This window comes from Lactuca serriola, chromosome 1, assembly GCF_051521515.1.
Source record: "Lactuca serriola cultivar US96UC23 chromosome 1, Lser_US96UC23_V15, whole genome shotgun sequence".
NCBI classification, from domain to species: domain Eukaryota; kingdom Viridiplantae; phylum Streptophyta; class Magnoliopsida; order Asterales; family Asteraceae; genus Lactuca; species Lactuca serriola.
The window spans coordinates 23681971-23753461 of record NC_136408.1 but is presented as its reverse complement, the minus strand read 5'-3'; the positions used below and the strand labels follow the sequence as shown (position 1 = coordinate 23753461).

Here is a 71491-nt window from a genome sequence, read left to right as displayed (position 1 = left end):
AATATAATAATTATATTATTGTGGGTTGAAAACCCTATATGCTCACCAGGCTCCCAAGCCTGACCCACTAAGTTTTCTTTGCATTACAGGTAATGGCACAAGAGTATAAGTTACTGGACTTGACGAGAGATTTTGGATTATAAGATCAGTAGTTATACATGACTGTTGTAAGGTGTATTTTATATTGTTTATGCTTTTGGTCTGTATCGGAACATGACATCCCGAGATTTTGTTATATAATGAAAATACATTCTCTCTGAGAAACGTTTTGATAAATTCTTATCATATTTTGTTTTGGGAACAAATTCCGCAGCTTTTTTAATCAAAAGATTACTCTGATTATATAAAACAAAGCATAAACAAATCGGTCTTTTCTGGCCGTGAAATTGGGGATGTCACAATAACAACCAAGATGAAGGACGGAGAATCCGTCACGAGCCACATGCAGAAAATGCAAAGGTATGTTGATCGTTTGCTGAAGCTTAATGTGAACTTTCCCGAGGAGCTTGCGATAGATATCATTTTGCACTCTTTACCCTCGTGTTATGATCAATTCCGCATGATATACCACATGAATAAAGAAGAAGTCACACTCAGCAAACTTCAAGGACTCCTAACGACTGTAGAAACAGGTCTTAAAGGTAAGTAGGTTGTTAACACTCCTACTGTTACTCCAAACTCCGCTCCTGTCTTGGCAATCGGGAAAGGTAGAGGGAAGAAGAGGAAGAGCTCACAATTGACACCTCCCAGGACACCACAGTTGAGTGGTGTGGCTGAGAGGCGCAATCGAACCTTGTTGGATATGGTTCGTTCCATGATGAGTCGAGCTTCGCTACTAATCTCATTTTGGGGGTATGCCTTAGAGATTGTCGCCCATATCCTTAAGCTGGTCCCTACAAAGAAAGTTGCCAAAACTCCTCATGAGATGTGGACTGGTATAGTTCCCAAACTAGACCACATCAAGATTTGGGGTTGCAAGGCTTTCGTGAAGCGCGAGACTCATGATAAGCTCGAACCTCGAAGTGAGAGGTGTATTTTCATCGGCTACCCACAGAAATCCTTTGGTTACCTCTTCTACAGACCTAGTGACAATGTGGTCTTTGTAGCAAGGAGGGGTGTCTTTTGATAGAGATAGAGTTCATGAGCCAAGGAAACAGTGGGAGGAAAATTGACCTTGAAGAAATTCAAGAGTCAAGTGGTGAAGGAACTTCAAACCCTAGCACTCAACCTGAGGAGGAAACTCCTGTTGAGCCAATTGACATGTCTGTACCTCTGAGGCGTTCCACAAGGGTTAGGAATGCACCTGTGCATTATTATGGTTTCCATATTACTGCGGAAGGTGAGACACTTATCAGTGATGAGACATTGGTAAGTCTGGATGAACCTAACAGTTACGCGGAAGCCATGACAGGCCTCGAGTCTGCCAAGTGGAAATAGGCAATGGACAACGAGATAAAGTCCATGTATGACAATCAAGTTTGGAACTTAGTTGAAAATATACCAGGTCGTAAGACAGTTGGGTGCAAGTGGATCTTCAAGAAGAAGACCGACATGGATGGAAATGTACACACATATAAGGCGCGACTGGTTGCAAAGGGATTTTCTCAAACTCTGGGAGTTGATTATGACGAGACCTTTTCACCAGTTGCAAAGATTAAGTCCATTAGGGTTCTGTTAGCCATCGCTGCATTTCATGATTATGAAATGTGGCAAATGGATGTCAAAACCGCCTTCCTTAATGGAAGTTTGGCTGAAGATGTTTACATGTGTCATCCAAAGGGTTTTATCAGTACAGAATATCCTAATAGAGTGTGTAAGCTCGAGAAATCCATTTATGGATTGAAACAGGCACCTCGCAGATGGAATCTTTGCTTTGATGAGAAAGTCAAAGAATTTGGCTTTTCGAGGAGTGAAGATGAATCTTGTGTCTATGTCGAGGCTAGTGGGAGTATAGTCAGCTTTTTGGTATTATATGTGGATGACATATTACTCATAGGAAATGACATCCCAACTCTGCAGGAAGTGAAGTCTTGGCTTGGGAAGTGTTTCTCTATGAAAGACCTAGGAGAAGTTGCCTATATTCTAGGGATAAGGATTCTGAGAGACCGGAGTAAAAGACTAATTGGACTTAGTCAGAGTATCTACTTGGACAAGGTGTTGAAGAGGTTCAGCATGCAGGACTCTAAGAAAGGAGAGTTACCCATCCAGAGTAACGCCAGACTGAGTAAAACTCAGAGCCCGAGTAATGAGGTTGAGATAGCAGAAATGAGTCGAGTACCTTATGCTTCTGCAGTAGGCTTGATTATGCATGCTATGACCTATACTCGTCCTGATGTAGCCTTTTCCTTGAGCATGGTTAGCAGATATCAGGGGAACCCTGGCAAGGCTCACTGGACTGCAGTAAAAAATATCCTCAAGTACCTGCGGAGGACTAAGGACTGGGACCTTACCCTCGGTGGGAGTGATGACTTGAGACTTGTAGGGTATAGTGATGCTAGCTTTCAGACTGATAGGGATAATTTCCGCTCTCATTCAGGCTGGGTCTTTACCTTAAACGAAGGAGCAATTACTTGGAAGAGTTCCAAGCAAGAAACAATGGCTGGTTCAACTTGCGAATCAAAGTATATAGCAGCAAGCGAGGCAGCAAAGAAGGCGAAAACTTCCATCCTCCCGCTCAAGTTCAGACAGCCATAACTTCTTCGTTTCAACTTTCATTTTAGTGCTCTTTATATGCATGAAAAGGTATTGACGAACCCAACAATCATATCTATTTACCTTTGTCTTAACATATGCCGATCTAAAACCATAATCCATGCAAGAAGCCCGACGTATAAATTTCCTGTTCTACCATATGGTTCCAGCATGCGAATCAGGGGCTTAGATCTCACGACCAATATTATTATCCTTCAATAAGGTCCAAACTTTACTTTCTCAAAGCCGAAAGCCTTTACATGATCAAATTCTGATCATAACCTTGAATTAAGAAATGACCCGGAACAGGGTGTCGCACACTTCCTGATCCATAATCTCTATTGGTTCCTCAACGAAGTTTAATTTAGCATTGTCTTGAATCTCGTCGAAAGGAATGATAAGTGCATCATAAGAGAGACACTTCTTAGGATTTGACATATGGAAGACGTCATAAATGCCCGTTGAGTTCTTAGGGCAACTTGAGCTAGTAAGTTACTAGAGCAATCCTTACGAGGATCTCAAATGAACCTATGTATATTGGATTTAGCTTAACCCGTTTCCCGAACCTTATGAACTCTTTCCAAGGAGAGACCTTTGGCATAAACTTGTCTCCAACTTGAAATTCAAGGGCTTTGCATCTGATATTAGCGTAGCTCTTTTGATGACTACAAGCGCTCTTCAAATGCTCTCGTATTTGCATGATCTTCTTAGTTGTCTCATACATGATTTGTGGTTCTGTTAGCAAGGTATCTCCCACGAATTCCTTTGTTACTTGAAAATCTCCTAATTGTGCCCAACATATTGGTGATCGACACTTACGACCATATAGAGCTTCAAATGGCGCATATTTGATGGTAGTGTGATAGATATTATTATATGTGAACTCGATCAAGGGAAAATGAGTATCCCATGTATTTCTAAAATCTATCACACATGACCTAAGCATATCCTCCAACGTCTAGATTGTCCTTCCATTTTGGTCGTCGGTCTGAGGATGATAGGTTGTGCTCATACCTAGACGGGTACCAAGAGATTTATGTAGGCTTTGCCAGAATCGTGAGGTGAAATTACTATCTCTATATGAGATAATGGATAATAGAACCCCATGTAATCTGACTATCTCTTGGAGGTATGTATTTGTCAACTTCTTCATTTTATCCGTCTCTTTGATTGGTAGGAAGTGGGCGGACTTCGTCAGTCTATCGACCACTACCCATATAGTGTCAAAACCACTAGATGTTCTTGGTGGCTTTGTTATGACATCCATTACAATCTATTACCACTTCCTTATGGGATTTATGGTTTTTGTAACAACCCTGATGACTTTTGGTGCTCCGCCTTGACTTTCGAGCAAGTCAGGCACTTTCCTACATATGTAGCAATCTCTGCCTTCATTTTTGGCCACCAAGAAAGCTTTTCAAGTCTAAGTACATCTTATCTTCTCTGGGTGAATAGAATATCTCGTCTTATAAGCTTCATTCACGACTAGCTTCCTAGTATCACCAAATTTTGGAACCCAGATTCGGTTCATGAAATATCTTGCTCCATTTTCCTTGACTTCGAGTTGCTTTTCTATTCCTCACAGATCTTCTATACTTAAGTTTTCTCCCGTGAGAGCATTCATTTGAGCATACAAAATCTGTACAGTTAGATTGGACTAGATTTTCATGGTGAGTGCTCTAACTCTCCATGTTCTGACTCTCTCATTTTGGCTTAAAACGTCAGCCACTACATTGGCTTTACCCGAGCGATAACGGATTTCACATTCATAATCGTTCAGCAACTCTAACCATATTCGTTGTTTCATGTTGAGCTCCTTTTGATCGAAGATGTGCTGAAGACTCTTGTGGTTCGTGTAGATTGTGTATTTCGTTCCATAAAGATAACGACGCCATATTTTTAGGGCAAAAGCTACAACTCCGAACTCAAATCGTGGATCGTGTAGTTGTTCCCATGTACCTTTAGTTTTCGTGATGCATAAGTTGTAATTTTCTCTATTTTCATCAATATACATGCTAATCCGTAATGTAAAGTGTCGTAATACACAACAAAGTCTTCGGTGCCTTCTGGGAGGGATAGTATCGGTGCACTACACACCATTTCCTTCAGCTTTTGGAAAGCAGATTCTTGTTTGTCTCCCCAAACAAATTTTATCTCTTTCTGCATTAATGTTATGAGAGGCTTGGCTATTCAGGATAAGTTTTCTAAGAATTTCTAATAATATCCTGCGAGACCTAGGAATTGACGCATTTATTTGGTGTCTTGGGTGCTTCCCAGTTCTTCACAGCTTCAATCTTGGAAGGATCAACATGAATTTCTTTATTACTAACTATGTGCCTTAAAAAGTGTAATTCTCTAATCTAAATTTCACACTTAGAGAATTTGGCGTACAACTTTTCCTTCATACTCTAGAACTAGCAATTTGACCAAAAGTCAATCAAGTCAAAAAGTCAATGGTCCAAGTCAGCGCCAGCTGACCTCCACGTCGTGGCCACCCATTGGCCACGTCATGACAGCTTCACGACAGAGCATTCGTGACCGGACCAGCCACCACATCATGGCAACTACATAGGAACAACTTAATGGATTAATCTCTTAACTCCCAATCCCAAGAGCTCCAAAGCTAATATCCGAAACTCCTCAAGGTCTTGATGATTAAAGTTTCCAACTTTATGCATTAAGACATCCCACTAAGTCAAGATCTGTAATCCTAAGTTCTTAATGGTTGCACCAAATGCATGGACACCAAACTAAGTTATGTGAGACCACTTTCCAACCAACACCATGGTCTAGAAGCCAAGTGATGCTCTCAAATGCTCTGGAGTTCACTCAAACTCCAAGAACAAGAAGATTGGGACCAAAAAGCTCATAAAATGACCTAGAACAAGATCTAGAGAAGTAATGAGCAAGGTTGAGACTTTATACCTCCAAAAGGTTAGAAATGAGATGAAGATGGTGGATCTAAGCCGGAACCAAGCTTACACACCACAAGATGGACACATTCATTCTTCACAAAGATGGCTTCACACGCTCAAAACACGCACACATAGAGGCTAGGTTTGTGGGGATCGATTTCAGAGGATAGAGGCTGCCAAATGAGACAACCCTAGGAGATAACACCTTTAAATATGGCACAGATCCCAAAATCTAGGGTTTTGAACCCCATCGGCCACCACGTCATGGTGATTCATGGATGTGTCTTTTCTGAAGCGAATTGCCACGTCATGGTCATTCCATCACCATGTCGTAGCCAAGCCAAAATCCCAAAAGCTTAGATTTAAATTAAATAAACTCGGAAGAAGCATACATGGAACACAAATGTTACACCATTAGGCAGAACACATTATCACTCATTTTGCACTCTTTCTTCTATTGTTGGTCCTGTCCAACGTGCTTCTTCGATGATGTCCATTGTGTTTACAAACTGTCGTATATCTTCAAATATTGAATAAGGGGATTTACATATTATACAATGCTACTTTTCTATAATCTTTGGTCACAAAAGGCGATAATAGGCTTTCCAATATTACCATTCACTCTTTTACACATTGAAAATCACAAATCATTTCTAACACAGTCGTATCAACAATACCATGTTGCTCGTCCTCAAGGCGTAGCTGTTCATATTCTGTTGGCAGCGCATACTGATTACTTGACTCATTGAATGTCTGAGATTAGCATTAAAAAAATATACAAAGGTATTATAAAAGTAAATTGGTTCAAAAATATAACCATACAATCTAAAACGTATCCATAGCAAACTTTATAAAATGAAAACTAGTCTAAAATAACATGTTTTTCTAAACTTGATATGTTTTCATCTTTCAGAGTTTTATCTGCATTCAATTTAAGCTTTAACACTCTCTCTGATTTCGTTCTTAGTTTTATAAGTGTCGTTGGTGGTTTACTTGTGATTTTTTTTCCTATTTCCATATCCGACTTTTTATCTGCAAAAACAATCCAAACAAAAATCAATTTTAAAGTATAGTATCTAATATTTATAAAAAAATATTTTAACTAAACATCACTTTTATCGGGACCAATTCTGAAAGCTCTTGTAGATGGTATATAATTTCTTCGTCGGTAAAATTCACTTTTTTTAGCAACATCAATGCAAAATGATAATGAGTATCTTCAACGACATTGGTTTTGATTTCAGACTATATTTGTATGTATTGGTTTAATGCAAATCATATTACTTCTCAATTTGAGAATATCACAAAAAATGACACACATTCAAGACTTATTCTTCGTATTTCGCATATTTTAGATATGTTCTACGAATTCCACGAATTCTGAATGCATATTCCTCATTCCAGAATCATATTCACTACATAATCTACACTATAAAAATCTCTACAGAGTGCTGCTAAAAGATTTTAAGCCGCTTATTAGAACGAACAATATTACTACATGCAATACGTCATTCCGACACTTTCTACGAATTTCAGACATGTTCTATGCATTTTGGAGTACATAAAATCGAATAAAAACTTAAATGTATGTACGTAAATCAGTAGAAGTAGCATGGTTTGATTAATACATAATATCAAACGTGAACAAACTTCAATCTTTTGGATACCAAAAATTAGAAATGAGTATGATCCGAAACAATATCTCCAACATGTGAATATGTGAACACATATTTGTATAATCGCATTGGGCTTGGCCCATTTGTATCTTCTCTAGAATGAGTGAATGACTGTTCCAAAAAAAATCGTTATTCTTTTAATTTTTATTATTATTATATTATATAAAAAATCTCTTCCAATTTTAGTTAGATTACACGATTTCTCTTCTTTTACATGTAATAAATACACTCACTCATATAGAATTATTTAATTTACTCACCAATATGAAACACACGACACACACGCTCATAGGAGTTAGTCGAATTTTAATAAAAAAAACCAACCTAAATTACTTTGATATGTCGATTTTATTGAATAAATTTTAATTAATAGGCTGTACAAAAGGAACCCATTAAGCCAACACCATCTCTAAACAAAATGTCACTTGAAGAACGTTTTTGTTTTGTTCTATCATGGAAAACACAACGTAACATTGTTTAGCCACGTCGACAATGCAATTATACGTCCACGTGTCAAGATTTAAACACTTCCGCTCCCACACGCATACCATATCACAAAAAGCACATTCATCATGCATCAAAATTTCCCCGTATATTCTTCGGATTTTGACTTTTCAAAATTGTTGACCACAAAAATTCAACCCAAAAAGTGCTGAAAAAACCCACCAACCACTACCCTTTTGCCATCATTGCCATATAAAATCTTCTGTTCTTCACTCGTTGAATCAGAATCACGAACAACAATGGCGGCCACTCGATTGATACGCGCTTGGAGGCCATCGTCTGCCATTTCCGCCCCTTCATCCTCGCAAACGACGTTAACATCGGTGAAGGTGAAGTGTATGAGCAACGCGATTGGGTTTAGCTTAGAGAACAATCGATTGCCCGGAGATGGAGAGAGAAAACCAGTGGTGTTAGCTAAGGCTGCTTCCTGCTCTGAGGTGGCGGTGAATGTCGTAGTCGCTGCACCGACGCAAACAAGCCAAGGAGTAGACGTGGCTACTCTGGTGGCGATTGTGAGAACGTCGGTGTTTAGGAGGTTATATGTGGTTACGAGATCTAGGTCATGGAGATCAATTGTTCAATTGTTCATCGAAAAGGTATTAATTGACTTGAATTTTTTGTCATTATAGTTTTCAATGCTTACAGATCCATGAAAATTTCAGGCTATAATCGATTGCCGGTTTTTCACCATGTTCGCTGTAGCCGGAACCTTGCTCGGTTCAGTTTTGTGCTTTTTGGAGGTAAAATCACAAAACCCTAAGAATTTTCATTACAATCATGTTTGTTTAACGCAAAATCAAATTAAAATGGAAATTTTGATTTGAATTACAGGGAACATTTTTGGTTTTTGAGTCGTATTTCCATTATTTCCATTCTCTGTCGCACCATTCCGATCATGGCCGAATCATGCAACTACTGATCGAATCTTTAGATATGTTCTTGATTGGAACCGCGATGCTTGTATTTGGAATGGGATTGCATGTCATGTTCGTGGGATCTCAATCCCAAGGATCGCAACTTCCATCATCAAACTTTTTCGGAAATTTCCATCTCAAGGTACTTTTACTAAAAAAAATATTAGCTATCTATACATATATAGTGATATAGATATACGATATACATATTGTGTTCTTATTTAGTGTGTGTGTGTGTGTTAATTCAGGAAATTCCATCATGGGTTGGAATGAAATCAGTGACACAAGCAAAGTCCATGATCGGGTATGCTTTAATGTTGTTGCTTCAAGTGGGAGTGTTGGAGAAATTCAAGAGTGTACCATTGGTTACAGGATTGGATCTAGCTTGTTTTGCTGGAGCTGTATTTGTTTCATCTGCTGCTTTATTTATTCTTTCGAAACTCAGTCTAGATACATGAATTTAAAACATATACCAAGTATCTATAGTATATGCATAAATTAAATTTAAACCCAAACACACGATTCTTTGAACTAGTAAAAATCATTTGGTAGATAGGTTATAGTTGTTAGGTAAAAAAGTTTAAGTGTTGTAAGACTTTGCCACGAATTATTGAGAAATTTTGGTACTTTTATATATATTCGTATGTATATTGAAACGAAAGACTCAATAAATCTGTTTTGTGAAAACTTATGGTCTCGAAAATGGTTGATTGGACCAAAAACGAACACAAAAGAATAGGGAGGGGGCGTCGGTGTGTGCATGTTCGTTATCTGCAGTCAATCAACAAATAAATAAATAAATAAATAAATAAATAAATACGATTATTGGGCTGAAAATTAATTTACAAAATAATAAATTAATTAACAATTGATGTTGGTGGAGTTATTTTTCATGAAGTAGAGGAGTCGGCGGGGTTATTAAAATGTTGGAATTTTTTACTTAGGAAAAAAAAGGAAAAAAACTATGGTGAGTAATGAGTAGAGAGGCTGGAGGGCGTCAAAGAGGGAGTTTATTTGCTTTTAGTACACTTTTGTTGTTTAAAGTGGAGAATGAAGTCATTAAGTATGGTGATGCGATGTGGATTTGGGTTATTAAAGCGATTTATGGATTGGTTTCTTAATATTTATCAACTTATTTGTGTTGACATATTAAATATATATTAAATATATATCATGCGCACGCTTAAATTATAAAAATATTAAATATATATTATACAGACGCTTAAATTATAAAAACATTCTGTGTGTTAGATGGTAGTGGAGCATGTTTAATATTTGGAAGGTTGCGTCACTTGCGTGTTTGAAACCGCCTGGTAAACTTTAAGATCTAGACAAAGCTGCACGAATGGTCCTTGTGATTAGTTGAATCAGGGCCGACCTTATACTTCTATTTGTTAAGGTAGGGCTTAGGGCCCCAAATTGTAAGGGGCCCAATTTAATTCCAATCCAATAGACTCTTCTATCCATATATTCACGCCCCAAAAAAATCATGTTGCGATTCTAAAGACTACAATCACGCCAACATTAAAGACGATTAAACTTCTCGCTGCTGTCGACTGAAACACGCCAACATTCCGTTCTTTTCTCCATCCTCGGAATCGATTCAGGCCTTCTTCGAATCTTCTCCAATCGATTCTTCCACTATTCCACTGCTGTCGATTGAATCACTATTGCTCTACTTCTCACTGCGGTTCTCGCCTCTCGGTTTCTCCACAACAATCGATTCTTCATTTAATTTGAAACGGTAACGTGCTTGACTAATGACTTCTTGTATTTTCCCTTTTGAGTTTTGATTTTCCTATTGTATTATTATGTAATTGGGGTTAATAGCCGATTAGCTTAAAGCCTGAAACCAATGTTCTAAAAATCTCAATTAATATTGCTGATTAATGGAATAATGGTCGCCAAGCCAATAAGATTTGTCCCACTACTTCAAATCTTCAATTTGCTTTGTTTGGTGAATCATTCCTAAAAAAGATTGATGCTTTTTGGCTATAGGTTTGGTTGATTGGCCCCAAACTCCAAACTCCAAACTCCAATATCTGGAAAATTCTTCATTAGTACTCCAAAACAAAATTGAATTATGATGGAATGTATCCATAGTATAGAATGATAGAACAAGTTTTTTGATCAAACATGCGATATTTGATTTGAATTCTGTGGTTTGACCTCAATATTTGGTTTTGTTTTTAATGAGATTCTTGTTTGACATCTAGTTATGTAATGTCTTTTGATTAAAGCACAATGTTTCATAAAATATATTCACAAAAAACATATACATAAAAAAAAAAATTAACTCCGCCATTTGTAAACTGAAAGGGCCCTAAATTTTTGGTTCGCTTAGAGCCCCCAAACTGGTTGAGCCGGCCCTGAGTTGAATCATGCATAGGGGTTGGAAAGAACAAAGCATATATATATATATATATATATATATATATATATATATATATATATATATATATATATATATATATAGCTCCAAATCCTTGAGGTGTTGGTCACTGAAATCAATCAATGTAGCTTACAAATTATCTTCTCCATCTTTAGAGTATCAATTCAACCACTCTTTAGTTTTAAAACATAAATTTCACTTGTATAACAGTTGGTTCTAATAACAGTGTTGATGAATCGATGCATCATGCATGGAGGTGGGATTCAGAATGTGCTATGGTGACGGAGTTGTAGGTTGGAATGGTGGTAATGTCTTTAAGAATCAATGGAGAGAGAGAGAGAGAGAGAGAGAGAGAGAGAGCATATTTTATTTATTTATTTTTATTTCTTTATAAAAAATTATAAAAAGAAAATAGAAAAGGTATTTTTTTACTTTTTCTTTTAATCAGAAAAATATTTAAATAAATAAAAAAAACCAAAAAAGAAAAAAAATAATAAAGACAAAATCGTCATTATGAAAAAGTTCAAAACAAATTAGATCAAACTCATTATGGTGTTAATCCAAACCTTTTTGGACCAAAATGACAATTTTCGACATACCACAAGGACCATTCTTGCAGTTTTGTCTAAAATCTAATACTCTGGTGCTAGCATTCCATCCCATAATTGAAACTATTTTAGTTACGGAAATCTTGAAAAAAATCCTAAATTTTTGGGAAAATTAATGATTAAATCATATGCATCTCACTAGATTTTCCAACCTGACCCACTTAATTTATGTGTATCACAGGTAGCGGTGTTAAGACTGCTAAAGACGTGAGTAGGATGCTAAGTAGTGTATTGATTTATGACACGTAATAGTGTTTAGGACCATGAAGTTTTTACGCCGCTGTAACACATGTAGTGTATTGATTTATGACATCTTTAAGATTTTATTATTTGAGACAACCACTTGTACTAAAAAATATTTTTATGTATTGGGATTTTCCAAAAAATAAAGTATTATGATTTTTAAAGCGTAATTTTTTTCTGGTTCTGAAAATAGAGAATGTCACATAAAACATATTTATACACACAAAACATTTTAATGTTATTAAAAATTAGGTATAAAACATACTTATACATAAAAATGTATTATTATTAAAAAAATATGTATAAAATCATATAAATTTGTTTTTTTTATACGTATAAAGTTTTTATATGTTTTTATATGTATATTTTCATAATACGTATAAATTTTTTATATGTTTTTAAACGTATTTATATGATTTTGTATGTATTTTTTTAATAGTATTAATATATGTTTTTAAAACATATATTTATAATAATAATAATAAAAATTATAATAATTTTAATAATTTTATTATTAAAATTATAATAAAGGATTCAAGTGAACACAATAATTGAAAGTAGAGCTTAAACCATGAAAAGACTCATAGCTTGGTGGATAAGATGTTTGCTTTAACTATCGGAGATATGATATTCGAATCACTGATTTTCTTTATTTATTTATCTGTGACATAATCTTCATATATACTTATAAAGCTAGCATTTTTTCTTGAATCTCATATATTTGAAAATATGGGACGGTACCTGGTACTCTAAATACCAGGAAATTCGGGAATTGGTACCGCCGATACCGGTACTAGTACCGAAAACCAGTATCATTCCCGGTACCGGTACCGGTGATGTTAATTCGGTTCGGTATTCGAGATTGACTTTTGACCAAATTCGGTTTTTGGGAAATCGGGAACGGTACGGGTCGGTACCGATTCTGTCACACACTCATCCCTATGCTAAAATAAACTATAAAAAGAAGTAAATAAAATGAAACTATCAGTCCTGTTGACAATTCTGGTGCTGGTGACGGTTCATGCTCAGGATCTAGAGTCGGGCAACTCGATGAGCAGACTAGGGATTTCGTATTGTATGAGATTACTCGTTGCATTCTTGATCAGACTCCTGTGATCTTTGGCTCGGTCAAGGAGGGTATTCTAGAGGTTCTGGATGAGCGGTTGAGCTCGTTTCGTTCTGAGATAATGGCACTAGCAGGAGCACATTTTTTGACATTCAGGGAGTTTTGGGCATGTGGAGCTCCAGATTATCATGGGGAGAAGGACCCCATAGCGATTCAACGGTGGTTATCAGGTGTTGCTAACGCCTTTCGCACTGGTCGTTGTCCCGAGGGGGATAAGGTCAGACTAGCTTCTTGCCTTTTGAAGGACAGGGAACGAGACTGGTGGGAGGAGATAGAATGTTCAGTGGGTGACGATGTCGTTGATGTGATGTCATGGGATGATTTCTCGACCAGGTTCCGAGCTGAATTTGCACCGGTGATTGAGGTACAACAGTTGGCGCGAGAGTTTCAGGATCTCCGCCAAACTACGGAGACGATGGATGAGATCACTGCGATGTTCCGGGAGAGGGCGCTTTTGGTTCTGTAGTATGTGGCGGATGAGGAGACAAAGAAGGCTCGATATCATGAAATGTTGATGAGTGACATTTGGCAATTTGTGAGCCGATCCAGCTGCAAGACGCTGGAGGATATGATAGCTCGAGCTAGGGAGATGGAGATTGACCTGGAGATGGAGAGGAAGAGGAATTCGGATGAGGTTCAAATATCAAGGGGTTCGGGAAAGAGGCCCAAGGTATCAGATTCCAGATCGAGAGGCCATCAGGGTCGTAGTCGTTGTGGTAAGTGCGACAAGGCGCACAAGGGACCGTGCCGGATGGTGGTTCTGGCTGCTTCAAGTGCGGCCGGACAGGTCATTATAGCAGGGATTGTACTACTATCACCACCCAGGGATCTGATATGCTTTGCTTTCATTTCAATCAGAGGGGCCACAAGAAGGGTCATTGTCCGAGTTTGGATGCAGCAGGACTGGTGTCAACACCCGCTCCTGCAACTCTTTGGATTACTAACGGGCGTTGGGGCCGAGCAAACGTGTCTATGGCGAAGATCAGGGCATTCCAGTTGACGGTCGAGGAGGCGCGTGCAACTCCCGACGTGGTGACGGGTATGTATCTTCTCCCTGTCTTTTTATTTATATTTAATTGCTTGCTTATGTGAGGCTTCACATACGCTAAGCGTACCTCTAGAGTACGCCCCACGTACTCGCATAGGTTAGCCTTGTTGAGTTGACTCGACTGGGTTGACTCAGTTGACTTAGTGTATTGACCATTTGACTTTGACTTTGACCAAGTTTCACCTTGAGGGTATTTTGGGATTTTGATGGAATTGGTCACTTGGTGGAAATAGGTATTGGTTAGAGAGCTGAGATTCGGAGTCGGACCTCATCAGTTCTGTTTAGTTTGCGATGTGAGTTTTCCTCACTATATTTTTGGGTCGAAGGCACCAAGGTCGGCCCCTTTGGATTGTTATCATGGTTTATCACATGCTTGTATGTTGTAGTGACATGTTAGATCTGTATCATAATATATAGGATAATGCTATGCTTAGTGATCTGTTAGATATGTATGATTGTCTGTATATGCTACCTAAGGTTTGATATGGTATATGTTGATATGTGCTGGTATGTTGGGTTGAGGCGATCCTGTTATGTTCTCAAGGCGAATAGACCTAGGGTGTCCCAGATAGATTGCAGGCTAGTAGGGCTTACCAGTCAGGCCGAAGGCCCGGAGAACGTTCAAGATAGGCTGAAGGCCCGGTGAGGCTTACCAGTCATGCTGAAGGTTCTGTGAGCGTACCTGATAGACTGTAGGACGATGGAGCGTTCCAGTCAGACTGAAAGCTCTATTTGCATGTTGTTTTCTGTTATTATTATTGATTATGTGTTGTGTTGATACTTTGGGGGAAATTCACTAAGTTTTGAGTTATTTTTCAGGTACCTCAGATGATCGTGGGAAATAAAAGGTGTGATCGTGCACCTCCTTGTGTTTTGATTTATGATTTCGGGAAAACTCGATATTAAACATGTGTTGAAAACTAAATTGTAAACAATGATGATTTGTAGATTGACTTTAAAAGTTTAATTTTTTTGTGAATTTTATGGTTGTTACAGGTGTCAAACTCACTCGTTATGCTCGCCAACAATCCATGAACACCACCCATAGCTCTCGCTAGGGGGGTCGCCACCCATACCTTGTTATAGATTTGACGAGAGAGAGAGAGAGAGAGAGGAATTTGATTGGTAAAAAATCCCCCAAATCTCCATCACAAAACCCCGTAGAGTCATCTTCATCCAGTTAATCTCGAATTTCAATTACTCAACACTTCGATTACACTTTAATTTTGTTTATTTTGATAGTTTTTGTACGTGGGAAATCATGAACCTTCAGAGTTAATGACAACAATCAACTGGTAAAGCTTGCTTTGGTAACAATGACAACTTGGGTCTTAACATTTGGATCAATCGATCCAGCTTTCGTAACAAAATCTGGCGGACGTGTCGGTGGTCAGGCGTTCCGTTCCACCCCAAATCAATCAACACCTCATTCATCTTCACTAAGAATCAATAACTCAAGGTAATTTCATGTGGTTATATATTCTCTATATCAAAGTAATTTGATGTTTATTTGTGTGGTGGCAGGACCAATATTTACATCAACCCATCGGTTTCACCACCGCTGATCGGTGGATACGGTTATGGGTATGGTGGTTGCGGGTGGTCGTCGTTTTCATTCTTTACACCTGGGCCTAGTGTGGCTGTGGGAGTCGGCAGTGGGTTTGATACCTTGGTGTTGTTTATGCTTCTTGGTGTTGTGGCATCTATCGTTAGAAGGCTCTTTAAATCCAGAAATGATTATGGCGATGAAGATTACTAGTAAATTTTTGTGTAGAATAACATACTTAAACGTATGATATATTTTTAGATGTATAGATCACATAACGGGGTGAACATCACTTGATAAACTTGACATGGATATGAATTTGATTGGAGTGATAGGAGTGTTACCACTCCCTACCGAATGTTAATATTAGGAGTTAAATAGAGAAAAATGAGACGACACTCAAAAAGCTGACGTGACAAGGTGCTAGGAGTGCTACCATTCCTAGCACCTTGCCATGTCAGTTTTTTGAGTGTCTAACATATTTTTCTGCATTTAGCTAGATTTGGTAGGGAGTGAAATATACAAAAATTTTCTGTAAAACCGAAGAAGTGGAAGCATAAAGAGGAAGATCGAGATCTATAGTGCCATCACTGGCCTATATTAATTACAGCTCGTACCTTCAACCAATGAGCCAAGATCTGTGGTAAATCCTTTAAAACCACGAAAAAATCAATGTAACAAAGATAAGAGAGGAACTTGAAATCTTAAGGATCTTGGTGGGACTACCTGGATGAAGAGCTTCATTGCAAAAAAATCAAAATGGCTCCTAGAGAGAACATTACATCATAAAATTGAATGAACTACGAAAGTATGATGAGATTAAGAAGAGGATGAATCAACACACTGATTCTGAGTCAAGGAGGGAAAACTATGAAAAATCATAACAAAAGATCCTTACATGCGAAAGTCGTGTGAAGAGATCGATGTAATCAACTGTTAGGAGGTTAGAAGTTTGACATCGATCTTGATGGCGATTGAAGAACATGGGAAGGGATCGATGTTGACGGAGCCACGAAGGTTGCAAAATTAGGGGGAGGTCGTGGGAGACTCCGGAGGTGGAATCAAAATAACCGTAAATAAGGAATTATAAGGGTCCAGATTAAAAGTTGAAAATATTGGACGGGTACGATATGAAAATGGTTTTTCATTCGCCGCCACTGTTAGTAATAATAAAAATAATAATAACTAGAGGGGTTACCCGCGCGTTGCGTAGGGCGGAATGTGTTCGTTTTGTGAGACAAATCATGAAGTACGTTGCATAAATTGGTATCCAAATTAAAGTATGTTGCTATTCTGTGTAATTTTCTATCAATCGGATGAATGGAAATGTAATGATAGATCATGCTACCAAAAGTAGTAGAATGCTATATTTGAATAGATTTTCAGAAACAATGAAAATACAATCTTAAATCCATGTAGTTTTAAATGAAAGTCGTGATGTATGTAGAGAAATCCGATTCATATCAAGACCAACAAATGTTTATGTATCAAGCCCTAATGTCTTTGTCTGGTAAAATTCCAAGAGTGATTAGACTTGTGAAACTCCTCATCCACCTAATAAGACATTCAATACAAAAAATACAGATTAGGAGGCTCATAAATCACTGATATTCTACAGCTCAGCTAAGAGAGAATGTAAAAAATGGTCAAAGAACATCATGTGTAGACAAATCTATTTTATCGCAAAACAACGAATTTTACAGTGTAGTATTAAACAAATGCTTCAGAAAGGGGAATTATATCGGACAAACCAATCGGTCGTTCAGAATCCGTACAAAGATGATGTGAGAAGTTGATTTTACCTGCAAATCAAATAGGTTTCATTACAGAATGATAAAACCTGCTTATATATATATATATATATATATATATATATATATATATATATCAGCAGGTCTTAAACCCTCATTTCCTTGATTTTTGAAAAAAATATAATCATAAATTGTACTTTTTTTGGTTTAAACCATAATGATAAATTTAAAAAAAAAGTCAAAACAAAAGTAAAAGACATGATTACCTTGATTGTCAAATGTTTTGGGTACTACAATAAAAGCATAATACATGTTCTTTCGGTTTGAGGAATATCCAATCCCAAACAACTTATTATTTTTTGACTAAAACACCAAAATACCATTCTCATGCCTGTTGAATGTAATAATGTTGAGAAATATTAAATGTCCTCTACATAACCGACACACTACCATTAACTTCATTCTAATGGAATCAATGATTCCATTCCATACCTTGAGTTTCTTCTTGGCTTCCTTTTCAGTAATAAAAAATTGTTGGATGTAAGGTGAAATTAGTACTAAATTCCAAGTTTTCAGTTATAAAAAGTTGTTGAATTTCTTTCAATTCTAACAACAAAAAGGCTAAAATTGAGGTCAATTCTATGAAATCTTAAGAGAAATAGTAACCTGGTCATTAAGCAAAGAAAAGCAAGGTAGGTTGAAAAGTTTTAAGTGGTCATCTTTCTTGTTTCTTGATTCGTCATCTGAAGTTTGCTTGAGGACATCTGTAAAAAAAATTCAAATTTAAGATGATGTTCATCACATTTAGCCCTTATCCGATCCAGCAACTGGTGATGAATCTGATTGGGACACCAATTGAGGTTCATGGAGGCTGAAGTTTCTCAGAAACAGTACCCATGTCAGACTTTTTCTGGAGATCATGAGAAAAGGGAGAAGTAGAGAGGATTCGATCGGAACCTGGATTCAACGGAAGCTGGAAATGCCGGTGGATGTAACAAATCATTCATCACATTCAACCGATACAATGTATGTTGGTTCTCCATTATGTACAAATTCCTCCTTGTGTGGTTGAGCATTCTGAATCTACCTGTTGTAATAACATGTTAAAATTAGAGTTTTAAGATTTGTGAGAATCATACATAATAATCACTTTCATTCTCCCAATTACAACCTTATACTTTGAGAATATACCCAATCATAGCAATGTAATCCAAAATGTGAAACACTTTTAACTTCTATAATTGGATACATCTTTTCACAAATTAAAACTACAATCCTGTATTTTTTGAATCTTTTTAAAATACATTGATTAATAAGAAAATAATTGAAAGTAGGATGCTGTAAATTGTAATACACAAATAAATGAAAGCATATTGCTATTTCCTGCATGTATTCCTTAAAAACAACATTTCAATAGCTAAATGGATAAAATGGTCATAAAAATCTATAATAAGATATGGAGTATTCTACTTGCCTCTGATACAGTTTCCCTATAATCATTGTGATGAGAATTTGCTGCATTTTTTTCTTGGTTTGCCACCATTAAAGGCAAAGCGGCTCTATCCTGCAATGAAATGGACAAATTTTATAAATTGTTGATGAATTTATAATTTTATAAAATTGAATATTAAGTGATTATAATCAACATTTTCTCTGACATCTTCCTCCATACGTGTCATAGTATCTTGAATTTTCTTAACAGTAACTACTAACATCCCGACTTCAGAATGCAACGCCTGATAAAATATAAATCAAGGAAATACAAACACATAAATTTTGAAAAAAATATTGTGTGAAATACTGAGTGAATACCTTGTTTTCTGATATTAATGTCTCTATTATCCCTTCTTTCATTCAACTTATTATGCAAGAAAATGGAGATGTACCTCTTGTTTGATTCGGTTAAAAAAACTGAATTCGATTCTAATTCCTTCTACAACGTAATATTTCAATGTGGTTATCCACATGTTAGATGTTAATGGCAGAGGGGTATAATCGTCATAAAAATAGATATACCATAATTATATTATTAACGCACTATTCCAATTGTTTGTCACGGATTTTTCCATCTGGAATCGAGTAGTATTGGTGCCCCTTCTTCTCCATAGACGTTGACCTATTTTACATAAAATTTCAATCTAGGTGAAAACCATATGAAGTTATGAAGAATCAGAATCACAGAAAGATGGTACGTATCTACCCAACAATAAAAGACTTCAAATCTTTATATCAACTTTGAGCAGTTGTTTCATCGTCTAAGAAAATGAAATGTTTTCATAGTTGGGTCTGCTGATAAGAGAGAAAGGCAATAAAAAGACATCTGTTCCTCTGTAACTCAGTGGTCTCAGTCTATTATAATCCTCCTGACCTAATTTTTCATCAATTTACACCTTTAGTATTGTTAATCTATCACAATTTTCATAAGTAAATCATCAATTATGACTATCAGCAACTCGAAATGCATCAATTTCGTCCAAGCGTTTCTGCAATAATCACGTAACCTATTTGAATCGGAAAAGAGGTAATAGAAATAATTACCTGCAGTATCCCAAAGGTCGAGATTAACAGTGGTTTCACCAATAACCACATCAACATTGACCGGAAAATTGAACTTTCAGCCACCTTCTTCATCGAATCTGGGTCGGTCTTCTCACTGAATGTAACACCCAAAGTTTTGGAGGCCAAGAAAGGAAAGAAAACCCTAATTTTTAGGGGCGACTCGGCGAGTCCAAGGAGGAACTCGGCGAGTCTGAGTGGGATCTGGGTCGAGGAGTAAGTGACCGACTCGGCGAGTCGGCCAAGGTGACTCGGCGAGTCTGGCCTGTGCGTGGAAAACCCTAAATTCGGGACTTGGAGCCTATATAAACGTCTTAATCTTCTTCCTAGGGTTCCTTACTGCCACTTTAGCCCTAGATACCAAACCCTAGCTGTCATATCCTTTGATTGAGCCATTTGTTGCCTTGGAAGGTGCATTAAAGCTTGGAGAAGGAAGAAGGAACTTGGAGGAGCAAGAAGGGACTATAGATCTGGGATTGTGAGTTCATTCTGAGCATTTGGAGGTAATAAACTAGTTCCTGGACCCTTTTTGCACCTAGATCTATGTGTGGTTGTTGGGGCTTTTTAGCCATAATGTTATTATTTTGAGTTAGAAGCCAGATCTGAAGTTGCTACTTCAGATCTAAGCATATTATGGTCTTGAGAAGCATAAAGTAGCAGCCCTTGAGTTGATTATGGAGCCTCCTTGCCTTAAACCCTAGTTTATGGTGTATTTTGCTTAGATCTCCTTCTCTACACGTAAAGTTTGCAACTTTACGTGAGGAATAGGCTTGGGAAGGGTAGATCTACAGATTTGAGTCCCTGCATGACTCAAAAGTCCTCTGCATGTATGAAGGACCGGATGGACTCGGCGAGTAGCTTGAAGATGAGGAGGAACTCGACAAGTGGGATGAACAGCTCGTCGAGTCGGATGAAGTTGGGCATGAACTCGGCGAGTTGGAAGAACAACTCGGCGAATTGGATGAAGATTGTCTTGGACTCGGCGAGTCTGTTCTTGGACTCGGCGAGTCAGGTCGCAAAACCCCAAACCCTTCGAGTTGAGACTCGAAACAGTGAGTCGAATGGAGACTCGGTGAGTTGGACAGGTCAGGACTCGGTAATCGGTAGACTCGGCGAGTCATGGACTGACTCGGCGAGTCGAGTCGCTAAGAGGAGGACTCTGAACATATAAACTCGGCGAGTCAATAGGGTGACTCGGCGAGTAGGGTTGACCTGGAAGGTTGACTTTGACCTTGACCAAAGTTGACTTAGTTGACTTTCGGGGGATAGTTAGACTAAGTGTTGCATTGATATTGGTAGCTCGGGGAGCTAGTGGAGCAGGAGTTCAGAGAGCTGTCGGTCAGCAACCAGAGGAGTATCAGTAGAGTTTAGCAGTGCGATGTGAGTCTCCCACTGTTTGTATGGGTCTAAGGCACCAATGCCGGCCCATTTAGAATATGCATGAAAGACCAGGGGCGGTTCCTGGCACACAGTATGTTATTATGTATGGTAGGAAGACCCAGGGGTTAGCCCTAGGCAATATGCATGAAAGACCAGGGGGCGGCTCCTGGCACACAATATGTTATTATGGATGATAGGAAGACCCGGGGGTTAGCCCTAGGCAATATGTATGAAAGACCAGGAGGTGGCTCCTGGCGCATTGTATGATATTATATATGAAAGACCAGGAGGTGGCTTCTGGCACACTGTATGCTGTTTAGCTAAGTAGAGTAGTATGTACGGTTGTCTTTGTGATACTTGCATAAAAGACCAGGGAGTGGCCCTTGGCACATGTCTGTAAGACCAGGGGGTGGCCCTTGGCACTTGTCTGTAAGACCCAGGGAGCGGCCCGGGCTTGACCAGGAAGACCACGCGCGGCCGGTGGCATAATGACAAGACTATGTTTGGCACATAGCACCTTACTTGATTATGGATAAGTCGGTTACATATGTTACTTGGCTATGAATGGTTTGTATGGTATGTGGTATCTGGGGAACTCACTAAGCTTCGTGCTTACGGTTTTTAGTTTTGGTTTCGGGTGCTTCCGGTAGCGGATGATGGAGCTCGGGATGATCGCATGGCACACACCATAGATTAGTCAGCCTGGGAATGTTTTACTCTGATAATGAACATGTGTTTTGAAAACGAATACTCTGTTATGTTTTGAAATGATGATTTTACTTTAAGTAATATTTTATTAAAAGAAATTTTTAGTCTTGAATTTTGGGACGTTACAAGTTGGTATCAGAGCCTTGGTTTGAGGGATTCGGACATGCTCTCGGGTGTGTCTAAACTCAAACTGAGGAATTGGTATAAAAGTTTTCAAATGAAAAGACAGTTTTGTAAAAAGAGAGTTTTTGAGAAAGAAAACGGTTTCAGAAAAGCAAAAAGAATTCAGAAAGAAAAGAACTTTGAAAAGAGAAAAGAGGTGTTGTGCATGCAATCAACCGAGCTCAAGTAAGTACCCCAAAATACCCATACAAGTTTATGTTATGATTATCAGTTGATAGAACAACATGCTAGATTAGGAATAAGGATCTAGGAATGATGCCTTATGTGCCTATTATATGTGTTTGAGCTGCATGATAGTGCTGATTAGACAGTAGTAGGATAGCCTGTTTAGGTTATGACTGAGTTTATGAGTTTGTGTTGCATGCCAGTGCAGATTCTTGCTATTTGGATATGATTGGTTAAGTATGTTGTGGTTAGATTTTCCCCTCGTCCGAATGCTGCTTGCTTTGTGCATTGTGGGATTTTGAGTGATGGGAGTTAGCCATTAAGTGGATACGCCACGTCACATGTGATCAGGGTTGAATAATCTCAGAGTGCTGGACTTGGCCCTATTGCGCAGCTCTTGTTTGAGTCTAACCGTTGTAGGGACGAGTCTTTTACTCGAAGGATTATCTGAGCCTCGTCACATGTGATGGTATCCAGGTGATGGCTAATTGGCATCGCGAGGAAGCCTTCAGCAGCTGAGGACTAGTTTGAGTTGAGTCAGAGGTTTCCCTAGGGTCAGCCTAGGATGAGGTTGTGCTGGGAGCAGAAGTAGTAGAAAAGGGACCTGGTGGAGTCAAGGCAGTTCTTGAGGAAAGTACGGATAGATGTGGAAGGTAGTATGGGCCCGTACTACTGAAAGCAGAGGATCCGTACTCGATTCGGGAAGGGCCGAGACAAGACCGGGAACCTGGTAGTGCGTGTGTTTGGCCTCGCAGCAGTGATCAGTATTCTGATAGTGGTTGTGTTATATTTTCAGCATGGTAATGTTGCGAGAGAAACCAGTGGGCGGGTCAAGATCCGGTTCAGGATCAGGTTCGGGCGCGGGATCCGAACCAGTTGATGATGCGTTGCGCGAGTTCATCTCATCTGAGATTACGAGAGGCATCCTTGAGGCGACCCCGGTCATTTTCGGGTCGATCAAGGAGGGGATCATTGAGCTGATGGAGGATCGCCTCCGAGCTTTCAGGAGTGATTTGGTGTCTGGCCAGGCAAGTATGCGCACACTGTCCTTCAAGGACTTCATAGGGTGTGGTGCACCGGATTTTCACGGGGTAAACAACCCCATTGCTGGCACGAGATGGATCGTAGACATTGAGTCTGCACAGTTGACGAGCTTCTGCCCGGATGGGTCGAAGGTCCGCTTTGCGGCGGCATGTTTGAGAGACAGAGCTAGAGATTGGTGGGAGTCAGTTGGAGACTCATTGGGAGCCTCGGTCGTCGAGGCTATGACCTGGTCAGACTTCGTGACCAGGTTTAGGGCAGAGTTTGCGCCGGCAGTGGAGCTTCAGTAGCTGGCCAGAGAATTCCTAGACATGAGACAGACGACAGAGTCGGTGGCGGAGATTACCGCCAAGTTTCGGGAGAGGGCCCTATTAGTTCCTCAGTATGCATGGGATGATGAGATGCAGAGGACCCGCTATCATGACATGTTGAGAGCGGAGATTCGGGAGCATGTCAGCTTCTCAGCATGCCCGACCCTGGACTCTATGATTGCCAGAGTTAGGGAAAGGGAGATCGATCTAGAGCACATTGTGAAGAGGAAGTCAGATCAGAAATTCACTTTGGAGGGTCCCGAGAAGAGACCCAAGACTTCAGATCAGCGATTAGTGGGTCGGCAGGGCCGAAGTCAGTGCAGCACGTGCGGGAAACCGCACGAGGGAGTGTGTCGTTTCAGGGGTTCCAGCTGCTACAAGTGTAGCAGTGATGGTCACGTCAGCAGGGACTGCCCACGGGGGGCAAGCCCATTATGTTTTCACTGCAATCAGGTGGTCCACAAGAGGACCGACTGCCCGATGATGAGGGGGAGGAGCAGGGAGTGCGCCTGCCCCAACGACTATGAGGTTTACGGATGGGCGAGAGGGTAGTGCCTTGCAGTGACAGATGCAGAAGATCTGGATTACAACAAGGAATGTTGCAGGTACGTATCTATGGCTATTTTCATTCCTATGTGAATTAGGGAAGTTTTTACCCTGGACTCAGGCGATTTTATGTATGATTTGTCTCTATGCTTGTATTTGGATTGTATTTTGGAATTGTCATATGCCAATTGAATATCAGGAGCTATTAGTAGCTAGTATAGGTCATCTTTCACTTCAGGTTCGAAGTGTCCAGTATCATCTCGGTTACGGTTGAAAATGGTTCGGGGAGTGGTCAGCCATCGTCATCAGGGTTTGATGGTTCTAATCTGGGCGTTCGGGATGGCTTTCAGAAGCATCAAGGAAAGTGGCTTATCACCAAGGAGTCTGTGCCCAGTTATTCGGACTATAAGGACAGTAGTCAGAGCTTAGAGGATTTTTTTTAGCATCAGGGATGCGGGAGGTGTTCATCTAGTATTCGGTAATCATACGGTAGTTGGAGTGGGCTAGAGGCGGATCGCTAGCAGGGATAGGGCGATGGTGGTTATCATGCCTATCGTGTAAGGAAGGAAGGAATGGAAATCTTCGGGTTTTCGCAGGCAGTAAAGACTTAGCTGAGGCTAAGTGGGGGAGAAACAATCAGGTTATGGGAGTAGAAGGGGTTTTGAAACTAGAGTAAGTTTCGCTCTCCTGTTAGGAAGAAAGACGGCTTAGGTGACTGTATGATTGGAGGATAGTGTAAATTGGAAGTTGGGAAAACTTGCCAATTGTGAGACCTCATTCTCGAAATTTCTGGTCGCGGATTACATAGGAATCGGTTGGGAGTTCCATTTGGGACATGAGTACCACTTGGGAGTACTCGATTGTGCTGTATGATCAACTATGGGTTAGTCGTAGCATCCACTAGCAGCTAGTCGGTGTGGAAAGGTGTTGTCAGACTACCGGATGGCCGTAGCATTCACCAGTGGCTAAATAATAAGAGAAGTATATTAAGACTGCGGTGTGGTCCGTAGCAATCGTATGTGAGGATGATTAGTAAGACTGCGGTGTGGCCCGTAGCATTAGATTAGTAAGACTGCGGTGTGACCCGTAGCATTAGATTAGCAAGACTGCGGTGCGGCCCGCAACAATCGTATGAGAGTATGGTTAGGCTACGGTGTGGCCCGTAGCACTGGTTTAGTAAGACTGCGGTGTGGCTCGTAGCACTAGATTAGTAAGACTGCGGTATGGCCCGTAGCATTAGATTTGCAAGACTGCGGTGCAGCCCGCAGCAATCGTATGAGAGTAGGGTTAGGCTACCGTGTGGCCCGTAGCACTGGTTTAGCAAGACTGCGGGGCGGCCCGTAGCTTTGGTTGGTTGGCAGCATAAAAGTGTTGTAAGACTACCGGGCGGCCCGTAGCATTCATTGGTCCCTATTCGTTAGATCGAATGTATCAAGTGTATGATTTAGTGGCAGAATGGATTGAGCGGTTATTGGTGAAGTTTCTTCGAAAGTCGCTGGGAGCGACTAGGAGTTGAGTTGGGGCTAGCGACCGGTGGGAGCCGGTAATCCAGATATTGGTAGATTGGTAGGGACCAGGGTGGCCTCAGTTCATCCGGGAGGCAGATAAGGAATAACAGAAATTTCCAGCCATTAGCAGTGCTGGTAAGCAGTCTATGGTGAAATTCAGATAGTTGGTCGTGGGGTGCTCGACACCAATTATAGTAGAAAGAATGCCCAGTGGATACTGACGATAATGAACCGTACTGGAAGTAGCGGGAGTAATGGATTGGTGAAGATAGGATCTTCACAGTGGCAAGGGAGATAGTTGTTTTGGGGCATCGCCTTGGGAAGGCAATGGAATCGCATGAGGAAAGAAGGGGTGAATCCCTATGGGTCCAGTTGCAGTACTCGGAGAGTACCAGAAGGTTGTCGGCTGAGTAAGTTGTGTTTCCAGAATGATCAGGGTCAGAGTTGACCCGAAATAATTATCCGCAAGGATTTGTGTTAGTCAAAATGACTAGGTGGAAGACCAGTGAAGGTAGGCAGCTGGTGTTGGGATAATTGGCGGGTTTTGAAAGCAGATCGCAGGCAGTGGACCATGGCAAACCTCGAGGACGAAGTTTAGTTTAAGTGGGGGAGAGTTGTAACACCCAAAGTTTTGGAGGCCAAGAAAGGAAAGAAAACCCTAATTTTTAGGGGCGACTCGGCGAGTCCAAGGAGGAACTCGGCAAGTCCGAGTGGGATCTGGGTCGAGGAGTAAGTGACCGACTCGGCGAGTCGGCCAAGGTGACTCGGCGAGTCTGGCCTGTGCGTGGAAAACCCTAAATTCGGGACTTGGAGCCTATATAAACGTCTTAATCTTCTTCCTAGGGTTCCTTACTGCCACTTTAGCCCTGGATACCAAACCCTAGCTGTCATATCCTTTGATTGAGCCATTTGTTGCCTTGGAAGGTGCATTAAAGCTTGGAGAAAGAAGAAGGAACTTGGAGGAGCAAGAAGGGACTATAGATCTGGGATTGTGAGTTCATTCTGAGCATTTGGAGGTAATAAACTAGTTCCTGGACCCTTTTTGCACCTAGATCTATGTGTGGTTGTTGGGGCTTTTTAGCCATAATGTTATTATTTTGAGTTAGAAGCCAGATCTGAAGTTGCTACTTCAGATCTAAGCATATTATGGTCTTGAGAAGCATAAAGTAGCAGCCCTTGAGTTGATTATGGAGCCTCCTTGCCTTAAACCCTAGTTTATGGTGTATTTTGCTTAGATCTCCTTCTCTACACGTAAAGTTTGCAACTTTACGTGAGGAATAGGCTTGGGAAGGGTAGATCTACAGATTTGAGTCCCTGCATGACTCAAAAGTCCTCTGCATGTATGAAGGACCGGATGGACTCGGCGAGTAGCTTGAAGATGAGGAGGAACTCGACAAGTGGGATGAACAGCTCGTCGAGTCGGATGAAGTTGGGCATGAACTCGGCGAGTTGGAAGAACAACTCGGCGAATTGGATGAAGATTGTCTTGGACTCGGCGAGTCTGTTCTTGGACTCGGCGAGTCAGGTCGCAAAACCCCAAACCCTTCGAGTTGAGACTCGAAACAGTGAGTCGAATGGAGACTCGGTGAGTTGGACAGGTCAGGACTCGGTAATCGGTAGACTCGACGAGTCATGGACTGACTCGGCGAGTCGAGTCGCTAAGAGGAGGACTCTGAACATATAAACTCGGCGAGTCAATAGGGTGACTCGGCGAGTAGGGTTGACCTGGAAGGTTGACTTTGACCTTGACCAAAGTTGACTTAGTTGACTTTCGGGGGATAGTTAGACTAAGTGTTGCATTGATATTGGTAGCTCGGGGAGCTAGTGGAGCAGGAGTTCAGAGAGCTGTCGGTCAGCAACCAGAGGAGTATCAGTAGAGTTTAGCAGTGCGATGTGAGTCTCCTCACTGTTTGTATGGGTCTAAGGCACCAATGCCGGCCCATTTAGAATATGCATGAAAGACCAGGGGCGGTTCCTGGCACACAGTATGTTATTATGTATGGTAGGAAGACCCAGGGGTTAGCCCTAGGCAATATGCATGAAAGACCAGGGGGCGGCTCCTGGCACACAATATGTTATTATGGATGATAGGAAGACCCGGGGGTTAGCCCTAGGCAATATGTATGAAAGACCAGGAGGTGGCTCCTGGCGCATTGTATGATATTATATATGAAAGACCAGGAGGTGGCTTCTGGCACACTGTATGCTGTTTAGCTAAGTAGAGTAGTATGTACGGTTGTCTTTGTGATACTTGCATAAAAGACCAGGGAGTGGCCCTTGGCACATGTCTGTAAGACCAGGGGTGGCCCTTGGCACTTGTCTGTAAGACCCAGGGAGCGGCCCAGGCTTGACCAGGAAGACCACGCGCGGCCCGTGGCATAATGGCAAGACTAGGCCTGTCGAAAAAACTTGAAACCCGTTCTACCCACCCGACCCGTTTTGAATTCGGGTAGAATGGGTCGGGTAGAACGGATAACGGGTATGAACATTCGGGTAATAGGTTAACCCGATAATAGTATAGGTCGGGTTTTAGGTATGGATATTTATTTTCGGGTATACCCGAATACTCGAATTCGTTTTTTAAATAATACCAAATATACAATGCCATCACGTACGCACACTTCAAATAAAACAAAACCCTTCGTTTCCTTCTTATGAACGACGACTCGACAGTTGACGTAAACTTGCAAAGGGAATACGACGTTGAAGCTGAAGTCCTGAACCGTCATCACAATTCTCAGTTTCTCACTTTCGCACGGAATGGAATTTAAAAAAGTACATAACATATTATAATGATTTGTATTGTTATTATATATGTACTTGTTAATTGTATGGAGTATTTTCCTACCTGATTCTTTATTAAACCAATCAACATGTATAAAAAAAATTATCAATAAGTGTTATTTAAGAAATTTTCGGGTATACCATTACCTGACCCGACCTCAAACCCGAATACCCGAAACCCGAAAACCCGAATTACAATATAGGTCGGGTATCGGGTATTATTTTCTTAAGGAAATACCCGTTCTACCCGAAACCCGAAAATTTTACCCGTTCGACACCCCTAGGCAAAACTATGTTTGAGACATAGCACCTTACTTGATTATGGATAAGTCGGTTACGTATGGTACTTAGCTATGAATGGTTTGTATGGTATGTGGTATCTGGGGAACTCACTAAGCTTCGTGCTTACGGTTTTCAGTTTTGGTTTCAGGTGCTTCCGGTAGCGGATGATGGAGCTCGGGATGATCTCATGACACACACCATAGATTAGTCAGCCTGAGAATGTTTTACTCTGATAATGAACATGTGTTTTGAAAACGAATACTCTATTATGTTTTGAAATGATGATTTTACTTTAAGTAATATTTTATTAAAAGAAATTTTTAGTCTTGAATTTTGGGACGTTACACTGAAGCAGACATGATTTGAATGAGACGCCACGAACAAAATTAAATTAATAGATTAACAAAGTGAATTCATTAATGGAGTTACTTTTTCGTGGCGTATCCTAATACGGGAAAAAAAAGACTTATACATCTGCTAAAGAAGAAAATGTGATAATCGTTCTAAAAATAAAGCAACAAAAATCATATTTATAAACATGATCTAGCTAGACAACACCTGATACATATACAAAGTCTCTTTCGTTTGTAGACAACACTAAGGTTGTTCTTGAACCCAACAACACGGTTGACATATTTGAGTACTTTCATCGAACACCTGGCGTGCAATCTTTCAAACTCCACCTGAAGACACAATTTCTTTGTGCAAGGACCTAATTTTGAATTCAAATCAGCAGGCAAAATACAATTTAATATGTAGAACAATAAGCTAACCTGTTCTACATAGATCGTTTGTGATCAATTTTAAGCTGGAAAATGAAATCAGTGATAATGTAGATCTATCGTCCCTCTCATCTATTTTGGAACAGCTAAGCTGGAAGCGGTGGGAAAGGAAGCGGTGGAAGTTCGAATCATCGTGTAATCGAACTGGGTTTCGTCTGAAATCAGAAGTCAGCGGTGAATGGAGCTGTGGGTGAATAAAGTATGGAAAATTTCCCAAAGTAATACAAAATAATTACCAAATGGAAAAGGATTGACTTACTGAAATTGATGTGTTTGTGTGTGTTCGATTTTAGAAATTGGAAAAATTGATCTCAATCGCTGCAATACGGAGGTTGAAAGGAACGAATGAACAGTTCTCTATGATTTTGCTTCGTTCAACAACGAAGAGGGTTTCTCTACGGTGGAGACAATCGACCTAGTGACCGTTGTTCCCCTTTTGTTGATGGTAGTCAGACATAGATGGAGATCGGAGGAAGTGACAGGGACTGAATTGAATGGCGGTGGATGAAGGAAAAAAAGGATTCGGTGAAGAAATAGAAGAGAAGCGGTGGGGTGGGAAGCACAATCGATGAAGACGCTTGAAAGCATCTAGTGTTCAGGTGTGGAGGCGTTGGTGGTGGGGAGATGTGGTGGAGTAATGTTATTGGGGAATAGAAACGGTGGAGGACACCGTGTTAGGAGTAGGAAGTAGTGGCCATCGATTGACACGTGCGACCGACAAAATGAAGCAATAAACAACGTAAAGACACGCTGAAAAAAAATTACAAAACACCCCCTACAAATCATAGAAATCGGCAAAAATATAAGGAAGGAAAGAAGAGGGACGATTGTTGGACAAATTTCAACAATTTTACTGTTGAAATTTTTCACAATCTTAATATATATATATATATATATATATATATATATATATATATATATATATATATATATATATATATATATATATGGAAAAGTGAGTGTGAGGCTGTAATACATGTAACCTTAGGTGTGAAACCATATAATATGATGCCGTTCTAGACGAAAATAAGGTTAGGTGCATTTGATGAAAATAAAGTCAATTGCATTCACTTATTTTAAGCATTTACAATTTTATATGTTATTTTTTCCTTTATTGTCGGCTTCCATGAAATCCTACTCATATTAAAATTCTTCTCCATTTACCCATAATTCCTTCTTAACTTCGATTGCCAGAATCCTTAATTCTTTTATAAAAGTAACCTACCTAGTGCTCTATTTTATAATTCATGGTCATCAATTGCATCATTTAATCCAAACGACCAGGTATGAACAAAGTTAATCTTTTTTTGTTTTGTCGTTCCTTATCAATTTTACCTGCGTTTCCTTCTCAACTTCGAATTCCGTAATCACAAATATTTTTTTTCTTTAGATTAAGCAACGTAGAACCCTGTTTTATCATTCATCCTCATCAATTTCATGGATTATCAAAATTACCAGGTACCAACATTCTGTTAAAGTAGCTATTAACTTTCTTTATTATCAGATTGACCAATTTGGTGCATTATTTTAGGTTGAATTTCATCCAGTAACATCAGAAAGATAAGAATTAAGATCATGAATTCAAAAAACCTAGTAGGGAATCAGTCGTTTGCAACACACACAACCGACAGTGTTGATGCAAATGTTTCTTCAGAATCAACATTTGAATCTGAAGGAGTAAATGAGGACACTATGAATGTTTCATGTGATGAATATGATATTATGGGGAAGGTTTTCAATACACCTAAGGATGCATATACATTTTATAACCAATATGCCTTTCTTCATGGATTCGGTATACGTGTTCATTGGAGCTTTAAAAATAAGACCACAAATGAGCCTTATCGGAAGACCTATGTGTGTAATAAACAAGGCTTTAAAAGTTTGAAGGGCAATAGTTTATGTGGGGTGGCTAAGAAACGTCGTAGAAATTTGAGGACCGGATGCAAAGCAATGCTCCGAATATCAAAAGGAAAAGATGGGCAATGGTTTGTGGATGTGTTTAATGACACACACAATCACAGTTTGAGTACAACTCCTACCAAAGTAATGAAACATCGTTCTCATGGGAAGATCCACCGTTCAATGGCTTGTAAGTCTCTTATGGTGGAACTAGGTCAATCGGGGTTGAGGCCTTGTCAAATTAAAAAGGCTGTAAATGCAATGAAAACTTCATATGATGTCGATGTTACCTCAAAGCAATGTGCCGATGTTTTATCTGAGCAACGTAAACAATATAAAGGTAAAGAGTTTTATGGGCTGATCAAACATTTCCAAGATAAAGCATTAGTTGATAGTAACCAGTATTTTGCCGTGGATTTGTTTGAAGATGGGTCTCCTAAAAATGTTTTTTGGGCTGATGGAAGATCACGAGAGGCATATACTAAATTTGGGGACGTCGTTGTGTTTGACGTCACATACATGACAAATAAGTTTAAGATGCCATTTGCTCCGTTTGTTGGTGTGAATCATCATGGCCAATCTATATTGTTTGGTGGTGCATTGCTAGAAAATGAAAAAGAAGAAACTTTTCGATGGCTATTTGAGCATTTTTTAAATTGTATGTTTAGAAAGTATCCAGTGGAAATGATAACAGACCAGGATAAAGCTATGGGTAATGCAATCAAGAAAGTTTTTCCAAACACTCGCCATCGTTTCTGTGCATGGCACATTAAGAAGCATGGATTGGAACATCTGCGACCACTTGTAGCCCGTTATAGTGATTTTAAAGAGGCTTATATACAATGGGTAAAGAGTGATACAATTGAAGAATTTGAAACCAATTGGGAAGTTATTCGCGGTAAGTATAACATCGAAAGTAACAGTTGGATAAACGATATGTATAACCAACGAATACATTGGGCCAAAGCTTTCTTGAAAGATGTTTTCTTTGCTGGCATGACTACAAGTGGAAGAAGCGAGAGCATTCATTCATTTTTTGATGGATTTGTTAATTCCAAGACTATGTTGAATGAATTTGTACTCCAATATGATAAAGCAGTTGACTCTCGAAGGGCTGCCGAAGAAGATGAAGACTTTAAGACCATGAACTCCAGTCCAATCCTTTCTTCTGTTCACTCGATAGAAGCAAAAGCAGGTCACTTTTATACGAGAAAAATGTTTGAGGTTTTCAAAAAAGAATGGATAGAAGCTAATTGTAACTTAACTCATGAGACTTTAAGTAAAACCACAAAAGAAATCAAATATAGGGTTGGCCAACTTAATATTGATAAAAGACATTGGAGAATTGTTATCTTTCGTTTTATGGATCATGTGAATGTCACGTGTTCATGTGCTAAGTATGAAACATATGGGATATTATGCAAGCATAGCCTTTACGTGATGAAGAAAAGACATGTTGAAAACCTTCCTGATCACTATATTTTACCAAGGTGGACACTTAGTGTTAGGTATAAGGTGGGTAATGGCAACATTGGACTAGAATAAATGAATTGTGAAAATGGAGTTAGTGCCTTAACTTTATGGTGTGTTCGTTCAAACTGCGATAAAGCAATCGAACAAGCAAGCGACTCACCTACAGAGATAGAAAAATTCAACAATTTCGTGATAAACTTTTTAGAAGATCAAAAGATTCGGAAAAATCCTAAAGCATTAGAGAATGTTTCTCAAAGTCCTTACAAGGGAATTTCTCAAGTAGACATGACACCTCAGTTATCTGTATCTGTCCGTGATCCTATTGTTCCGACAAATACGAAAGGGCGTCCAAAAAATGCAACTAGAATTAAGTCTTCTTTAGAGAACGTGAAGAAAAAGAGAACTTGCTCTTACTGTCAAACACCAGGTCATTATGCCACTGGATGTCCTAAAAGAAAGGTAATTGTAATATTTATTGATTTTTCATGATTTTTTCACAGCATACTTATATTCATTATTATTAGGTGGACGAATCTGTAGCAGAAAAACAACGATGAAAATGTGTAATCAGGTGGATGGGTTCTTTTTGTTGTCTACATGTGTTGCTCGTTGATGCTGTGAGGATGTGTGCTTTGTGCATATTGTGTTTGGTTTCTGCTTGGTATCAATTTACCTCATAAACCACTATTTTTTTTCCTTAAAGAGAGCTTACAACACATTTTTGGTTAATTTATGCAACTTTAAGATATATATACATATTAATCCGTCGAATGCTTTTAGAAACATGGAATATTAATGAATGAATGCACCTGAGATTTTGTTTAATGGTTTTTATCTCTTGATGTAAATATAGATTAAATTATTAGTTAGTGTATCTTATTGTTTATTATATGTTGGTCTTTTTTGACTTTGTAAATGGTTACAAAAGGTACGTTCAAAGTAACCATATGCCATTTGAATTAAATGTGTATTTATTTGTGACTTTAATCATATTTAAGGATTCAATTTGCAGGGATATGTAGCTACTTTCAGTAAAAAAATGTAAGCAGGTTACTTTGAAATTGGAAATTTTGAATATATATCAAAATTCGTTCAAGTAATAATGTTATAAAATTTAACATAGAAAATATTATGGTCTTTGTTATCATAACTAAATACAATATTCTGAGTCTGATTTCTAAAAAAAATATACAATATTCTAAGTTTATAATTTATACAATTCAAACACTCAAGGAAATTGACAAGATAATAAGCACCAATAAGAATTGTTTTATACAATTCCCCAAATGAAAAGAACTTACCTTAGAAAACGACCAACTAAAAAAATCTGAATTTAGAAAAAATTTTGAAGTACAAAAAATCCAAGCTAACAAATAAGAATCCGCCAACTAAAAAACTAGAAGTAGCTAAAATTTGGGTTGCTGCGAGTTTCAACTCTGATCAATTTCAGTTGTTTTTTCATGTCCCTCGTTCTTCAAGTTGGCTATTTGTCAAACATCCTAGATTCTTGCACGATCTTCCCTCACGAAGCATCCTTGACTGTCATGGAAATTGGAAAACTTTTAAATAGCATATACACACAACGAACATATTGAAATATCCATTGCATACTATAAACTTCATACTTTCGTAGCTTATTTCTTTTAAAAGATGGATAATTTCAACTACATCCACTTTACTTAGATAATAAACTGCTACATTATGTATTTTTAGTGGCTTATTTCATTTAGACATTACATCAAACACCTACTATGCATTCCAATAAACAAGAACTATAAGATATATAATGTCAGTTACCTTCTGCTAGTATACAAGCCATTCAATCTAATACAACTTTCACATAAATTAAAAAGAATTTTGACATGTTACTGTAACTTTTTGCAAACTATTCAAACCACTACTAAGTTAAACCACAATAACATGCTACCCACTGGAACATGAAAAACAAAAGTCAAAATCAAATGACAAAGAAATGGATTGGGGACCCACGTCTTGTCTTTCAACATTTTAAATCCTACAATCAGAACAGGGAAATGAAGAAAGATATAATGTAAACGTTCAATTTCATGGGAAACTTACTAGGACGAAATAAGGGAAAAGGTTGTATAAAATGAGGATTGAGGAGCAATACGACGGCCATGGAGGAAGCTGAACTTGTAACCCATTATCGCAAACCCATATCGTTGTCAAGGAAGAATAGTAAGATTTAGAATCGTGTGATAACTACTGCAACCACAACAAAATCGATGGAAAAGAGCATAAGATTGAAAAATTGGGGCTTGAGAAAAAAAACCAAGGAAATCAGACTGTGAATTTATAATTTAAAGAAAACGACGTAGTATATATGGAAGCCGACAATAAAGGAAAAAATAACATATAAAATTATAAATGCTTAAAATAAGTGAATGCAATTGACTTTATTTTCATCAAATGCACGTAACCTTATTTTCGTCTAAAACGGCATCGTATTATATGGTTCCACACCTAAGCCTCACACTCACTTTTCCCATACATATATTAATTACATTAATCTTTTTTTTTTTTGAAGGGTGGGCTTCGACGTACACATAAATTACTTCCGGACCTGAAAGTAAATATTTGAATCTTCCCCAAATTCTCCCATTCTCACAAACACACAAACCCTTTCTTTCTGTTACTCTCTCAGCAGCACCAATCAAACTGCAGAATTTAACCCCTCCATCGTTTCAGGTAAGTATATTCCGCTTTATTAATAGTGACTGGAATCGTAGAATTCAAGATTTGGAATTGGGAATTTGTTTGGTTCTGTATATGAAATGAATTCTCTGATCCCAATTTTGGGAATCGAAATTCCGGAACGTCACCTCGTTCCGCTGGTATTTTAACGTATTGAAACATGAAATCGACCTATGCGGAGGCTAAAATTTTATCTTCTTTCAATCAATTTTACAGGTAAACTAAACTGGTATACCTGTTGAAGCAAAGTGCCAATGGAGTGCGTGGTTCAAGGAATCATAGAAACACAGGTTATTATTGTTTATGCAAATAACACCTGATTATACATTCTTCTCTTGAACTACAATAACGATCGAAATTCTTTATCCAACTACCCTCATATATTTAACCGTAACCGTGCTTATTAAGCAGTACCACATTGGCGTAATATGAGCCTTTGATATTCCTTACCTAAATCCACAATTGAGGTGGAATGCCAAGTTGGCATACAATGAATTTGGAGTTCAATGCCCACTGAACTGTTGAATGTGAAAATGATTAAATAGAATTATAGAAATGATTCTTCTTGATTTCATTTCCTTCAATATACATGTTCTGCTGACACTTTTTATTGTAAAGAATTCAACTTTTCTATGTTAGAGGTATATTTTCCTAAACATAAATTAATTCAGTAACTTCATTGTTCCAAGGAACAACAATGTCAAAGAGCAAGGAGAGGTGTATATCCATCAATATATCTGTAACTGTGACTATTCTTTGTGATAATGATTTTTCCACAAACTCTTGAAAAGAAAAAGAAAAAAAGTTAATATTTTCAGACATGGATTTTCTTTTGCAGCATGTTGAAGCCCTTGAGATTCTTCTTCAAGGCCTCTGTGGTGTTCACAGGGAACGCTTAAGGATTCATGAATTATGCCTTAAAAGTGGCCCCAATCTAGGTCAGTTTGTATGTAACAAAAAAAGCCCCCCCCCCCCCCCCCCCCCTTTTTTGTTTTTACTTTTCTTTAAATCTTGACCACATAAGCATGCCCAAGATTACATATTATTCAACTTCTCATTTCAATGTTCATAATCAATCAATCATATAGGTTCTGAAGCATCAGAGGTTCGACTTTTATGTGATCTTGAGCAGCCTGAGCCCACTTGGTAATAAATAAAAAAAACTTAAAAAATTTCCTTTTTTATAAACTTTTTCATAGTTACAAAAATGGGATTTTTTTATTTATTATAGGACTGTTAGACATGTGGGGGGTTCAATGAGGGGTGCAGGTGCTGATCAAATATCAGTTCTTGTGAGGACAATGGTGGAAAGCAAAGTGAGCAAAAATGTGCTTCGATTGTTTTACTTATTGGGGTATAAATTAGATCATGAGCTGTTGAGAGTAGGATTTGCTTTCCATTTTCAAAGGGGTGCTCAAATAGCTGTTACAGTTTCATCTGTTAATAAGATGCTAAAATTACATGCCACTGATGAGGCTGTTCCTGTGACACCTGGCATTCAATTAGTGGAAGTCACTGCACCTGCTTCAGCTGAAAATTACAGTGAAGTTGCAGCTTCAGTCTCATCATTTTGTGAATATCTTGCTCCGTAAGTCTTTTCTTTTTTAATTTTTCCATTAAGTGTCCAAAATTAAACGAGGGCAAATTCGTAAAATGGTAGGACTTATTGGGAAAAGCCTCATTTCCCTGGTTTACTTTGCATTAAGTCAAAAAGAAATTCCCATAGTTGGAATCTTGAAAACTATGAAAGATGCGAGATAATTGGTTTTGGTGGTTTTATTGTTTTTTATAAATGTTAAAAGATAAAATTATTTATTGGTGATGAATTTGTTATAGAATTTTTTTTTTCAGGTTGCTGCATTTGTCAAAACCTGGTGTTTCAACAGGAGTTGTTCCAACAGCTGCAGCAGCAGCTGCATCTCTCATGTCATATGGTGGAACTACAATTATGTAGGCAAAATAAGAGAAAACAAAAGATGTGTCTTTTAAGGCCTAATTCTTGATGATTTTATATGTAATGTTATATTTTAATAGAAGGTTAAAGGCAGCTTATATTTCCCTTTACTTTGCTAATTCATGTCGAAATCTGGGAATACTTTTTTTTATAGACAAAACGTCTTTTGTGTTGATCTGAGTTATAGTCTATTAGTAACGGATTAAAAAGGATAAATCTAAAAAAAAGGAACGGATTAAGAGATGCTAAAAGTATATTTAAGTTTCGAGTTAAATTATTGATGTTGTTATGCTCAATAAATGCTGTTATATAGGTAAAAAGAATGAAACTACATTGTTATTATGGGTAAAAAATAAAGTACATTGCCATATTGGTAGAAAGAGGAAAATATGTTCCACAACCGGTTAACAAAAATAATGAAGGTTTTTAATAAAGCTCCCACATTGTATTGTAATTGCTCACCTTCTTCTGAGTAAGAATTTCAGCTTCCATGCTTTTGAGGCTGCACGGTGTGGCATGCCTTTTACCGCCGGTAATATTACGTGGCATGCGTTGCCGATGGCTTTTGCTACCCCTTGATGGTTTTTGTTGCTGTCGGTAATTTTGATCGGTGCATATCTGCGGATGAAAAACTCGTCGGTAATAACTAATAACCAATAAGGAAGAGACAATTAAACAATATTTTCATTTAACACCCTTTTTTTATTGGTAAGCAACAATGGTACCACACCCTATTCATAGGCAAATATTGGCAAGAATTAGTGGTGAGCATGATAACCGAAAAACCGAACCAAAACCATATTAACCGATATAACCGAACCATTTTAAAAACCATTGGTTCGGTTTCTAATTTTTGTTAACCGATAACTAACGGTTCGGTTATGGTTTTATAGGTTAACCAAACCATTATTAACCGAACCGCTAACTTTATGTTTAAATATATAAAGATTACAGATTACATATAAGACAATATAGTCAAACTTATAATTCATTAATCATCAAATTATCAGGAGAGAACGAGCAATCAAACCATCAAAGACTGATCACACAAATCATGCAGAGACACACAATCTTCCAATCATGCATTGAGTTAAATTATTGATTAATGTTGTAATTCCTAATCGGCTAATTCTATAATTTGTAAACATTATACACCATTTGTTTAATCTTCACACTCGTAATCCTAGTCGGAGGCTTCTCACACCGTTAATCCTAATCAAAAATTGTTTTAACTTTATAGTTCTTTTCAAAGGATTTTTCTATGTTATAATCACAACTCTAGGTAAGTTAAGTTTTTGGTTCTTCTTGACTTTGTGATTTATTAAAAATGTATTTTTTTTTTGAATTTTTTGTCTTTTTTATTTACTGTATATGAGTGATTGGCTTTTTTTCTTTTTTTTGTCCAAATAACACATAATATGAATGTTTGGCTATTTTATTTTATAGTTTTTGATTTAATCAAATTGAACGTATATGAATGTTTGACTTTATTTTAATGTTAATATCAATTATCAATATATGAAATTATTAATGTCAATTTTTTAATGTTTTATATTTTTATTGAATGTTTTTTATTTTGAACTAGTAAGTGAACCCGTGGTGAACCACGGGTCACTTTGTTTCGTGCATTTTTGTCACCGGTTCGTTACAAGCAAAATACGTTATGTAATAATTATTATGTACCCTATACTTAGAGTGTAAGGTGTGGGCAACACCCATTTGTGTTTTTTGAGGCCAAGCAATAAAAACGCCATGAAAACGGGAAAAGAGGGGGTGATGTTCTGCCAAGAAGACGCCATCATGAGGAAGAGAAACAGAGAGGAAAAAGAGAGGAAAACGGACGTTGCCTCCCATTGCCTCGAAAACGCGCACCAACGTAACACCTAATAACGCCGGGCGGGGGCGGTGTTCCTTGCGTTATATCAGCGTTTTTCTGTGCCACGTCACAATAATGCGTTTGGGCGTTGCTCGCACTGTGTAGCCTTAAAAAGGGAAATAAAGAACCTGCCATAGATGACATTAAACACAAATCACTTGTCCCCACTTACCCAAAGGAGTGTATAAGTGATAAATCCGATAGCACTCTAAGAATAAGCAAATGATTATTTGATCTTAAGTTTGATTATTCTAGCATTAATAAATGATAACCACTTTATATAAATATAAATATATACTAAACTCAGAGGAATTCATCAGAAACCATCCAACTTTTAGAAGAAAAAAAAAAGCTAATTGATTATGAATTTATGATTTGATAATGTCGAAAGAATCGTATTGGAAAGATAAGCCACCAAAGTTTTGGAATGTTTTGTTGAATATATTTGGTAAAGCTGAAACAAACATAAATAAACTACAACTATTAAATTTGAGAATAAAAATAATCGGTGCATAAACTAAAAGCATGCCATTAACATTTTGTTCTGACATTGTAGCTCCCTACACAATGACTCAAGTTTATTTCGAATAGCAATAGCTGAAAATGAGAGAAAAATAACATTAAAGCAAAACTTGCGGAAATACACAAGGGAAAGAAGTGACTTTCTTTTGAAATAAATTTCCGAAACAATAATTAGTTTATATTTATCAAGTGATGCAGAAACTCAGTGCTAAATCAATACATACTTAAACAATGAGAATGAAGACAAAAGATTAACATATAGTTTACTGCCATTGAAACAGGTTTCTCCATATGCTTTAACATAACATAAATGGGTGGAATTTAGCAAAATACGATTAAAATATTAAAAGAAATCATTAAATTTGTAATATGATTTGTTGATTATTTGTTACCTGCAATATTCAAGCATGATGGACGTAATTCAAATGGGGTTGTTCTGAATTTTCATTTCCACTTGAACCTTCACCAACATAAGTATTTGAAATTCCCAAGTTTAAATTGAATCCATAATCGCTTCTTGTGTCAGAAATTGCAAAACTTTGTAAAATTTAAAAGAAACAACACAAACTGACAGAGTGTGATTGTGGTTGATGAAAGTTGTATTACAGTGATGAGTTGAAGGAAGCATATTGTTTCCTTGTTAAGTATTGCCTTCAAAGTTGGTGATTGTTTCCCTTCCAAATCCCACCTGTCAAAGCCATGCCAAATTCAAAATTAACATACAAAGTCACTTGGCTATGGTACCAACAACTACATACAATGGAAATTACAACTGGAAAATAAATAGTTGATTGGATGAAGATCATTATTTTATACAATAAAAGTAGAAGTGTTAGCAAAAATTAACAAATGAAAAGGAGATAAGAGATTGAAATTACCAAATTAAGAAAATAAGATTGGTGTGTAGAGAAGCTGGGCAACGATCAGAACCCGGTGACAGCCGAATTTCAGAAGAATGCCATTTCTGCATTTATTTACCCTCAATGACATATTCTTCTGCAAACAAAGGATTCGGTAGTCATAAATTCAATAAATTACTAGACGGAATTAGAGTTAGAGAAGAAATTAACATGATGGAATGGAATGCAATTTGTAATTTGAGGACCTATAACTGTTATAACTGGAAGTTCCAGGATAGAATTCATACTTGCAGTTCCACTGACACCACCCACTATTTTGGATAATCAATCTTTCACTTCAATATTCTCGTTGCACCATTGATGATTTTAGTTCTCAAAGTTCACTAATGAAACTTTAAGTTTTCTGCATTGGTGTGCTCAACAATGGAAACAATAAGCATACATGAAAGCCAATGTCGATACGGTGGTAAGCAATCCATGGTGGAAGGTGGGAATCGAGTATGTATATGAGACCCAAATTAGACAATAAAGTAACCCCAACCCTAAAACAAAGTGACTGACGGTAGAGCCCGAAACCAAAAATTGAAAAAACAAACAACTAACCCAAAATCGAATAATCGAACAGAGAACTACTTCCAAACATCAAAAAACATGTATGAACATGTGAAGAACAGAGGTAACTTACCCAACTCGCAATCAAAATAGATACATTGAAACCGATGGTTGGGTGCGACGAAACAACCGTGAACCGTCCGCGTCATTGCGAAATCTCAACAATCACTGCACCGACAAACCCTAAAATTGTTGGAAGCAAAGAAAAGACCAAGAAGAAATCATAAATTAAGGGAAAGACAAAGACAAAGAGGAATGATAATCGTTTTAACAGTGATGCATGTATCGTATTGACAGGGACGAAAGCTTAGAAACTGCAACATTGTATTGGTGAAAATGAGAAACTAAAATTTTATGGTGGTCAAAATGTGAACCACAGAAAAGCAAGCACTGTTCCTAAATACGAGGAGATTTAATATATGTATATAATGTGACTATATGTTATCTCACTCCGAGTATCAAAGGTACATATTTTATTCTATTAGTATAAGTTAGGTTACAAACATTGGGGTCAAGGAATCTCTTGTATTCTCTTTTCATTTTTTATGCCACTATACCTTCGCCATTTATATTGTTTTGAACATTATGGTTAACCAATATTAACCATTAACCAAAACTGTTAACCGAAAAAAATCATTAACCATAACCAATATTAACCATACCCAATGGCTACAAAAATGCATTAACCAATCATAATGGTTACGGTTCGGCTTTGGCCAATAACCGAACCAAACCGCCCCATACACACCCTAGCAAGAATGGTAAAACTTATGTGGCGCCTATGTGGCACCAAATTTTCATAGGCAAAAATATCACGACATTGTTCAGCCTGAGAACTCACTAATAGAAAATATAGATCAAAACAGGAAGGTAGTCAAGATAAGTAGAATGCTATAATAAATAAATAAAGTACATTGTCATTGTTTGCACTAAACATACATGCATTAAAATAATAAATAAAGTACATTGTCATTGTTTGCACTAAACATACATGCAGTAAAATCTCAAGAGGTAAAACATCACACACACACACACAAGGAAAATGAAGATATATGGCGTGTTTGACAAAAGTAGTTGTTAGGTGGAAGCGGTTAGCAGGTAGCTGGTAGCGGGTAGTATGTAGCGGGTAGCTGGTAGCGGAAGTTGTAGCTTTTATTTGTTATATGAGTGTTTGGCAAAAGTAGTTGGAAACTTTTGAAATATATAAAATTATATAAAACGAAAATTGATTATAAACAAATAAATATATAAATATATTTTTAAGGGTAATTAGGAAAATTGATTTCAAAAGTTCAATAGCGTTTTGTTAAACGCTACATGAAGAAGCTTTTAGATTTGGAACGTTTTGTTTAAACTAAAAGCTAAACGCTCGTACTGCCAAACGAAACTTTTTGTTTAAACTAGAGCGTTTTGTCAAAAGCTAAAAGCTAGAAGCTCCCAAACGCTTCCAAAAGCTCCATGCCAAACACACCCATAGTGAGAAGATATACCATTGTCACCACACATACATGTGCACAAGCACAAGCTTTATATATACATATTTGGGTATGCGAGTTAATTCAATACAATGTTCACAATCAATTAGAGAGCCACATTTAGGATGGTCTATATGATTCCATGTAAAGTTATAAAAACTAAGTTCTTTTGGCTTGAAAAGACAAACATCATAACACAATGAATAAGTAAAATAAATTTTATACCAATGTGAAAAACAATTTAGGGCTTGAAAACATAAACTCGAGAACTAAAAAATTGGTACACTTGTGTTAAAGGTTAGGAAGTAAGTGACAGGTATGTCATAAAGTAGCTAACCAGGGGCAGTTTGGTTATTTTCTTAGTTAGGTCGGTATAGGGATATTATAAATAGAGGGTAAGTAGTTGGAGTGAGTATCGATCATTTTGTCTAGTGAGTATTCACAAGTAGGGATGAGAATTTGTCCCGGAAACATGAACTGAACCGAATTAGGCCTAAATAAGCACTTCGATTTGGTTCTTGGGTATCTATATTAGGCTTATTCGGTTCTCAGGTTATTCGGTCCGGGTTACCCAAATAAGGGCTTATTCGGTTCTAAATACCCGACCCGAAATTGAAAAGTCATTTTTTAATCGCATTTTTCTTTCTACACCGAATAACCTACATTCAATCGATTTGATCGTGTTTTTCCTTGTCCCTCTTTCTGTGATTGAGTCATACATTCAAAATAGAAAAAAAAAAACTATTATCCAAACCAAGACTGTTATCATAAGCAAAATTTAGAGTAAGACTGTTATAATGTTTATATTCTCTTATACAAACCAAGAGTTGTTACTAGAGTCCACATATCCCTCAACCATTATCTTTATCCCCCGTATGTTTAATATTTATATCCTCTCTAGTCAGGCCCGACCCAATACATGGGCGAGTTGGGCTATGGCCCAGGGCAGCACAGAAAAATAGTGGGCATAAATTTAATCCAATAAGTGATAGTGTATATATGAGTTCGGCCTAATATTTAGTCCATTAACTGGTCCAATGTTGATATACCGGCGTCTCGTGTCTTGGAGGCATCATATCTACGAAATATAAGAGTGTGGGCGCCAAATGAAAACGTAATCGCCAAATATGTCGACGTCTAGAAAAACGCAAAGATCGAGAAGTCTCTAATCGATAATCGATTGGGTACGTTTTTCATTATATTTCATTCCTATTTTAATTTCTCTAGTTCTCTTTAAAACCTACTGCATAACCAATGACGATTGGGAGACCCGATTTGTGTTCATTGTCCAGTGTGTGTGTGGTGGTTATGGTCTGAGTTCGATTGCTTACCCTTCCTTGTATTCTGAGTTTGATTTTTTTTCGAGGTTTTCAATTTCTGAATTGGAGACTTCGACTCATATTTTGATTCTTTTGTTCTCAATCTAATTTCCAATTTGTGTTAGATTTCTGAATGAGTTTGATTGTTGTTTGTTTCAGGAGGTGGATTGTTTATTGTGGGCTGTTGGAGGATGATTACAGTAGTAGAAAGGCTTGCTAGAGTACGACCAGTCTCGAGTTGTTCTATATTTGAGTTCAAAATCTATTGCTTTTAGGTTTGATTTTTATGGGTTGCTTAGGTAGAACTTCAAAGTTTTTATGGTTAGCTTCATATATACATTTATAGTCTTATAGAGTTAGTTGTGTTCTGTTTTTGTGATTCATGAGGCATTGTTGGGAGATTTGAGAGGTGGTGTAAGTTCAAAGATTTCTATGGATAATGGGGCATATAGAAACTTTCTAAGTAGCACATGTGATGTAACCCGAGTGCCCTAGTTGTGTTTATTATCTATTAACAAAAAAATTCATTTATTGCAATCAAGCTATTTTTAATATAGCTGGTGGGGGTTATCATTGATTTTGGCTTCGATATAGCTTTTGGTTTTGCCTTCGGCAGCTCAAATTGATGTAGGCTTCCTGTATTAGTTAAATTCTAAATAAATTCATGAAGTAGGATTGTAGCTGTCAAAGTGTATTGCCATTTTAGGTGGTTTGGACAAGTTCATTGGTATACGCCCCCTTAAGTTCCTGTGTGTTTTGACTCTACTATATACAAAGTTGTTAATGTTTTTTGCCCAACCTATTGGGGGTTTGATGTTTTTTCTCACACTTAAACTTGGTTGCAGTTTAATTTGTTTGTTTGTTTGTTTTTTGGTCTTGCATTTGAGCATTTGGAGTTGTTGATGTTTTTTAGTTTCACTTTATTGTTTTTTACATAGGCTCACTATAGTACTCTAAGAACATAGGGGCATTGTTTTTTCTGCATCACCCTGGACATGGAAAACCAATGGACCATCCCTGCCTCTAGTTATAGACTAACTAAGTCATACGCAGTCATAAAATTATTTTCTTAGACTTGTATTACTCTAAGAACGTTTACAAGAAAGAAGTAAAAGAATTGAGGACTGATTTACAAACAAAGCCAACGCCCTATATATACTTGAGTCCCCATGTGATACAAGGAGCCAAGTAAATGAATAAACCATCTTATAGACTATTACAAGGAAAATTCTACACAACCCTTTAATACTATATGCCATTCCACCACCTTCTTAATACCTCTTGAAAGTTCTTGAATCTTGAGAAAAATTTTAGAAATACATTTATAATTTTCATATGGCTGAAGTAAAAAATAATGTTAAAGAAGACTTTTAATAGTAAAAACAACTTGTGAGAGACTAACGTGAAGTTCTTAGATCATTGGCTGATTTTTTTTACAACATTAAGCCTTAAACCACCATGTTTTGTATGTATAATCAAAATCCAATAAGTACAACAAAAAAAAAAAAAAAACAAAAAAACAAAAAACCTTGAAAATGATGCGTTACAATAAAACTGAACTTACAAACAAGGGGAAGACACAAATTTACATAGTTGCCAAAAGGTCTCTCATTTCAGTAACAGATGGAATGGTTTCACTCGGGTAAATCTTGGCCACAAGTTGAGCAAAGCTCTCATACTTGTCCAAGAATTCTTTCTGCGAGTATAACAAATTAATTATATAAGCCAATCATCATATCATATCATATCATTTCATTTCATTTCATCAGATTTTAAAGCACCCATTTATTTTAGTAAAAATTCAAGAAAGGTGAAATAACTACCTTGCATTTATCCCATAATGATGGTAATAATTCCTCGGAGGTCAAATTTTTCTGAAGCTTTTTATACATTGCACCAATGTGCTTGTCCACCTGCATGCATGCAAAAAACCTCAATTTTTTTTACTAATAAAAGTAAAACTAAACAATATATATTATCATGTAAATATTAATTACTTACTCCTGATAAACTTGATTTCACCACCTTCCGAAGATCCATTTTTGACAGTCCAAGCTGGAAAGGAATCTATGTATTCACCAATACATCATTTTTTTTTATTCTTATCAAGGCATTGTACTTTTATTTTTTTTTTATTATTATTATTAATAGGAAGGACATTATACTTTGAAAAATCTACCCCAACTATAGAAATAAAAATTACTTTCAGAAAGAATAATTAAAGTATTTGCAGAGCAATCTATCAAGCACTAACTAACCTCTTCAGGTGTGATAGTGTACATCAAATCTTCTATTCTTCTAGCAAACTGGAAAAGTCGCTCAAATTGCTGCAAAATTTTATAAAATAGTCAAATACAATTACTAAAAGTAAAAAATTTTCAGTTTCAATTTAAATAAAAGTAAATTCAGTTTACTTACATAATATATAATGACACTGATATGACGTGTGCAAGCTTGTTCATAAGATTCACTTGCTTGATGATAGAATTTTGCTAAAGTCGGCACTACATTTGCCAGGTCATACAAACTGTAAGTCAAGTCAAACACAAGGTTAATATCGTAATTTACTGTATAATCATAATATCTTAAAATTACCATTTTACCTATTTTGGAATGCAGCATAGTTCTCCAAAAGTATAATATCAGCATATTTTGGATCTGTCTGAGCAATCTTGTCCAGAGTTGCAAACATCACCCCAATCTACCAAACATATATATATATATATATTAAAAAAGTCAATATTCTAAAATAAAATTATAAGAGGTCTATCTTTAAATACTTACAAACTTAATGTATGCTTGATCAACCAAATCCCTAGACTGCCCCTGGATATACTGTTCCATGCGTGTAGCAAGTGTCGCAAATCTACACAAAATAATAATAATTATTATTATTATAATTTAGTACCCAATTGGAATTGTATTTTTTTAAAAAAAAATGTTTTTTACCTGGGAATGTAGGACAAAACACCCATTTGTCTGACATTTCTTTCATTTCTTTCTATTTGGTGACAAGCTTCATCTACAAACTATATATTACAAGTGAAAAAACTTTAGAGGTGGATTCTAAAATTTTAAAATGGTCAACATAAAAGTCAAACTTACGCGTGTAAATTGTGCAGTGATTCTTTCTTCTAAAGCATCAAGCAAGAGGCGAACATATCCTGCTGCATCTGCTTTTTGACCAGAAATATATCTTTCTGTTATTCCATGCATTGATATGCATCTCAAAGGATCAATCTTGTATGCCCAATCAACAACAGCATAAAAATCCTCCTGAAAAAAATCAAAATATAATTAAAAAAACAAAAACCTTAAACTGAACAAAAAAAAGAAAAATTATTAAAAGGAAAGATTAAGTACTTGGATTCCATCAAGCAAATCACGAAGTGACTCGTTTAGTGCCCCTAGCTCTGATATACCTACAAGATTTCAAATATAAAAGGTCAACAATAGTATATAAATTAGGTGGAAAAATGGAAATGAATTGAACTTTTTTGTTTTTTATTTTTACTTTTGTTGTTGTTATTGTTGCTGTCATCGTTATCATCGATGTCCATAATGCCTAAATCGTCCTCGTTGGATTTATTGCCATTTGCAGGACTTCCTGGTTGAGCAAGTGCAGAAACTCCAAAGCACATGAAGTGTGAAAAAAACGAACTCTGTAAACGAAATGAATAAATCAATTTAGAAACTTTCTTATAAAATAAACAAAAAAATATGAAGAAGAATTATATTAATAACCTCATCAACAAGGAGTGGGATAAATATGGTGAGCATTTTGGCATAAGCTTCTGAAACAGTGGAAGTATCTGCATTGTTTACATTTTGATTTGAGCCAGTTGAACCTTCGAGCCAAACAGTTGGATTTCTTGATGCTTTTGTACTTGCTCTAAGCTCATTAGCAAATTCACGTGCCTAGAAAAAATATTTTTTAACTTTTTAATATCTATTTAAAATTTTCTGTCTGAATACGTATTATATTTATTAGTGGATCTTACCTCACGCCGTAAAAGCAGATTAAGAGAGCTACAATAAGCTTTCCTCAAAGGACCTAAACAATTTTTGTCAAGACTCTGCAAATAATAAATAAACAAAATTTTAACACAATTTTTTTTAAATAAAATATTCTTTTAAAAAAATATTGACCTTCAAGTGTTGCAAGAGGCGAGCGTAAGTCCTGCATTTGAATCTGAGATCCGCATGATCCGGCCTCTTTAGTTGCCCCCGCTGTTCAATCAAAAGTCAAAACACCAAAATTCAATGTTCTTGATTCCAATTCCTTAAACATTTATAAAATAAATAAGAAAAAGTAGTTTTTTTTTTCTTTTTTAATTTGTCAAACCTGAGAGAAGTAACTTTTATCACTTATCATAAAATCAACCAAACTAGCAAAATAGTTTCTTAAAAACTCGGAAGCTCTTCGAACAAAAGTGGTTTTTAATTTGTCAAGTTCTGCCTTCTTATCCCTGACCTGTAGGACATATTATAAAAAAAACATATGGGAATATTGAAAGAAAAAGAAAAGACAAAAATATATTTAAATAATAAATACCGCTCTAATATTTGCAAAGCTTGGATCCAAAATAGGTGGCTCAAGGCCACGTAAAGCGCCTGTTAACCATTCACATGCTTCAATATTTTGAAGCATGCGGGCTTCATCGAATGAGCCACCTGTCAAACATGCTGCAAACTGGAATAAAGATAGATACAATTATTAGACTTATTATAATATAATTTTTTAAAAAAAATAATATATATAATTTCAGATTAATAACTAACCTCTGAAGGTATACGTAGTCTCTCAAGAAGCTTATCCAGTTCCTCAATTAAAGCTTTATTATTTACTGACTGCATTTCCAGCTGGTTATTTCGTGTTTCTATCTGAAACATTAAACAATTTATAACTTTTTAAGTATTTTCATATTTTTTTAAAAAGAAAAATAAAATAAATATATGCATACTGATTCAATGTCCTCTCGCATATGTCTAAGTTTAACATTAAAAATCCCAAGCCATTCGTCCATGTCATCAACACAGACTGAGGCTGCCTCAAGCCCCTGCAAAACCTGCAAGACAACAAGAATAAAACTATAATAAAAAAATGGTAGAAATTGTGAAAATTTTAAACTTTTTTTTAAAATAGTTAAAGGTTTTTTTTACCTCATCTACCAAAGGCTCGCTTTCCAAAATGGCATGTACATTTGCTGCTTCCAAAGCATGAAGTTCACGTTTCAAACGTTCAGAAAAGGCTTCCGCTTCCCCAATACCCATCACATATCTGGAAACACAAGGGGCAAAATGGTCATATAAAAAAAAAGTAGCATCTGATTTTTAACAGAGTTCATGGTAGGAAGCAAACTTGCAACAAACGAACACCACAATGATTGCCCATGTAACGAAATAGAAAGCTGGACCGAACTTGTGAAATCACTATACCACAGGGACCATTTTTGTAATTTACTCTATATATTATGCAGCCTTCTTTTTTTTTTCAAGTGGGAAAAAGGTAAATGGTGCAAACTTAATAAGAGTAAATTATTTTTGTTGCTTAGTATATCTAATTTTTGCAATTTTGGTCCCAAAAAGTTTTCTCTTGCAATTTTGATCCTTATTTGAGGTTCTTATAACGTTTTTGGTCCCCGATTATAACTGATTTTTCCAATTTTGGAGTAAAAAATATAGTTATTTTACTTGGAACGGGACCGAAAACGTTACCAAAACCACAAATAAGGACCACAACTGCAAGAAAAATCTTTTGGTGACCAAAATTGCAAAAATCAGATATACTCAGGGACAAAAGATGTATAATAGTAATATAGTATACGCACACGCCTAAAAGAGCCTCCATGTCCTCTTCTTCTGCTTGAGACACAAGTTCTTTTTCAACTGTAACCTTCATGTCACTTTCTGAAACCACATCTGCTTCTGTGGTGGGCCCATCTTCAATGTTTCTCTTCTTAGGGGCTACAGGTGTATTTTCCTATACAAGTATGAAAAAAAGCTACATTATATGTAGTAATAGAAGATAAAGCAAATTATGAATATCAAAAGTAAAAAAAAAAAAAATACCTTGGCCCAAAGAGCCATCTCCACTACATCAATACCCACAACTTTTGGTAATCGGCCCAACACATCTTTACATATGTTTAATATATAGAGCAACAAACGGTTCCTAAAATATTAAAAAATACATTAGAATTTATAGATTTTTAATTTTTTTTTGGTATTATGGTTGAGGGAAGAATACCTGTCGTCTATGTTTCGCATGGTCCATTGAGGAGGGGCAACACTCTGGCTTCTAAGATTATCAAAACCCTAGAAAAAAAAAAAAGATGAAGTCAATTAAGGAATTTAAAGAGAAGATTATGTAATGTAATGTGATGGATTAATTTGGTATTAAAGAAGAATTACCAGCATAAAAGTGCATCCACTAGGGTCGTTAGTTAAAACCTCCACCTTTGAAAGATGCTTCAGCTTGTATAATTTTGCAGGCTAAACACAGTTTCAGAAATAAAAATAAAAATTACATTTCAAGCAACAAAACCAAATAACTTATCCTGTAAATGAAATTTGTGTCCATGGATTTAGGTAGAACAAGATTGAGAGGAAGAAGGAAAAGTGTGTTATGTACCTCAAGGACTCCTCCATTTGAATACTTTAAGACATGGAGAAAAGCCTTAGTTTGTTGAGCTTTTTCTTTTGCTGCATTAACCACAAATAGTTAAATGACCAAACTACACAAAATGACTATTATTTTGTGGTCATGCAATCAACTTGGAGAGTAGGAAGATGATAGGAACCAGTAAATATTTAAAAATCTATATCATTGTTTATGTTTCTATTCAGTATATTTATACATTTATTATTTTAAATCAAATTCTATAAAAACTTACGTTGTACGTTAAAAAGCAAATTGATGTGTATGACTTTGACCTTGACCTTATCATTTGCTAAATCTTCATAACTGTCTTACATAGTCTATGATTCTTATTATATAACTTGACTTATTGACTTATGTATAAGTAAGTTTATCATGGTAGTTCCCCAAAAAAAGGAAAATATAGGAATCTTATAGTTATTTATATCAGATACTTGTAATTATGCCATTAGGACATACATCAGTTTCTAGAAAATACAAAAAAGGGGCATTATAGGAAGATCTAGCTAACCACTGAGTAATTGATCATGGTCACTACTCACTACCATTGTAAGTTGTAACAACAAAGATGACTACATGTAGTAAGTAGTAACTAATGTTTTTCTTTATCATATTGTCACTTATAAAGATTACCTATGTAAAATTAACAGCTTTATATTTGATGATCTTAATCAGCAGAATGAGCCTCTATTATATGGCCTGATCATGTGTAGTATGGTAACTTCTTTTACTATGAACGCAAAAACATATAAAAATGTAGGATCAATGATGACCTTGAGATAAATGGTATCTAGTTGTTACTGTGTACGTTCTTGTTGTTGTTAATAGTCTAATTGCATTCCCTACTTCACTTTGTTTCTAAAGTAATTTAATACCATTCTACTTCAAATCAACATGATAAGCATAAAACATTAAAACCTTCAATCTATTTATCTAGCTTTTGTTCTGCTTAATCACTTTTTAGTCCATTTTTGTATTAATTACCAAAATGACCACCATTTATTCGTTATTCACAAGTTTCCATTGTATTAGTTTTTTTATAGCCAGTTTGACAAGTTTGTAATTATCCAGCCAAAAAGTGCATGTGTTTCTCTGTCTATGGTGGCAGGGATTGGGTAGATGAGGTAGTGTGACACAAAGGATGGTGGCAGTATGAGGCTGTTCATCATCTTCCTCTAGAGTTTTCTTGTTTTATTATTGTTAGGTCTCATAACTTTTGTTTTTCTAATTTAAAACAATAAGGCTCTCAAACCCAAAATGGCATGCCACATTGTCACATAACATGTATGATATGCCACATATGGAGTCTTTGGACAATCATATATTAAAAATCATCATAGTTGTTTAAAATGCACAAGATATTTGCATTGTTAGCTCGATTGGAAATACATTGATCTTTATGGTGATTTATCCTTCATTTTTAGTTTCTTCATTGGACTGATCTCTCTATCACTAAGCCCAAGGCAGACAACTCTTTTCTAGATAAATTCCATCATTTTTAACATGTTTATGTTATCTACCTCAATCCTGACTTCACCAACGACTATGTAATTAGCTTTTCTGCTCTAATCAGTACAGCGTATTTTCTTGAATTCTTATGCTTACACCTCTAGAATCAAATAACTGTAGTGGCACCACTGAATTGCTCAATTAGCGCCATTAACAAAATTCCTAAGTTCAATTAAAGATCCACAAGTTCTCGAAAAGTATCAAGTGCATCAAGTGGCAAAAACAACCAATTGATTAAGTAAATCATCAGCTGAACTAATAAACACTACAATATAGAAACCGGCACCACATCGTCCCAAACAGATTATTAATGTTAGCAACCGGTGATTGAAACAAAAAGTAAAGAAAAAGGAAAACAAATAGAGATATGAAGAGAAAGCTTACTGGAGATTGCAAGAACCCTAGGCTTAGCCATCTGACCTTTGCCGATTTTGCCCGTCTTACCCCAAACACCACGGCTTTTTGCGACGCGGATCGACAGTACAACCTTCTGGCTGGTGCCCTCAATTGCAGCTTCGCAGGCTCGCCGGAGCTCCAGATCATCGGCGCTCGATTTCGCCATTTCTTCCTGCTTACCTCTCCTCTTACGGAAGATGATGACCAGATCTCGGAGCAAGATAAATGAACTTTGTTCTACAGTTTGGGACTTGACGATTGAAGAAGATTTTACCTTTTACTAATCTCATGAAATTCAGTTTTAGTCAAAAAAAAAATTTATTTTAGAAGTCGTCTTTGTTGAAATCAGAAGATATACATGGTTCAGTTCTTTAGCCTAAATTCTAGTATCGGCCAAAAAATAATAATAATAAAAATACAAACCTTTTCCAATTTAATACAAATAAATGAAAAATGACAAAATGAAACATACCATTTACGAATAAGTTGGGAGTTGATTACTGTGTTGAAAGTTTTTCATAATTCTAACACATATTTATTTTATTCAATCGTTTTTCAATGGTTTGTAAAATGTATTACAACCATAGTTCTAAATAAAGTTAGGCGTGAACTTGACAGAAATTGTGAAGTCTCAAGTTTTTACGGGTCATGACGAAGCACGTCGTTGGTAAAACGTGATTTAAGACGGAAATTTTGTATTATATATATATATATATATATATATATATATATATATTCTACTATCATTTATTTTTATATATATGTATGACTTAAAACGACATTTTGTGAAAACGTGACGTCAAATACAAACATTGGAATCATAACGAGCTTTTTAACACCTTGATTACTACCATGAGGTTTGTTCATAGGAAATATAATTCCTCGCATTTCATTTTCAAAGAGATGATACGTTGGCTTACTTACTTCTGTACATTGATGACATTGTTCTCACCGTATCATCCACCGATCTTATCGCTTTCAAACAAGTTTACCATGATTAATCTCAATGACTTGTTATATCAGCGACAATGATAAAGACGGACAAGTTTTATCTAAGTAAACTAGCTCCTTGAATTGCTTTTACGGGCAAACATGTTGAACTGTAACCTAAGTTGCAAAATTCCCACAGACACGTAGTCTAAGCTTGACCACATCGGGAATTTGCTTAATATTCGGGTTTATATTGCAACCTTATTGGTAGTATATCATGTTCACTATATCAAATATTTTATATGTCATCTGACATATATGTCTATACATGCATGATCTGCAGGAGCCTCGCTTGATTGAATGATCTCAAATGTATTTTGCACTATGCTCACAATACTATATACTTTGGCCTACAACTCTACCACTCGACCATGTATGATTTCTTGAAGATAACAATTTATCTTAGTCAGTCAAAACGACAAACTATTGTATCCCGCTCTAGTGTCAATACTAAGTATTGAGGCGTGGCTAATGTCGTAGTCGAGACATGGTGCCTATGTAACCTTCTCCACAAACTTTATTTCCCTCTCAAGAAAGCCACCACTGCCGACTATGATAACCTGAGTGTAGTATCTCTCCAACAATCTGACTCCAATATCAACATATGAAATATAGTGAGATTGATGTAAATTTTGTTGGAGACAAAGTTGTACGGTCAAATTGGGATTCTCCATATACCCCCGACACTTTAGCTTGAGTATTTGGGTTCTCCACAAAGACCTTCCTATTTCATTCTTCACAAATTTTCTATCGAGCTTGAGTATTTGGTCTCTGCCTTTCACTCTAACTATGAAGGTGTATTACTGTCAAATACGTTGTAAATATGTTTAGCCCATATTTATTAGCCCAACTGTTTTATCTAGTCCATAGTTGGGCCCATTGTAGATTGCTATGCATTTATTATTTATACACTCTTTGATGACAGTGAAATTTATTCAAGATTCAGGCGTACTTATCCAAATTGAATATCATAATGTATATCCAATACTTATATGTTAAATATGTTTTAATTTTGTTGTGAAACATAAGTCGCAACTCTATTAAGTTTAAGGAAAAGGTAAAAACAGAAAAACAAACAGGTTAATTATTGTAGAAGGTAGATTAACCAATGGTGCATGGGGATAAATTTAATCCTTGTTTTCTACTTTTTTCCCTTTCCGTTTTTAATTATATTTGTTGTATGAATATAAAGGAACATTCAAACACTACAAGAAATATACTCTTTAGCGGCGACACTATTACTGGCGACAAGAGGCTTTACCCGCGACTTTATCTAAAGTCGCCGGTAAAGCCCCTTGTCGCCGGTAATAGTGTCGCCGCTAAAGGGTTGTCACCCGAATCCGCACTTTCCCCCTCTATTGCATCTCAACCGTTCGATGAGATATCAAATCCAACGGGTGGGGTGCCTTATCCTGTCTAACCTAATACCGGCGACACAGATGTCGCCGCTAAAGGTTAAAAAAAGTCGCCGCTAATAGTCCGCTAAAAATGACGTGGTACCCTTCCCTCCAGTTTGTCGCCGCTATTACTCATTGTCGCCGGTAAAGCCCCTGGTGTCGCCGCTAAAGGTGTCGCCGCTATTGCCTGTCGCAGATAAAAAAAAACGCACGCAGATACCCTCCCTTCTTCATTTTCCTTTCTGTTTGCTTCCAATTTCCTTCACCATCTCGCCGATTTCCTCTTCAATCTGCTTCTTCCAAGCAAATTTCTCCCCACATTGTTCCAAGCAAGTGTCTCTAGGTGTGGTTAAAGATTTGGGATCAATTTCTACCTCCATTTCTTGAAGAAAGGTAAGTTTTTTTGATGATTTCATTTTATTTTGTATGAATTTCAATTTGTAGCTTTATGTAGTGATTGAATGATAATAAATTGTTCATATTCTTGTTTTTGGTGGTGTTGTTTTGGATTAGAAGCAAGTTATTCAATTTTTTGTTTGTGGTTATTGAATTGCAATTAGTTGTATAGCTTCAAGTTGTATTTATATGTGAAATTATGTGAAAATTGTCATATGTGAAAATTAGATTGTATATTCCGTATTTGTTTGAATATATGTGAATTTGGTATATATATTCCAATGTATATGTGTTTGATGTATATGTGGTATATTAGTATTTGGTAGAAATTATATGTATTTGTTATAAGTAGAATGTTATTGTTTGTATGTGAATGTATGTATGTTTGTTGTAAATGTGATATATGATTGTGAAACTTTTGTATTTGGTATAAATAGGATGTTATTATGTATATATATGTGAAATTATGTGTATTTGGTTTAAGTAGGATGTTATTTTGTGTGTATTTGTATTTGGTGTATATGTGGTATATGTATGTAAAAGTATGTGAATTTCACCTTCTTATGTATTATGTAAAACTATGCGGTTTTGGTATAAGTAGGATGCTATAATTGAAAAAAAAATAAAAATACATTATTTTTATAATTTGAAAAAAAAAACGCAAAAAAAACTATAAAATTGTTTAACAACCTATATACAAAAACTAGAAAGCTTCTAGTTTTTACCCAAGCTAACTCCAAATTAATTAACCAATAAGTTATATAGTTAACTTATAATTGGAAAAAAACACAAAAAAAATTATAAAATTGTTTAAAAACTTATATATATTTTAATCTCGACGGTAAAAAAAACAACACAACAACATAATATGTATGTAAAAGTATGTGAATTTAATGTACTTATGTATTATGTAAAATTATGTGGTTTTCTTATAAGTAGGATGCTATAATTGAAAAGAAAATAAAAATTAATTATTGTTATAATTGGAAAAAAAAACACAATATATATATATATATATATATATATATATATATATATTGTGTTTTTTTTCCAATTATAACAATAATTAATTTTTATTTTCTTTTCAATTATATATATATATATATATATATATATATATATATATATATATATATATATATATATATTGTGTTTTTTTCCAATTATAACAATAATTAATTTTTATTTTCTTTTCAATTATATATATATATATATATATATATATATATATATATATATATATATATATATATATATATATATATAATTGTTTAAAAACTTATATACAAAAACTAGAAAGTTTCTAGTTTTTACCCAAGCTAACTCCAAATTAATTAACCAATAAGTTATATAGTTAATTTATAATCTTCAAATTAATTCATAAGATTATATTTCTATAACCAATAATAATCGGTTACCATAAAAATAGGTTAAAGGATGCTATAATTGAAAAAAATAAATAAATAAATAAATTATTGTTATAATTGGAAAAAAAAAACACAAAAAAAAATTATAAAATTGTTTAAAACCTTATATATATTTTAATCTCGATGGTAAAAAAGAACAACACAACAACATAATGTCTATTATAAAATTGTTTAAAAACTTACAAGTAATTTTAATTAAAATTAATTAAAAAAATGCATAAATAAAAATTTTTAATTTATTTTTTTCATTTATTTATTACTTAATTTTTGTATTATTTTAGATGTAAAAAAAATGTGGATTGAAAAAAAAAACAATGCTAATTCTGTATACTAAACTCTAAACCCAAAATTATGTTTCAGCAACATCATGTCTATTGATAAAAGCTGGACTACTAATCCATATCGAAACCATCCCGAGTTCCAAGCAGGACTCAAAGCTTTTATTGAGAAGTCCAAGTCGCACCTTGATAGTAATGGTAAAATCAGATGTGCGTGTGAAAAATGTGATAACCGTTACTTCAAGTACCCGACTGCAGTTGAACGCCATATATTTATAAATGGTTTCAGTAAGGCATACAAAATTTGGATCTATCATGGTGAATCTTTTATTCCTCCAGTCGTCTTGCCAAGTAACGAAATGGCCGATTTAATCGACGATGTGATGTGGGAGTCGAGAGAAAATGATACCAACCTCGATGAAGGAACCTCGAATACAAGGGGTAGCGGTGTGGATGATGATTTTGCACAGTTGTTGGAAGAAATGGAAACTCAATTGTATACTGGTTGCATCTTTTCTTCCCTTGAGTTTCTAGCAAAGTTAATGCATATCAAGGTGAACAACAAATGGATTGATAGTTCATTTGATCAACTCCTTGAGCTCTTGCAATTAGCATTTCCCAAAGGCAACAAGGTTCCCCTTTCACATTATCTAGCCAAAAAGAAACTAAAGTCTATTGGCCTGGGGTATGAGTCGATACATGTGTGCAAAAACGATTGTTGTCTCTTTTGGAAAGAACATGATTCATTGCAAGTTTGTCCCGTTTGTAAAGAGAGCCGATGGATCGATAAAAACACCAAGGGTAAGAAAGTACCTCATAAGGTGTTACGGTACTTTCCTGTGACCCCTAGACTACGACGTTTATATTGTTCGAGGCACACTGCCAAAAATATGATTTGGCATAGTACCAGACGTTCAGAAGATGGTGTGATGATTCATCCCGTTGATGGGGAACATTGGCAATATTTTGATAAAAAATACCCCGACTTCTCGAGTGAACCCCATAACGTACGCCTAGGTCTTTTAGCTGACGGTTTCAATCCATTTGGAAACATGTGTAATGCACATAGCACATGGCCGGTCATACTCACCACATATAATCTGCCACCCTGGCTTTGTATGAAAGAGTCATCATTCATGTTGACTTTGTTGATTCCAGGACCGAAAGCTCCAGGTAAGGATATGGATGTTTTCCTTAGACCGTTGGTGGAAGAGCTTAAACATTTGTGGAACTCAGGCGTGCGTATTAAAGATGCGGCGACAAACACATTCTTCACGATGAGAGCTATGTTGTTGTGGACAATAAACGATTGGCCAGCTCGTAGTAGTTTATTAGGTTGGAGTGGGCAAGGGTATACAGCATGTGCTACTTGCAATGAAGACACTCCTTCGTACCGTGCAACAAACAAAGTCGTATATATCGGTCATCGTCGTTTCCTAGATGCTAATGATCCGTTAAGAAAGAGGTTGGACTTTAACGGGATGGAAGAGACAAGACCCACTCCGAGACACTTTAGTAATGATGACATACAAGAGCAACTAGGTCGTCTACTAACTCGTAAACCGGGTAAACATCCTGAGCATGGAGGCGGGGAGCCAAAGCGGCAAGATTATGAGTTGAACTGGTCGAAACGAAGCATTTTCTTCGAACTCGAGTATTGGTCTTCTCTACAGTTGAAACACAACATAGATGTCATGCATGTCCAGAAAAATGTGGACGAGAGTTTGTTAGGTACTCTCCTAATGAACGATAAAAGCAAAGACACATCAAATGCACGAGAGGACTTGAGAATTCTAAACATTCGGAGAAATAAATGGTTGCAAAAAAATGGTGACAAGTTTCATAGACCCTAGGCAAGATACTCTTTCACGAAATCTAGTCGACAACTCTTTTGTCAATTTATAAAAGAGGTTAAACTGCCGGATGGGTTTGGTTCTAACATTAGTAAGAAAGTGAACGATACCAATACTAACATTATTGGGTTGAAATCGCATGACCAACACATTCTTATGCAACGTTTGATACCGATTGGAGTAAGAGGGTTGTTAGATAAAGATACTTATACACCTATTGTATACCTTTGTACGTTTTTCAAGCAACTTTGTTCCAGGACACTGAAGGTGGAGGATATGAGGAAAGCAAAAGTAGACATTATTGCAATCTTGTGCAAGTTAGAATTGATTTATCCTCCGGCGTTTTTTGACATTATGGTTCATTTACTTTTGCATTTACCTGATGAAGCAATTGCTGGAGGCCCGGTTTGTATGAGATGGATGTTTCCATTCGAGAGATATATGAAAAAACTAAAAAACTATGTCAGAAACAAGGCGAAGCCAGAAGGTTCTATAGCTGAGGGTTATGTTGTTGAAGAAGCTTTATCATTTTGTTCAATGTACCTTCGAGATGTAAAGAATCGTCCGGAAAGAAATGTAGATGTTGTTATTGAAAAAACAAAGTTTTGGATGTTTGAGTCTAAATGTCGACCGACCAGCACAACTCAAATCAAAACTCTTAATTTAACGGAAATGCATAACATGGAATGGTTTGTATTGAATAGCTGTGAAGAAGTCAGACAGTATATCAAGTAATTAATCTTATCTCTAACTTTCATTCTTAATTTTTTATTTTATCTTTTTAAATCTATATCTTTTGGTCATCAACATAGGAAATTCAAATCTGAGCATCCCCAAAGTGATGAAAAGAGAGAATTTCGTAATTGGTTTCGTGAAAAGGTAATATAAATTAATAAACAAATTTGTTTCATTGATCTAACGAATACATAATACATATTAATTTATAATTGTTAGGTTCATCAAATGAAAATAGAAAAATCTCCAGAATTCCACAAAGAGTTGTCGGTTCTTGCAATGGGCCCGCAAATGAATGCCTATTCTTACACCGCATGTATAGTCAATGGTGTTGTAAATCAAACTAAAAGACACGCAAGGAAACCGACAAATAATATTGTGAATTATATGTCGATTAGTTGCGAATAATAATTCAATTATTATTATTAAATTTACCAAGTTTCGTCCAGAAACAGATCTATCCTTCTCGATTAGATCTGATTATAAGAAAGGTAGAAGAAGACTATCCTATTATTGGACGAATTAAACACAAGACAGAAAAGTAAAACCGACCTGTTGATTGTTGACTTGATCTTGAAGCAACTGCACGGATCAGATTCCTGTCCTTAAAGGTTTTTACTTCGCTTGTATTGGCTGTAAGCAACAGAGTAAAACCCCAGGATTTAATGCAGCTAGATCGATATTCCAACAGCACTGGAAATCGACAAACACAAAGCGACTACTCGGAAACTAGAAGAAAAAACCGCAGAGAGAGGGAGAGAGCTTTCAGATTTCGTGAGTGTTTATGTGGCTCCTAGGGAGCTGTATTTATAGGTATTGTAACCCTAGAAGGCATCAAACGGGCCCCCATAGGCCTGCCCCAAAAACCTTAGGGCGACAGCTTGCTCTCCAAGCAAGCCGTTTCCTGATCCTTCTAGAATACCCTGACTTGGCCTCCACGTAGTCAACGGCAGTCAACCATTTGACCAGGATCGGTCAAACCGACTTGACCCGAACTCGTCAAAAATAAAAGCTCCTCAGCTCCGAGTGTAACGCCTGTGTTTCCGGGCTTGCCATTTTTAGCAATGTAATAGTCTAGGTTAACCTTTGTAACCCGTTTTGAAATAATAAAAGTGTATTATTTGAGTATTATGTGTTTTGTGCTTAATTGCTTAATTATGTGCTTTGATTAATTAAGAATAAAAATAAGCATCAAAATTAAAGTGTGAGATAAGCCCGATATCTTTTCATAAAATTTTAGTGGTCGAAACAAGGATTCCGGAGATATAAGGAATGCCGAAATCCGAGTTATAACGAAGAAGTTATGACCTGTCGAACTTTCACGACAGAACCGGCACGACCCGGCACGACCCAGCGCGACGTAGATAGTGAATTTAAGGTAGATAGATATCTATCCTTAGTGATCTAAATAAGAATTGAAGATCTCATCGATAGTAGTGCAATGACGGAAAGACGGACGGAAACGGAGTTCAGATGAAGGAGTTATGAATTTCGAACGAAGTTTTCCTGTCCCGGCCTACTAAAGATAATATATAAGTAATATACTTATAATATATTAAAAATAAAGTCAAAATTAGCCAATGGAGTCTAAACGATAGTTGTAGAGCATAATCTCACATTCGCGGCGATATAAAGAACGTCGAAAACGGAGTTTGTATGCGAAAGTTATGAATTTCTGAAGTTCGGGGCGCGAAACCCCAAAACTGTCAGAGACCACGACGTGGCAAGCAGTGCCACGACGTGGCAAGCAGTGCCACGACGTGGCAAATCTCCTGTCACCTCCGGAAGGCCCCCAGATGCAACTTGGGATGACGCATGCAGTGACGACCAAGCCCACGACGTGGAAAAAGGTTGCCACGACGTGGCAAGGGCCAAATTTGCCCTATAAATAAATTTGAAGGGCCAGCCGTTTAGGGTTGCTATTTTCTCTCTTCTCTCTCCCGTTTTGCATCGATTTGCATGCCAGAAATACCCCGAAGCCCCGGTATTGTTCCCGAGCCCCGAGGCAAGTCCCGAGATCCCGAAGATCCCGAGAAGTGCGGTTCCCGAGCCGAAGCTCTGCCCGCGAGAAGTTCGATTTTTGTGAAGATCTTTCAGATCTGCTGAGGATTACTACTTCTGCAAGTCGTAGTGTTGTCCGATCATCTTCTGATCAAATGAGTGTATACTACCTTTCATAAACACGATAATAAAACAAGTTTGGTTCGAGTGTATTAAGTATATTGTTGTTTATAAGTGTGAGTGTGTAGTTACCTTCTTCCAACACATTATTATAAAGTATTTTATATAAAATACGTGCTATGTGTATATATTTTGTTGTTATATGTGTGAATGTATATTCACTCTCTTCTATCTCATAGATCTGAGTTATTCTCTATGAAATATGTGTTATGTGTGTGTGTGCCTCATCTGTTATGTGAAATATGTGTTGATCAAAGCATGCTATACAGGTTTTTATCTATGTATAAAAATGTATATTTTTATCTACTAATATGTTGGGTAGAACATGGGTAGATAGTTGGTGTGTAATAAACAGATGAGATGCCTCGTTGTTGTTTGATTTAGTCATCTAGCGGAGTTTAGATGACGACCACTGGCTATTCTAGACAGTCTTGTGGAAACATTAGCAGGTTCGCCACCTGTAGGTGTTAATGAACTTGGGTGTTCATTCGTTGTACTCCATCCCCCTCATGGTTGCCTTATTTGACTTATATTGCTGAGGTACCCCCAAAGCATGTGTTGTCGCCCCGATGAAATATTCTTAGACTAGGTCCCTTGTGTTAGTTGTTTTAGGGACATAAAGTGAGAATAACGGGAATGGGTAATTGGGTTATTGTTGGTTGGTGGAAATTAAATATGATTATTTATTGTGGGTTGAAAACCCTATATGCTCACCAGGCTCCCAAGCCTGACCCACTCAGTTTTATTTGTATTACAGGAAGTGGCGCGAGGGCATGAGATGGATGAACCATCAGTTGTTTTGTTTACAAGTCTGTATATGTATATATTTGTTGAATGACTTGTAATGTTATCGTTTATGCTTATTGGTCTGTATCGGAACATGACACCCCGAGTTTTGATTATATAATGAAAAATACATTTCTTTTATGAAATGCTTTGGTAAACATTGTTTTATCATGTTTTGTTTTTGGGAACAAATTCCGCAACTCTTTCAAATCAAAAGGATTTACTCTGAAAATTATTTTAAAAGCATAAATGAAATCGGTCTTTTCTGGCCGAGATTTTGGGGATGTCACAGTTGGTATCAGAGCATTAGTTTAAGCGAACTAGGAATTTGTAGGATTCCTAGACTTAAACTTAGAATGCTAAGTGGAATTTTGAGATGTGTGTGTTGTGTTTTAGACACGAGCACTGGTTTATTTTAGGAAAGTTGCCTAAAATGCTTTTATGTGCTAAATGTTATATGTTGCCATATATGATATTATTTGTTCGGATCTATGGTCTGTTGCCGACCGGATCTAGAAACCTTATGTGTGTAGGATTCTAAGCGTACGTCTACGATATTAGAACTAGCATGTAAACGTTTCGGAGTGATAAGGATGATTTGAATATCTATCGTGAATGAGGATCTAATTGGAGTTATGGATTGGATCTCCGAAATGGAGTTAGCCTTCATGACTTGTGGCTGCAGAGGCAAGTTGCAAACTATCTATGCAGTGCGTCAATTCCGAGGTGGATCCGTTCGTTGGTGGAACACTCTAGGGAAGACGTTGAGCCCTAATGAGCCACTGCAATTGTCATGGGCAGAGTTCTTGGTGCAGTTCAAGCGCAAGTTCTGCTCGGCTCAAAATCTATTGGAACTAGAGAACAAGTTTCTGACATTGACAAAAGGCAGCATGTCAGTTGATGAATACACCAATAACTTCACCCATAAGATGGAGTTTGCTTTGACCATCGTTACAGATGAGCTGACAAAGGTGGATCGGTATGCGAAGGGACTCCCATGGGAGTACAAGGTGCCAGTACGTCAGGCACTTACTCTAGAGGCAGCTATCTGGGCTGCCAAGTCTGTTGAGAACATGATTAGGGGAAGAACCACCGTCAAGGTTGAGGTTGGTGAGAAAAGGAAGTTTGAGGGAACATCTGGTTCCGGTAAGAAAAGCAAATTTTCGAAATCTGATTCGAAAAAGTTTGGAGGAAAAGGAGGCGAAGCGAAGTGGTGTGATAAGTGTAAGAAAAAGCACTTTGGGAAATGTAGTGAGGATGTAACCTGCTACAAGTGTGGAAAGATGGGACATTTTGCCAATGAATGTCCGAACAACAAAAGGATGTGTTTTGGTTGTAATGAAGAGGGGCATATTTTGAAAGACTGTCCGAAGAAGAAGGAGGCAGCTAGGCCCAACATTCCACCAAAGCCGAAGGCGAGAGCCTTCCAGATGACACTCGAAGCTGCGAAAGATGAAGCTGATGTCGCTTCAGGTACCTTTCTTGTTAACGAATTACCTGCTCAAATTTTGTTTGATTCTGGAGCCAACTACTCCTTTATTTCGCATGAGTTTGGTAGAAAGCTAGCTTTGCCTATTGATAGACTAGATGATGCTTTATTAGTCGAAGTAGCTAGTGGCAAGTTTATACCTGTTAGCCATTGTATGAAAAACATCTTAATTGATCTGAATGGGAATAAGTTTCACGAGGAATTATTGCCTATCGAGCTTAATGGTTTCGACATCGTTTTGGGAATGGATTGGCTTAGCGCCAATGATGCCGAAATTTTATGCAAGAAGAAGATAGTTAAAGTAAACCCGCCTGGTAAAGATTCATTTATGGTGTATGGGGACAAACGGCAAGTGAATTCTGGAATCATTTCTCTAATGAAAGCCAGAAAGTGTTTGACCAAGGGATGTACATCATATTTAGCATTTGTGATTGATGCTAAGAAAGAAAAGAAGGTGATGCAGAGTATTCCAGTGGTGTGTGATTATCCGGAAGTATTTCCCGAAGATCTTCCTGGATTACCACCTGATAGAAAAGTAGAGTTCAGAATAGACTTGTTACCAGGGACCACGCCAATAGCAAAAGCACCTTATCGATTAGCACCGACGGAGATGAAGGAACTGATGATGCAACTTCAGGAGTTATTGGACAAAGGTTTCATTAGACTTAGTTCATCGCCCTGGGGAGCTCCGGTGTTATTTGTGAAGAAGAAAGATGGAAGTATGAGAATGTGCATCGATTACAGAGAGCTGAACAAGGCAACAATAAAGAATAGATATCCGTTGCCGAGGATTGATGACCTATTTGATCAATTGCAAGGTTCGAGCTATTTCTCGAAGATCGATCTAAGGTCAGGATATCATCAGCTAAAAGTAAGAGAGCAAGATATCGAGAAGACTGCATTCAGAACTAGATATGGACACTACGAGTTCTTGGTTATGTCGTTTGGACTAACCAATGCTCCGGCAACGTTCATGGATTTGATGAATAGGGTTTCTAATCCGTTCCTTGATAAATCCGTGATAGTGTTCATAGACGACATTCTGATTTACTCGAAAAGCCAGGAGGAGCATGGCAGACACTTGCGAGAAGTGTTAGAGGTTTTGAAGCAGGAGAAGTTGTATGCAAAGTTCTCTAAATGTGATTTTTGGATTCGTGAAGTCCAATTCTTGGGTCACGTGGTCAATCAAGAAGGGATAATGGTTGATCCAGCGAAGATCGAAGCTGTAATGAAGTGGGAACAACTGAAAAGTCCCACGGAGATTCGAAGTTTTTTAGGATTAGCCGGATATTACCGAAGGTTTATCCAAGGCTTTTCTTCGATCGCTACTCCAGTAACAGCTTTGACCCACAAAGGAGCTACTTATGCTTGGAGTGATAAGCATAAAGAAGCATTTGAGCAGCTAAAGAAGAAGCTATGCGAGGCACCGATACTTTCTCTACCCGATGGAGTTGAAGACTTTGCTGTTTATAGCGATGCGTCTGGTGTTGGATTGGGTTGTGTTTTGACCCAAAGAGAAAAGGTGATAGCATATGCGTCTCGACAGTTGAAAGAGCATGAAAAGAATTACCCGACTCATGATTTGGAGTTGGCAGCGGTAGTTTTCGCTCTGAAAATATGGAGGCATTACCTCTATGGCACAAAGTGCAAACTTTTCACTGATCATAAGAGTCTCCAATATCTCTTTAATCAGAAGGAATTGAATATGAGGCAACAACAGCTGAAAGAGCATGAAAAGAATTACCCGACTCATGATTTGGAGTTGGCAGCGGTAGTTTTCGCTCTGAAAATATGGAGGCATTACCTCTATGGCACGAAGTGAAAACTTTTCACTGATCATAAGAGTCTCCAATATCTCTTTAATCAGAAGGAATTGAATATGAGGCAACGACACTGGCTAGAATTACTTAAAGACTACGACTGCGAGATACTTTACCACCCCGGTAAAGCTAATGTTGTTGTTGATGCTCTCAGTCGGAAAGTCAATCTTGAAAGGAGAAGGCCAAGAGCGTTGATAATTGAAGTTGTCTCGACCATTGTGGAAAGTATAAAGAAAGCTCAAGAGGAAGCTTCTGAGAAAAATGACTGAAAGGAGGAACGTTTGGGTAAAACGTTGGTGTTTGGTAAAAACGGTCATGGACTGAAGGTATTCCAAGATCGTATTTGGGTACCTAAGTTAGGAGGAATTAGGGATCTGCTGATGGAAGAAGCTCACAAAACCATGTACTCAATTCATCCTGGTAGCACTAAAATGTATAGGGACCTGAAACCCTACTACTGGTGGCCGACGATGAAGCTTGATGTTGCAAAGTATGTGGCTGAGTGTGTGACTTGTGCGAGAGTCAAGACACAACATCAGAAACCTTACGGGAGTTTAGAACCATTGCCTGTGCCTATGGGTAAGTGGGAAGACATTGCTATGGACTTTGTCACTAAACTGCCCAGAACAAAGAATGGTCACGACATGATTTGGGTGGTCGTTGGTCGATTCACTAAGAGTGCGCATTTCATAGCAGCCAAGGAGAAATGGTCTATGGAAAAGCTTGCGAATTCTTTCGTGAAGGAAATTGTGAGGCTTTACGGTGTTCCGTTAACGATTGTATCGGATCGTGATAGCCGTTTCACCTCAAGGTTTTGGAAAAGTCTACAAGAGGAAATGGGTACCAAGTTATGTTTAAGCACAGCTTACCATCCGCAGACTGATGGTCAGAGTGAAAGAACGATACAAACACTTGAAGATATGCTGAGAGCATGTACCTTGGAATTCCTAGGTAATTGGGATGAACACTTACCTTTGGTAGAATTTTCCTATAATAATAGTTTTCACTCGAGCATTAAGATGGCACCTTATCAAGCTTTGTATGGACAGAAGTGTCGTACGCCGTCTTGTTGGCTTGAGGCTGGGAAAAAGCAGTTTATGGGACCGGAGATGGTTCATCAAACTGCTAAAAAGTTGAAAATAATTAGGGAAAGAATGTTAGCAGCTCAAGATCGTCAAAAGAGCTATGCTGACAAGAAGCGAAGACCGATGACTTTTGAAATTGGAGATTCGGTTTTGCTTAAAGTCTCGCCGTGGAAGGGACTTATAAGATTTGGTAAAAGGGGAAAGTTGAGTCCAAGGTTTATTGGACCGTTTAAAGTTCTTCAGAGGATTGGGAACCAAGCTTACAAGCTCGAATAACCCGAAGAAATGAATGGAATTCACAACACTTTTCATGTGTGTTATTTGAGGAAGTTCACGGGAGAAGTTCCCGATATAATTCCAATTTCTGAATTGAGAATTGATGAAAACAAGAGGTTAATTGAAGAACCAGAGGCAATTGTTGACCGAAAGACTAAGAAGCTTCGACGCAAGATGGTCGAATTAGTGCTTGTTCGTTGGAAACATTCGAATGGGACAAATCTCACCTGGGAAACAGAGAGTGACATGTTGAGTCGCTATCCGCATTTGTTTGTTGATGTGTGATTCCGGGGACGGAATCATTCTAAGTTGGAGAGAATTGTAACGCCTGTGTTTCCGGGCTTGCCATTTTTAGCAATGTAATAGTCTAGGTTAACCTTTGTAACCCGTTTTGAAATAATAAAAGTGTATTATTTGAGTATTATGTGTTTTGTGCTTAATTGCTTAATTATGTGCTTTGATTAATTAAGAATAAAAATAAGCATCAAAATTAAAGTGTGAGATAAGCCCGATATCTTTTCATAAAATTTTAGTGGTCGAAACAAGGATTCCGGAGATATAAGGAATGCCGAAATCCGAGTTATAACGAAGAAGTTATGACCTGTCGAAGTTTCACGACAGAACCGGCACGACCCAGCGCGACGTAGATAGTGAATTTAAGGTAGATAGATATCTATCCTTAGTGATCTAAATAAGAATTGAAGATCTCATCGATAGTAGTGCAACGACGGAAAGACGGACGGAAACGGAGTTCAGATGAAGGAGTTATGAATTTCGAACGAAGTTTTCCTGTCCCGGCCTACTAAAGATAATATATAAGTAATATACTTATAATATATTAAAAATAAAGTCAAAATTAGCCAATGGAGTCTAAACGATAGTTGTAGAGCATAATCTCACATTCGCGGCGATATAAAGAACGTCGAAAACGGAGTTCGTATGCGAAAGTTATGAATTTCTGAAGTTCGGGGCGCGAAACCCCAAAACTGTCAGAGACCACGACGTGGCAAGCAGTGCCACGACGTGGCAAGCAGTGCCACGACGTGGCAAATCTCCTGTCACCTCCGGAAGGCCCCCAGATGCAACTTGGGATGACGCATGCAGTGACGACCAAGCCCACGACGTGGAAAAAGGTTGCCACGACGTGGCAAGGGCCAAATTTGCCCTATAAATAGATTTGAAGGGCCAGCCGTTTAGGGTTGCTATTTTCTCTCTTCTCTCTCCCGTTTTGCATCGATTTGCATGCCAGAAATACCCCGAAGCCCCGGTATTGTTCCCGAGCCCCGAGGCAAGTCCCGAGATCCCGAAGATCCCGAGAAGTGCGGTTCCCGAGCCGAAGCTCTGCCCGCGAGAAGTTCGATTTTTGTGAAGATCTTTCAGATCTGCTGAGGATTACTACTTCTGCAAGTCGTAGTGTTGTCCGATCATCTTCTGATCAAATGAGTGTATACTACCTTTCATAAACACGATAATAAAACAAGTTTGGTTCGAGTGTATTAAGTATATTGTTGTTTATAAGTGTGAGTGTGTAGTTACCTTCTTCCAACACATTATTATAAAGTATTTTATATAAAATACGTGCTATGTGTATATATTTTGTTGTTATATGTGTGAATGTATATTCACTCTCTTCTATCTCATAGATCTGAGTTATTCTCTATGAAATATGTGTTATGTGTGTGTGTGCCTCATCTGTTATGTGAAATATGTGTTGATCAAAGCATGCTATACAGGTTTTTATCTATGTATAAAAATGTATATTTTTATCTACTAATATGTTGGGTAGAACATGGGTAGATAGTTGGTGTGTAATAAACAGATGAGACGCCTCGTTGTTGTTTGATTTAGTCATCTAGCAGAGTTTAGATGACGACCACTGGCTATTCTAGACAGTCTTGTGGAAACATTAGCAGGTTCGCCACCTGTAGGTGTTAATGAACTTGGGTGTTCATTCGCTGTACTCCATCCCCCTCATGGTTGCCTTATTTGACTTATATTGCTGAGGTACCCCCAAAGCATGTGTTGTCGCCCCGATGAAATATTCTTAGACTAGGTCCCTTGTGTTAGTTGTTTTAGGGACATAAAGTGAGAATAACGGGAATGGGTAATTGGGTTATTGTTGGTTGGTGGAAATTAAATATGATTATTTATTGTGGGTTGAAAACCCTATATGCTCACCAGGCTCCCAAGCCTGACCCACTCAGTTTTATTTGTATTACAGGAAGTGGCGCGAGGGCATGAGATGGATGAACCATCAGTTGTTTTGTTTACAAGTCTGTATATGTATATATTTGTTGAATGACTTGTAATGTTATCGTTTATGCTTATTGGTCTGTATCGGAACATGACACCCCGAGTTTTGATTATATAATGAAAAATACATTTCTTTTATGAAATGCTTTGGTAAACATTGTTTTATCATGTTTTGTTTTTGGGAACAAATTCCGCAACTCTTTCAAATCAAAAGGATTTACTCTGAAAATTATTTTAAAAGCATAAATGAAATCGGTCTTTTCTGGCCGTGATTTTGGGGATGTCACACCGAGCGAAGTGCAAAGTGCAAAGTGCGCCTAAATCGCGCCATTTCGCGCACTCGCGGCATCGGCTAGTGCTAGGCTAGGCTAGGCGCGCGCATGGGCTTGGCCCAATCCTTTGATCCACTAAAGCCTTTGAAGGCTTACCAAGGGAATAGGCTTATAAACCCTCAAAAGTTTCTTCTCTCCACCAATGTGGGATACAAAGGAAATTTCCAACTTGCAATTCCTTTATATATAAAATTCCAACAATCCCCCACCAAGTTGGTAAGTTTCCTTTCACTCAGACAGATGATGTCACTCGGGTGTCACGAAGATTAAACCCTAGTTTAACGAGAACAAACAAGAAGAGACCGATTCAATGGTATCCTTATAGGTTTAAACCATGAAGCTCAATGACCTCTCCGGTTTACCCCCACACACCACAAGTCATATTTGTGTTCTCCCTGAGCGCTATTATGGCCATGCGCTATAAATCCTTTTCATGACCCTTTAGAAGATAAACCACTAATCTTCACTTGAGGCGGCACCACCTCTAGATCATGTAGGCATAGTTTTACAACATCTTCGTTGCTTAGATGTCTCCAAAACTACGTTAAGAGTCGTAACTCAACCTCATTCTCGGCAACGACGCACTATCCTACCTCACATGGATCTATCATGAATGATAGTACCTTCTATCGTTAGTGATTTCGTTGTTAGCCTTTAAACTTGAAAATTAGGAGCACTAATGTCAAGTTGGGTTTCCATCACTAAACGATTCTATTGTGGTTTTAGACCCATGACTCTCGTGGTAGATGTAACCAAATCTCTCGTCAGAGGTTTGGTAAACGGATCTGCCAAGTTCCTACTTGTCTTGACATAGACAACCTTGATGGTACCATTTTTAATTAGTTGTCTCACAAAATTGTGACGCAGACCTACATGTCTTGACTTCCCATTATATACCGCATTATATACTTTAGACAGTGTGGCCTCACTGTCACAGTACATGGGTATTGAAGGCATCGGAATATCCCACAAATGTATATCCATAAGTATATCTCGAATCCACTCTGCCTTTTTGCCTGCTGCTGCTAAGGCAATTAGCTCAGCTTCCATCGTTGAATGAGCTATGCATGTCTGTTTCTTGCTCGCCCAAGAAATAGCACCACCAGCTAGAGTATAAATCCAACAACTTGTGGATTTTGAATCACTGGTGTGATCAATCCAGCTGGCATCAGAATAACCTTCAAGTATTCCATTAGATGACGAATATGTCAATTCAAAAGTACTTGTCCTTTTCAGGTATCCTAGTACTCTACCCACTG

The 71491-nt window shown here is 37.2% G+C and overlaps 5 protein-coding genes, 1 long non-coding RNA gene and 1 pseudogene across 18 annotated transcripts; 5 read left to right on the top strand and 2 right to left on the bottom strand.

Annotated features, from left to right (window-relative positions):
• Window positions 1-7987: 7987 nt before the first annotated feature.
• LOC145074834 (uncharacterized) lies at window positions 7988-9336 on the top strand. Its single transcript, XM_079021191.1, has 4 exons — window positions 7988-8382; window positions 8449-8526; window positions 8618-8842; window positions 8949-9336. Exons 1-4 carry the CDS (start codon window positions 8026-8028, stop codon window positions 9156-9158), a joined length of 870 nt encoding a protein of 289 aa, XP_078877317.1. The 5' UTR covers window positions 7988-8025; the 3' UTR covers window positions 9159-9336.
• A 6097-nt stretch (window positions 9337-15433) lies between these two features.
• On the top strand, window positions 15434-15876 carry LOC145052540 (uncharacterized). Its single transcript, XM_079000365.1, has 2 exons — window positions 15434-15576; window positions 15642-15876. Exons 1-2 carry the CDS (start codon window positions 15434-15436, stop codon window positions 15874-15876), a joined length of 378 nt encoding a protein of 125 aa, XP_078856491.1.
• A 15500-nt stretch (window positions 15877-31376) lies between these two features.
• LOC145052530 (protein FAR1-RELATED SEQUENCE 5-like) lies at window positions 31377-33592 on the top strand (annotated as a pseudogene).
• A 740-nt stretch (window positions 33593-34332) lies between these two features.
• Window positions 34333-41955, bottom strand: LOC145074433 (uncharacterized). Of its 12 annotated transcripts, none has more exons than XR_013691910.1 (5): window positions 40981-41955; window positions 40495-40790; window positions 39547-39708; window positions 38167-38322; window positions 34333-34574 (listed from the first exon to the last, which is right to left on the bottom strand). It is a non-coding gene; the product is annotated as an uncharacterized LOC145074433 (long non-coding RNA). The 12 variants fall into 12 exon arrangements; XR_013692103.1 differs by lacking the exons at window positions 34333-34574; window positions 38167-38322 and having other exon boundaries at window positions 39229-39708; window positions 40981-41098; window positions 41250-41365; window positions 41648-41948; XR_013691873.1 differs by lacking the exon at window positions 34333-34574 and having other exon boundaries at window positions 38019-38322; window positions 40981-41952.
• On the top strand, window positions 35592-37814 carry LOC145074255 (mediator of RNA polymerase II transcription subunit). Of its 2 annotated transcripts, none has more exons than XM_079020751.1 (6): window positions 35592-35744; window positions 35967-36040; window positions 36589-36688; window positions 36839-36896; window positions 36982-37338; window positions 37602-37814. In XM_079020751.1, the coding sequence occupies exons 2-6, from the start codon at window positions 36005-36007 to the stop codon at window positions 37702-37704; spliced, it is 654 nt and encodes a 217-aa protein (XP_078876877.1). In that variant the 5' UTR covers window positions 35592-35744; window positions 35967-36004; the 3' UTR covers window positions 37705-37814. The 2 variants fall into 2 exon arrangements, with proteins under 2 accessions (XP_078876877.1, XP_078876821.1); XM_079020695.1 differs by having other exon boundaries at window positions 37587-37814.
• Window positions 41956-45809: 3854 nt separating the features above from the next.
• On the bottom strand, window positions 45810-53258 carry LOC145074162 (exocyst complex component SEC3A-like). The gene is made up of 25 exons (XM_079020601.1): window positions 52923-53258; window positions 51003-51073; window positions 50783-50863; window positions 50619-50686; window positions 50441-50543; window positions 50200-50351; window positions 49532-49649; window positions 49333-49437; window positions 49151-49252; window positions 48924-49061; window positions 48714-48842; window positions 48518-48598; window positions 48370-48444; window positions 48113-48286; window positions 47883-48030; window positions 47732-47790; window positions 47474-47644; window positions 47318-47397; window positions 47153-47234; window positions 46972-47069; window positions 46787-46895; window positions 46627-46695; window positions 46370-46435; window positions 46192-46281; window positions 45810-46064 (listed from the first exon to the last, which is right to left on the bottom strand). The coding sequence occupies exons 1-25, from the start codon at window positions 53098-53100 to the stop codon at window positions 45954-45956; spliced, it is 2658 nt and encodes an 885-aa protein (XP_078876727.1). The 5' UTR covers window positions 53101-53258; the 3' UTR covers window positions 45810-45953.
• Window positions 53259-57511: 4253 nt separating this feature from the next.
• Window positions 57512-60305, top strand: LOC145052519 (uncharacterized). Its single transcript, XM_079000346.1, has 4 exons — window positions 57512-59252; window positions 59331-60006; window positions 60088-60154; window positions 60249-60305. The coding sequence occupies exons 1-4, from the start codon at window positions 57512-57514 to the stop codon at window positions 60303-60305; spliced, it is 2541 nt and encodes an 846-aa protein (XP_078856472.1).
• The last annotated feature ends 11186 nt before the right edge of the window (window positions 60306-71491 follow it).

Excerpts from the sequence above, each read along its gene's own strand:
- LOC145074834 (XM_079021191.1), top strand. The coding sequence starts at position 8,026 with ATGGCGGCCACTCGATTGATACGCGCTTGGAGGCCATCGTCTGCCATT. Across the intron at positions 8,383-8,448 it reads TTCAATTGTTCATCGAAAAG|GCTATAATCGATTGCCGGTT; the intron begins GTATTAATTGAC and ends TGAAAATTTCAG. Across the intron at positions 8,843-8,948 it reads TCGGAAATTTCCATCTCAAG|GAAATTCCATCATGGGTTGG; the intron begins GTACTTTTACTA and ends GTGTTAATTCAG.
- LOC145052540 (XM_079000365.1), top strand. The coding sequence starts at position 15,434 with ATGACAACTTGGGTCTTAACATTTGGATCAATCGATCCAGCTTTCGTA. Across the intron at positions 15,577-15,641 it reads CTAAGAATCAATAACTCAAG|GACCAATATTTACATCAACC; the intron begins GTAATTTCATGT and ends GTGTGGTGGCAG.
- LOC145074255 (XM_079020695.1), top strand. The coding sequence starts at position 36,005 with ATGGAGTGCGTGGTTCAAGGAATCATAGAAACACAG. Across the intron at positions 36,689-36,838 it reads TAAAAGTGGCCCCAATCTAG|GTTCTGAAGCATCAGAGGTT; the intron begins GTCAGTTTGTAT and ends TCAATCATATAG. Across the intron at positions 36,897-36,981 it reads GAGCAGCCTGAGCCCACTTG|GACTGTTAGACATGTGGGGG; the intron begins GTAATAAATAAA and ends TATTTATTATAG.
- LOC145074162 (XM_079020601.1), bottom strand. The coding sequence starts at position 53,100 with ATGGCGAAATCGAGCGCCGATGATCTGGAGCTCCGGCGAGCCTGCGAA. Across the intron at positions 47,791-47,882 it reads CAACAATAACAACAACAAAA|GTATATCAGAGCTAGGGGCA; the intron begins GTAAAAATAAAA and ends GAAATCTTGTAG. Across the intron at positions 46,436-46,626 it reads ACACTATCACACCTGAAGAG|ATTCCTTTCCAGCTTGGACT; the intron begins GTTAGTTAGTGC and ends GTGAATACATAG.
- LOC145052519 (XM_079000346.1), top strand. The coding sequence starts at position 57,512 with ATGTCTATTGATAAAAGCTGGACTACTAATCCATATCGAAACCATCCC. Across the intron at positions 60,007-60,087 it reads GAAGTCAGACAGTATATCAA|GAAATTCAAATCTGAGCATC; the intron begins GTAATTAATCTT and ends TCATCAACATAG. Across the intron at positions 60,155-60,248 it reads GTAATTGGTTTCGTGAAAAG|AAAAATCTCCAGAATTCCAC; the intron begins GTAATATAAATT and ends AAATGAAAATAG.